Source organism: Lathyrus oleraceus, chromosome 4, assembly GCF_024323335.1.
Source record: "Lathyrus oleraceus cultivar Zhongwan6 chromosome 4, CAAS_Psat_ZW6_1.0, whole genome shotgun sequence".
In the NCBI taxonomy this organism is placed as follows: domain Eukaryota; kingdom Viridiplantae; phylum Streptophyta; class Magnoliopsida; order Fabales; family Fabaceae; genus Lathyrus; species Lathyrus oleraceus.
The window spans coordinates 269,247,873-269,319,961 of record NC_066582.1 but is presented as its reverse complement, the minus strand read 5'-3'; the positions used below and the strand labels follow the sequence as shown (position 1 = coordinate 269,319,961).

Sequence of the window (72,089 nt, the reverse complement as noted above, 5' to 3'; positions counted from 1 at the left end):
ACCTTTAGTCCTGTTATTAAGTTGCAACAATCAAAATGGTATTGTGTATTTCACTTTCAAAAAGCTGGAATCTAATCCAAATGGATGTTAATAATACCTTTTTGCATGGTACCATATATGAAGATGTCTACATGTGTCAACCATATGGTTTTGTTCATCCTATAATATTTGATCATGTATGCAAGCTCCACAAAGATTTATATGGTCTAAAACAAGCTCCTCGAGCATGGTACAATGAATTAAAATCCTTTGTGGCTGCTTCTGGATTTCTCAATAGCGAACCAAATTCATCTCTCTTCATCTACAATCACGGCGATATCACTGTCTATTTCCTAGTATATGTTGATGATCTACTTCTTACGGGAAATAATATCAACTTCTTAAACAAATTCAAGGCTGATCTTGCTACAAAGTTTTCTCTAAAAGATCTTGGAAGACCAAGTCATTTCCTTAGGCTATGTTTGGATATCATAAAATGAACTGAGCGGAATGGAGTAGAACGGAGTGGGACGGAGCGGAATGAATGTCCCATTCCATTGTTTAAAAAATTTAGAACGGAATAAGGCAAGTTGTTCATTCCTCCCAAATTGGAGGGATAGATATATGGTGGTAAGTGATGGAATGGAATGGAATCCATACCACTCTATTCTGTTCTGCTCCATCAAATTTTAAATGATCCAATTAATGGAATATCATTCCACTCTGTCTCATTCTGCTCCGTTCTATCTGATTCCATCAATCCAAACAAAGCCTTAGTGTCGAGCTCATTCCCACCGGCACCGGAATTTTCATATCTCAACATCATTATATTCGAGACATACTACAAAAAGGAAATATGATTGATGCTAAGCCGGTAGGAACCCCAATATCTACTACTTGCTCCCTTGGCACCCATGATGATACACCTCCATGTGAAGCTACTTCCTTTCGTATCATAATTGGATATTTGCATTATTTATCCATCACTAGACCAGATGTGGCATTTGCTACCAATAAGTTATCATAGTTCATACAAGCACCCTCGGCAACTCACATGCAAGCTCTCAAATGCATTCTCTGATATCTCAAGCGCACTATCTCGCATGGTCTCCATCTAGTAGCAACAAAGAATCTTGGACTCACTGCCTTTTGTGATGTGTGATGCAGATTAGGGCAGTGACACTGTTGATCAAAAGTCTATGGGTACCTATTGTGAATAGGAATTAGTTTATTCATAGATTAAGGGTTTGTTCCTAGAATAAGGGAAACAAATCAGTGTGAATAGGAATTAGTTTATTCATAGGGTTTGTTCCTAGAATAAGGGAAACAAGAAATTGATTTGTTCTCATTAAATGTAATTAATTAGTGTAATTACTTGTATAATCCTGTAATCTCTATATATACCATAAATAATAATGAGAGAGGCATCAAACCTATTTTCCTGACATGGTATCAGCCTCGCGATCAAACCTGTAATTTTCTGGTTCTGATCGAGTTTTGCTGTTCATCGTTTATTGGTCTCTGATCGATCAACGTGGAATTTGTTTCGCGGAGATTTCATCGTGATTCTAGGGTTAGGGCTTCGGTTTGTTTTGCGATTCTTTTCCCAAATCGTGATTCTCGGTCGTGTTTTGTTTTTTTCGGTTGCAATTTTGATTTTTTTGTTCTTGGATGTTCTTGGTTTGAGATTCTTGATCGTGATTATCTTTTGATTCTGCCGCTTCTTCAAAATCTCATTTGCTTTGTTTGTGGATTGTGGATTGTTCGATTCGTGGATTATCTTGGTTATCTTCTTGTTGCACTGTTTGTGGATTATGGACACTATATTGTTCGTGGAGTATTTGATTTGTTTACTGTTGCTGGATTATTATTATAATCATAATAATTATTCTAATAAGAATTATTATTATAATAATTTTTCAATTAGTGAGGTTGAATCTTGTTGCATACTAACTTAGATGGCTTCCGAAAAAGAAAGAGATAATTTTTGTGTTCGTTTTACCGGCAAAAATTATTGGGCATGGGAATTTCAATTTAAGATGTATGTTAGAGGAAAGGGATTATGGAGTCACTTAGATGATGTTTCTAAGGCACCGACGGAGAAAACTGCTTTAGATGTGTGGGAAACTAAAGATGCTCAAATCATCACTTGGATTCTCAACAGTATTGATCCTCAGATGATCAATAATTTGCGCTCTTTTTCAACTGCTCAAGAAATTTGGAATTATTTGAAGCACATTTATAACCAGGACAATTCGGCAAAACGGTTTCAGTTAGAGCTAGACATAGCCAACTATAAACAAGGTGACTTTTCTATTCAAGAATACTATTCTGGTTTTCTAAATCTCTGGATAGAACACTCCACTATTATACACGCTAAGATTCCTAAGACCTCCCTCGCGGATGTTCAAGAAGTTTATAACACCAGTGGGCGAGATCAATTTCTCATGAAACTTCGTTTAGAATTTGAGGTTGTCAGAGGTGCTTTGCTAAATAGGAATCATGTTCCTTCTTTGGATACTTGTGTTGGTGAACTTCTCAGGGAAGAACAACGTCTGATTACTCAAGGAGCTATGTCTCATGATGCTGTCAGTTCCGAACCCGTGGCAATTGCATATGCTGCTCAGAGCAGAGGAAAGGGTCGTGATATGCGACAAGTCCAATGTTTTTCATGCAAACAATTTGGACATATTGCTCGCAGCTGCAGTAAGAAGTTTTGCAACTATTGCAAACAACAGGGTCATATCATCTCTTACTGTCCCACGTGTCCTCCCCGACCAGCACAACCTCCAGCCCAAGCATTCCATGCCACTACCAACTCTATAGTTGGTCCTCTCAGTACTGGTGCATCTAATGGCGGTGTTATACAACCTGAACTGATTCAACAAATGGTACATTCTGCTCTTTCAGCCTTGGGAATTCAGGGTAAGTCTTCTAATGTTTCTTAACCGTGGTTTCTTGATTCGGGCGCATCCAATCACATGACGGGCTCCTCAGAATACTTGCACAATTTACATTCTTATAATGGCAATCAGCAAATTCAAATTGCTGATGGTAATAAACTCACTATCACTGATGATGGTGACATAAACTCTAACTTTCGTGGCGTGCTTGTATCACCCAGACTTGCTTCCAACTTATTGTCAGTTGGTCAATTGGTGGATAACAATTATAATGTTAATTTTTCTCGTGTTGGTTGTCTTGTGCAGGAGCAGGTGTCGGGGAAGGTGATCGCGAAGGGGCCTAAAATGGGAAGATTGTTTTCGCTCCAATTTAGCTCTAGTCATTTAGCTTTTGTTAGTAATAGTGTTTTGAACTCTTATGAGGATTGACATAGAAAATTGGGTCATCCAAATTATGTTGTTTTGTCTCATTTATTTAAAAATGGTTTGTTGGGAAATAAACATGTTTGTACTGCTTCTATTTCATGTTCTGTTTGCAAATTGGCTAAAAGTAAAACACTTCCTTCTCCATCAGGTGCTCATCGTGCCTCCACTTGTTTTGAGATGATTCATAATGATGTGTGGGGAATGTCTCCTGCAACATATCATGCTCACTATAAATATTTTGTCACATTTATTGATGACTACAGTCGTTTTACTTGGATATATTTTCTCCGATCTAAGTCTGAAGTGTTTTCTATGTTTCAGAAGTTTTTGACATATGTTGAAACTCAATTTCAAGCAAGTGTGAAAAAATTTCGATCTGACTCTGGAGGTGAGTATATGTCTCATGAGTTTCAGGAGTACCTTCAACAAAAAGGGATCTTATCTCAACGATCTTGTCCCAATACCCCCCAACAAAACAGGGTGGCAGAGCGAAAGAATCGTCATTTGCTTGATGTAACGCGCACTTTACTTCTTCAAGCTTCTGTGCCATCCCGATTTTGGGTAGAGGCTCTTTCCACAACCGTATTCTTGATCAATCGCCTTCCTTCTACGGTTATTGATTTTGATTCTCCTTTCTTTCGTCTTTTTAAAACTTAGCCTGATTATAGTTATTTACATACTTTTGGATGTGTGTGTTTTGTTCACTTACCTCAGTTTGAATGAAATAAGCTTGGAGCACAGTCTATTCAATGTGCATTTATGGGGTATAGCAACTCTCATAAGGGTTTTGTATGTTATGATGTGTCTAATCACCGCTTTCGAGTTTCTAGGAATGTTACATTTTTTTATAATCAATTTATGTTTCATTCTCTTTCTCTTGTCACAAATGAAATTGCTATTCTTCCTAATTTTTCTGTTATGCCTCGATCTATAGAACGTTACAAACCAGGAATCACATATGTCAGACAACGCAGAAAACAGGTTCCCACGACCCCTCCCAACACAGATCTGCCACCTGATCCTGAACCAGTCAAACAACGACGTTCTAGTCGAATATCTAAAGCACCAGATAGATATTCACCAGATAGGTATGATTCCTCACATACTTCTCTGACCGCCTCACTGTCTAGCATATTTATTCCTTCTTGTTATGCACAGGCTGTTAAAGACGTGCGCTGGATAAAAGCAATGAATGAGGAACTTCAGGCTCTTCAAGAGAATTTTACATGGGATATTGTCTCTTGTCCCCCTGATATCAAACCCATAGGTTGCAAATGGGTGTATTCTGTGAAACTGAATTCTGATGGGTCTCTCAATTTTTTCAAGGCTCGATTGGTTGCCTTAGGAAATAAGCAGGAATATGGAATTGATTATGATGAGACATTTGCACCGGTTGCCAAAATGACATATGTTCGTACAATACTCTCCATGGATGCTTCTAACGGGTGGTCTCTTCATCAAATGGATGTGAAAAATGCTTTTCTTCATGGTGTCCTGATGGAAGATATTTATATGACTCCTCCTCAAGGTTTATTCTTGTCATCTAAGGGTGTGTGCAAGCTCAAACGCTCCTTATATGGTTTTGTCGTACCCCAAATTTTGACCACCTTTTCATTTTTGTTTTTAACCGACACTAACACATCTAGAGCATACCAGTCACCTGGTCAAGTGGCATAAAAAGTAAAAGGGAGACCATTTTGATTTTTTAGTCCCTATTAGGAGTTGATTTTAGTTTAGGGGTATTATTTAGATTTTAAAAAAAAAAACATAATTTGAAGGACTATGCTAAAAAGGGGTTTATAACTATCTCATTAAATTATAATATTTAAAAACATATGTATTACATTAGGGTGGTAATTATTTAATAAAATTGTAGATTAATGGTCTATGAGGGTTTAAAAAAAATATAGGTTAAAAGTTTAATTATTTGTTATGAAAATATTTTAGTTATCTCGGTATTTAAATTAGTTGTTTAAGTATGTGGAAGTGTTATTTTATTTTGAATAAGTCTAATGGTCTAGTGGAGGATAGTATATGGATAAGGGGTTATTAGTGTAAGAGGTCATGAGTTCAATACCCAAATTTTTCACTTTTCATAGTTTTTTCTTTCCTTTCATGTTTTACTTTCACTAAACATTATTTTAAAATTCAAAATTTCACTTTTTTAACTTTTTATTTATTATTTTCGAATTTTTTATTAATTTATTCTTAATAAATATTATAATATTCATTTTTTATGTTTTTAATGAAAAAATCAAAATATTTTCTTACCATTATTATTATTAATAGTCTATTTTATTATTTAAAATAAATTATTTAAATTTTTTCAAATGCACAAAGCCATGAATCCATCCAGATTCATTGACTTGAATGGTAAGAATAAAGAGAAAATCAGATCAAATAAAATCTTTCTAAAAATAAATAATTTCATTCAATTTTTGACCTAATTCTCCATCTATAAATAGCATACAAATTCACACTTTCTAATCATCCACAGTCTTACAAAATCACTATTCCGAAGTTGTTACAATCTCCGCAACCCAAATCTCAACCAAAAGAGGAACGAGAAGAGAAGTCAAAGGAGGGGCAAGGATAGAGAAAGTGGAAATCTTCCCTCGATAACTTTCGGGCTGGTAATTTTTTATCTTGTTATCCTTTATATTAGATTATGCTGTATAATATAATTTTTTATCTTATTTCTTTGAGTCATATTATGTAATAATCAAAATACTGAAAATTGGTTTCTAACCGCCATCATAACTTATTTCAAAATGTAATGACAATCACACATCTTTCCTTAACTAAGTATTATAAGTTTTAATTTTAATTTTTTCTTTTGGAATTTCTTTCAACAAGAAATTTTAACATTTTTAATCCTAGTGACGACCGTAACACTACTTTGCAACTCAAATTATGATTAATTTCAATAATCGAAACATGGTTCGAATTAAAACCGTACCCTATAAACCAAGAGTTTTTTCAATAAATAGTCACTACACAGTATGCCTCCAATTAACTTACATTCAAAAATCGAAGCCTCGAATCTGAATTATTAATGCAGTGTCTCTAATTATATAATCAAGAATATATTTTTGAGACCTAACCAATTTGTCCAAACCAAAATTTACAACATCATCACAGCCCTCAACAATGGTTACACCATGAAAACATCAACTAGAACAATCATCATCCAAATAAGTTTACAAATCATTAACAAACTCAATAAAATCATAAGAAACAAAACATAGAACTAAAGAGTCAAAACCGAGTCGGGTTAAAATGAAACCAAGTCAATTCAATTCGGAAAGCATTCCACGAAGACAAATTCAAATTAAGCTCAAACTGAAATCGACGGAACAACACGAGAATAGTCAGAACCGAACCGGAGTTGAATTCGGAACTCACGTATGATGTTGTCCCACACGTACAGCTCCGATCAATGCACCGACCACCACGTCTCTCCGCGATACCCGCAACACTAACAACGGATTCATGCGTAAACCGCCGGAATCGAGTTCACAACCACACCCATCCACTAAACGATGCACCCTCATGCCGACCAGATCCGTCGACATATCTTCCGCCGGAAAACCACGAATTAGTCACTACCAACCACCATCGCCCCACTGGTGAATCGATCGCCATCGTCGGACTCCTCCGCAATCTCCGCCGTTTGTTTCAGATCTGTTACACTTTTATCAATCCACTCTTTCTTTCCACTTAAAAATTGTTGTTCTTCGTGAGTGATATTAGTATGATATATTGATTTTATTTGAGATTGTTTGAGGAGAAAGCTTGAATTTGGGAAAATTGGAGTTTTGAAGTTTTTTCATTCTGGGTGTAGTTACTGGAAGTGAGAAAAAGATAAAGAGAATTTTATTCTCTTTCTTTATGCATCACCGTGGCTAGAGAGAAGAGTATATATCCGTTTATCATTTGACTAAAATACTAATTCATTATGTTCTATGTTTTTATTTTTTATTTTTAATATATGCCACATGTCGCGATGTGGTTGGACGGTCAAGAAGTCAATGAGGAGCACTCTTTTAATGTCCAGTATTCTTTTTCTTTGTTGCTTCACGTTGGTTCTTTTCTTTTCTTTTACTTTAAAGACATTAGTTTGGGTTTAATTACCATAAAATACAAAAAAATAAAATTAATTGATGAATATCATTTAATTAAGTAGGATTTTTTAGGATAGTATTTAAGGTTAATTTTAGGACATTATTAGAGTTTTAATTGATTCAATTAAAATAATGAATAATTATTTAGTTATTTCATTTAGGGTTTAAGATTTAAAATTGAATACCAAAATTTATGATTTTTTATATTAGTTATAATATTCATATTTTATTTAATTAGGGATAAATACCATTCACATTAGGGTTAATTAAATCAAGAAACATGGGATAGAATTATGGATAATGTTTAGGGTTTTAAGGGATATAAAAATGGGATAAAATCGGGATATGGGATATATCTTATTAAATCTAGCTTAATTTATTTTTATTAATTAAATTATATTATACTTATAAATTTAATGGGATAAAAAAATGTGGGATAATTTTGGGATATAAATTTGGAATAAAGAATGTGGGATAATTTTGGGATAGAAATAGGGGATAAAAGAATGTGGGATAATTTTGGGATAGAAATTTGAAATACAAAATGTGGGATAATTTTGGGATAGAAATTTGAAATACCAAATGTGGGATAATTTTGGGATAGAAATTTGGGATAAAAAAATCAGGGATAATTATGGGATAAAATTAGGGATAAATCATGGGATAATTTTGGGATAATATGGGATAAAATTCTATGTCAAATTCTAAGGGTTTTAAAGAGATAGAAATTGGGGGTACGGAATATATTATCTAAGGGATACATTATTATTTATTTTCTTAAATAAACTAAATGTTATATTTTTGAATTTAATAATTTGGATAAAATTGATCTCAACACACTTCAAACTATAAGTCCTCTACCCTGAGGTATTGAGGCATTTTAAACATCAACCATTTCTCCGCCCCTGATGCGTGAGAGTTTTCAAGGGATAAAAACAACAAAACAAACAAATATTTTTTAGAAGAACTACGGTACTCTGATCCCTCGCCTAATGCGAAGGTACGTAGGCATAGAGTTGTAAACTCTAGCGAGTACAATTATGAAAAATATTTTTGGATCTCTCGTCCATTTAAAAGTAATGCCTTATGTAAATAAATAAATAGTTAATAATTAATAAAGATTAAAGCAAACACTTTAGAAACACACACTAGCCCTAAAATTATAGGAGGATCCCATTGAGTACAATGGAGGTAAGGGGTGCCTAACACCTTCCCCTTACTTAAATGACTCCCGAACCTAGTCTCTTACTCTTAACTATTAGGTTTTATCATTATTTCCCTGTTCCTTAGGAACAAATAAAGGATGGTGGCGACTCTGTCATTTTTCCAGCCGCGACAGGTTTAAAACAAGCGCCTAGAGCATGGTATGAAAAATTACGCTCAACTCTACTTGGGTTCTCCTTTACTCATATTCAATATGATTCTTCTCTATTTATTCATAGAACTTCTACTGGAATTGTCCTACTTCTTCTGTATGTTGATGATATGATTATTACTGGTTCTGATCATGCTTCGATTCAAAGCCTTAAACAACAGTTACAAGCATCGTTTCATATGAAAGATCTTGGTAATTTGCATTACTTTCTTGGTCTTGAGGTTCATTCTACATCGAAAGGCATATTCCTCCATCAACACAAGTATGCCATAGATTTAATTTCTATGGCTGGTCTACAATCGGCTAATCCAGTGGATACTCCTCTTGAGGTTAATGTTAAATATCATCGTGATGATGGTGATCTCTTGCCTGATCCCTTATTGTATCGTCAACTCGTGGGTAGCCTTAATTACCTGACTATTACTCGCCCTGACATATCTTTTGTTGTTCAACAAGTAAGTCAATTCATGCACTCTCCTCGTCATCTTCACTTGGCAGCAGTTCGTCGCATAATTCGCTACCTGAAGAGAAGCTCACATCGTGGTTTATTCTTTCCCACTGGAATTGCTCCTAAACTGAGTGCTTATAGTGATGCCGATTGGGCAGGATGTCCTGATACTCGGCGATCTGTCACTGGTTGGTGCATGTTTCTTGGCTCTTCATTGATATCATGGAAAAGTAAGAAACAAGCGAGAGTCTCTAAATCTTCTACTGAATCTGAGAATCGTGCCATGTCTGCTGCTTGTTCTGAAATAATTTGGCTTCGTGGTCTTTTGGATGAACTTGGATTTCCTCAAACAAATCCAACTTCACTTTATGCGGACAATACAAGTGCCATCCAAATCGTTGCGAATCCTGTTTTTCATGAACGCACCAAACATATCAAAGTTGATTGTCATTTGATCCGTGACGCATATGATGACAGACTAATATCACTTCCTCATGTCAGTACTCAGTTGCAAGTTACAGATATTCTTACCAAGGCCGTTACGCGTCCACGTCATCAGTTTCTTGTTAGCAAATTGATGCTCATTGACCAACAACATCAATTTGAGGGGGGATGTGAATAGGAATTAGTTTATTCATAGATTAAGGGTTTGTTCCTAGAATAAGGGAAACAAATCAGTATGAATAGGAATTAGTTTATTCATAGGGTTTGTTCCTAGAATAAGGGAAACAAATCAGAAATTGATTTGTTCTCATTAAATGTAATTAATTAGTGTAATTACTTGTATAACCCTGTAATCTCTATATATAGGAGAAATAATAATGAGAGAGGCATCAAACCTATTTTCCTGACACCTACATAGTTTATCTCGGACCCAATGTCATTTCTTGGTCCTGCAAGAAACAACCTACAGTTGCGAGATCGTCCATAGAGGCTGAATATCACACAATCGGAACTACTACATCTGAACTTTTGTGGTTACAACAACTTCTATTGGAACTCGGGATCAAAATTACTCATTCGTCAAACATATTTTCCGATAATATTGGTTCAATATATCTTTGTGCAAATCCAGTGTTTCACTCACGAATGAAGCACTTAGCTATCGACTATCACTTCGTTCGTGACATCATTGCAAAAGATGAACTCAAAGTGTCTCATGTACCTTTCAGTCACCAACTAGCAGATTTACTAACGAAACCACGCTCTCGGCCTCCTCATGAGTTTCTTCTCTCCAAGATTGGTGTCGTTGACAACTCCTCCATTTTGCAAGGGCATATTAACATAGTCGTGTAATTGTAGAAGTTCCTTAATCATTGCCTCAACTCCTTAATTATAGCAGCTGTAATAATTTTAAATTATTGTATAGTTATTATATATTTAAATTAGCCCTTATATGTGTTGATTTGTTGCCTTAGTTTTAGCTGATCTGTTATGCTATTGTTGGCAACAAATTAATTTCCATAACTTGTATCTCCTATTTATTCCATTTATCATTCACATATAACAAAAATTTACACACTCTATATATTCTAAATTAAAATAGAATAAAATACCCACAAAGAACTTTGCAAATATATATATATATATAAATATATATATATATATATATATATATATATATATATATATATATATATATATATATATATAATATTGGCGGAAATGTTCAAATGAATCACTCATTATAGACGGATGAAGTAGCATATTGTGGTTACTAATAATGATTATTGCAGTTTCAAAAGTCGTAATACCAGTTTATGCTTATATCTATTCATACAAGTGTTTTAGAGCCACATATTAGCACCGCCCACATTTCTTTATTTATTTATATATATATATATATATATATATATATATATATATATATATATATATATATATATATATATATATATATATATATATATATATATATATATATATATATATATATATATATATATATATATATATATATATATATGTTTGCAAAGTTTTGTGTGGGTATTTTATTCTATTTTAATTTAGCTTAAGACACATTTGTCTTTTTAAGTTTCAAATTTATTCATTACTTTCTTTATTTCACCCATGAGTTTTTATTCTTGATTCATGAATGAAAGCTTTCAAAAATGAAGAAAGTATAAAATGTCCTATGTACTCCTAGGGAGCCCTTTCTTGTGTACATATGTGTTTTTGTACAAAATGATGTTTGCAATAAATAGAGTGGAGGGATGAGAAAAGAATTCATTAATTATATTTTTGTGTTTGACAAGACCTTCAGACTTGTGCCTACGTACCAACATAAAAATGAGGGATCAAAACCTCGTAGTTCGTGGTATAAGTTTCAAAGTGAATGAGCTGCTTTTAACAAAATTTTGAATTTAACAAAGGCACAAGAGGCCTAAAAAGGTTTGAATGAGTGTTAGTTCTTTTTAGATTTTGAATTTTTAAGTCAAGTATAGTTAAGTTCATTTACAAGTTTGATTAAGAAAGTGAGTTTGAAAATGCAATGGCATAAGGCCAAAGTTTCTAATTTGCAAAATAGTCAAAGTTTAGAAATCACAAGCACAGAAGATTTTTGAAAGGAGGGAGAGATTTGAAATTAAAGAAATGGGGAGAAGATGAAGAGACTAATCCTAAGCAAAAACTTAAAAGTTATTGAAAATATCTGACCAATGGGATGCAATCCAATAGACAAGAATGTCATATAGAAACCCAAATTTCCCTTGGACTTTTGAGTCAAGCAATATCAATACACAAATAGCAAGATGAAGAGCAAGGCATCAAATAAAGATAGCCACATCCAAGCTTAGCAACTCCATGATCTTCTTCATAATTCCCCATGTATCAGATGACTTCAAAGATAGGCATTAGGCACAGGTTCAAAATAACAGCTTCAATATGATCATGTTGCAGATGAACTCAAATGGATCTTCAATATTGTATCAGATGAAAGTTCATTTCACAAGCACTTGGTTTTTTTTTAAGTTGGCATTGGCCAAGTCCTTTGCATAGGGAGTGTTGCCTAATTCTAAGTCCAATGTCTCAGATCAAATCCAACAGTCCACACAAAATGTTTTTTAGGGTTTTTGTTCTTATTATGTACATTAAGGTTAAAAGACTACAACACAAACAAGTATATACAAACACAATATATTCACAAGATATGGCTCAAATGAGCAAAGTGAAAATGGCATTAAAAGTAAACTAAGTGAATGATATGAATAATGGCAAATGAAATAAGACTTAAAATTAAAGTGCATAAAAGTAAATGGCTTGAAATTAAATGTTAGTTGTTAGTTGATTAGGAGTTAGTATTTCTTTTGCTTTTGTTTTATTTAAGTCATTCTTTGGAGAACACTCAACCCACTTATCACAAGCATAGATCCTTGAACCAAGACATCTTACAAAGGAAGGAAAAAAGGCCAAGTTTCCACACAATACCATGAAAGAGGGGAGACTTACAATCTCACTTACTAGAATGTTATGCCTTTTATGTCAACAATTTAGCACTATGTTAAGCAATCGTAGTTGGACTTATGTAGAAGTCACAACTATTTGAGGTTGGGCAATAGAAATTTTAGTGTTAATGCATGTTAGAGACATGGTATTATGAACCATGCTCCTAAAACATACCACACTTAAAAAGAATATGCAAAAGAGTTGACTTAATATCATCCATACTCATGTTGATTTTGCAATCAACTAGCCTTAGGATATAGAGATATCATATGTCCATGACATGAATAAATAGAGAAGGGGAATGAGATGAAGAGGGAGGGGAAATGGAATCAACACAAATTGGTCAAAGGAGGACTTTTATCAAATTAAAATCATTCATTCATTTTGGGAGATGAAATGTACATTTCATCAATCCCCTAAATCCAATGATTTTAACTCAACAAAGTCGAATCAACCTTTACCAAGGCCCAACAACACAAGTCAAACCCAACAAGCCAATATCAAATGCTCAACATAATTTATTTTGCAATTAAACAATTAAAATCAATTAAATAATGCATTAAATTAAATTATCGTTTGTCAAATTCCTAAAACCTCATCAAAACACCAAAGAAATGGCCATGAGATTTATCATAGGTCAAACAAGGTCAAAGGACCTTGGAGAAAAAAATTAATAATTTTTGGAAACTTAAAACTATTTTTAAATAATTAAAAATATTCACAAAATCAATTAAATCATGAAAAATATTAATAATGATCCAAAAAATGATTTTAATTCAGAAAATGAAAGAGGAATTTATTTAAACTTTTTTGGTGAAACTCTCATATTTTTTGGATCAATATTAAAATTAATATGAATTAATGAAAATAAACCAAATAAAATGAAAATCAAATAATCAGAAAAAACGTGGACCACTTGATCTCCCTCATTAATTGAGGTGGCAGATCAAGTGGTCACCAACAAACAATCTAACATGGTCTTGAGTCAGCGTGCCACACAAACGGACATCCAAACCAACGCGTGAGATTAGATTAAATCAAATGGATCATATGGTTCTGAGGACTGCCAACTCACCACCGGATTCAGAGCTCCGGTGATCTTCACCGGACTGGATCAGTCCCAACCATCACCAAAACTAAAAAGGAGGACATGATTTTAAAGTAAAAATGGCACTGAGCTCGAATCTGGCCTCAACTTATTCTAACTCCAAGTATATTAAGAGATACAAGGACTTGAAATTTGAGGTGCACGATCTGAGTTGCTTCGATTTGACCTTCAATGTAGGTCTGGGTTTGAGTGTTCTTGCTCTTGCTTGTGCTTGATCTTGCTTTGAATGCTTGAAGGAGTAGATTAGAATGATCACAAGGCTTTGGATCCTTGGAGTTTTGAATCTCAAAACAGTGAGATTCAAACTCAATTTCCAATGGAAATTCTCAAGGTTGTCCACTGAAATGGAAGGTTTTGAAGGATTGGATTCAAAGCTGGCGTGCATGGTCCTCAATTCTGATGCATAGGGCCTCTATTTATAGCCAATTCAATTGATATTTGCACACTTGAACATGGAATCCCAAAATAGCAATGAGTGGTGCATGGGTGCATGGGCGTATACAGGCCCATGAAATCATGTCATTTGGTCCATAATTGAATACAAACAAGTTTGAGATCATGTTGGACTATCATGCATTGGTGTGTGGGAGTTTGAAGTTCAATCTTGCCAAATGATGATGCAATGTTCAAGCCATGCACAACCCATTCAAATCTTGTCCAAAATGGATGAAATTGGACTTTTTGGAAAGGTTAGATCAAGAGGAACAACTTTCATGTTGGGAACTTCTTCATTTGAAGCTTGGACCATGATGAATTTTGAGGTGGAAGTTTGGAAAATCAAACATGTCAAAAATAATTCTAAGTGTCAAGCCATATGTTCACTTATTCCACCTTGGCTAACTTTTTATGTGAGCTTCAAATGAGAAACGTGTCTTCATAAAATTTGTAGCTCTCTTAAAGTCCATCAAAAGGGTCATAAATATAACCTCATTTGGATTTAATATGAAGGAGTTATGCATTTTTGAAGTTGAGGAAAATCACTTGTTCAATGGCATTGGTCCAAAATGACCTATAATGTATCCTTATATCACATGCTCATAAAAGTTTAATTTGCTCTTCCTCCAAACATAAAAGTTTAAGTAGACATCTTGAATTTGATTATGCAACTTAGAAATCTTTCATATCATAAAAAATGAGCAAGTTATGGCTTTGGGAAGTTGACCTCTAAATTAGGGTTTAAACAAAATGACCTATAATCTTTCACCATAAATAATGACTTTTCAAGCAAAACTAACTCTAGACCTCAACATGAAAGTTGTCAGGAATGTCATTTAGAGTAACTTTGATCTTGGAGTCATTTTCATATGACTAATATTGTAGGATATAGGGTCTAGGGAACCCCAGTTTCGATTAGTTGAATTCCTCTGGTCAACCACCATGAACCAACTTGCTAGCTTGAAATTCTCTTGACTTTTGGGACTCATGGAGGATAATATATGCATAATATGATTAAATTTGAATTCTCCCTTTAAATATTTGATCAATTGGTGAAGAAGCTTGTTGAAGAAGTTACACAAGATACCTAGATGAACTAGGGTTTCCAAGGCAAACCAATTCCAAACTCTTGATGAATTCTTGATCAAAAACATGTGGAGATCATGGGGATTCATATATGATGCTTAGAGACATAGTAAACTAATCTTTATTGATCTCCTTGCACTGAGGGTCTTAAACCCTAGATGTGAGCTTGATAGATCAAAGGTGAGCACATGTCCTTCCTACAAAAGAGTTAGTTTATACATAGACATATTTTTGGTATTTTGATTAGTAAATAAAGAAAAAAGAAGTATGATATAATCAAATGGTGCTTGGTGATTTCTCCCACTGTAAACCCAATGAAAGAGGGGTAAGGATGATGCCAAGGTGTGATCCCAATGCTAATGTATATGATGAGAATAGCATGAGGGATCTTAGGGTCAAAATTGGGGTCTTACAGCTTTCCCTATTTAATGACATTCTAGCTGAGGAGGTGAAGGTTAAAATCTTCGCATGGACTCAATAGAATGGACTTAAATAATAACATATAGAAACAAATTTTGGTCCCTAAGAGACCTCATGATGCATATGATATGAATGTTAAAATAAATCTCCGTGGGGAAATGTTGCCACAAAGTAAAAGAATCCGGAGAGACTGAAAGTCCACAGGAGTATAATGCATTCCATAAGGAAAACTCACTTGAGACAGAGACTCTGAGGGGATAAAAGGGTTGTGTGTAGGCCAGGATACGACTTAAAACAACTGGGGGGACTAGAGGGATTCCATGAAAATAAATCAATGGAAAGACTCAGCCGGGAAACAGAAGGACATCTGCAGGGGAAAACGGGTAGATCAGAGCAAAAGTCGAAATACTCGAGCCAGGCAGGAAAAAACGATTTCACTAAGGAAATGCGCACTCAAACTCAACTGGGGGAAGAAAAGATCTTCAACACAGGAGGAGTGGAGATCTATTATCCATTACTGGTTACTGGGTAAGGAGACTAACAAAAATCTGACAGGGAGGACATTTGTTACCGGTTAGGGTAAACATATCAAGGATGACTCGCTGAGGGAAACCAGGAGGTGTATTCATTACTGGTTACTGGGTAAGAATAAGTTGTTGGGAAAGCCAAAATAGGATTTACAACTACTAGTTACTGGGCAGAAGACCAAAGAGAGAGAATATTCGTCACCGATTAAAGTGAACATATCAAGGATATACTCAAAGGAAAGAAAATATGTCATCGATTAAGATGAACATATCAAGGATAGACTTGCCTGGGGATGTTAAGGAGAATACCCGTCATCGGTTAGGATGAACATATCAAGGATAGACTCGGAAGGGAAAATATAGGAATTACATCTATCAGTTACTGGATAGAATATCGGAAAGAGAATATCTGTCATCGGTTAGGATGAACATATCAAGGAGAAACTCTGCAAAGGGGAGAAAAGCAGGATTTACAACTACCGGTTACTGGGCAGAAGACCGCAAAGAGAAGGAAACCTGTCACGGTTAGGATGAACATATCAAGGATTAACTCTCTGGGGAATAAAATAGGGATTACAATTACCTTTTTACTGGGTAGAATACCAAAAAGGAGAGAATACTCGTCACTTTAAAGTGAACATATCAAGGATAAACTCAAAGTAGGGGAAGAAAATATTCGTCATCGGCTAAGATGAACATATCAAGGATATTCTTCTTGGGAAACGTGAAAATGAATCTGCCGGGGAGAAAAGGGGTTACTCTTGTCGGGCATTGGACAGAGGTAACAAACTGAAAACTAAGAAGAATATTACCAGTTACTGGATAATAGGCTCTTAGAGGACCAAAGACATCTATCTAGGGAAGATCTAGAAAGAAACGGTCAATCAAGACTCAACCCAATGAGGATGTAACTCAAGGGGAGTGGTTCCATCCAGATAATCGACTAGGGAGGAAACTGAAATAATAATCATCCACGAGGAAATAACTCAATGGAGAATATGAGAAAGGTTAAAGTCTTTCTGCTTAAGGGGCTGACACTCTACAATTGAAGGAGGACAGACACACCGAATCTGCATGGGGATAAAGTACCACCATGGCAGAGAGTCAAAATAATAATGAATCACAAAGTGTAATGGTGCAATAATGAAATTATATTAGTGTATATGTACATGTATATGTATATGTATATGTATATGTATATGTATATGTATATATATATGTATATGTATATGTATATGTATATGTATATGTATATGTATATGTATATGTATATGTATATGTATATGTAATGATCATGCTGACAAAACGATCGTAAAGGATACAATTATCGCTGATTTAAATCATCAATATAATTCTCGGCCAATCCACACAAGAGGAAAATAACTGTTGAAGAAGATATCGAACACCTCGAAGGCTTGACCCTGGTTGGGGAATAAAGGAGAGGATTCGCTGAGGAAACTGCTATCAATTTTGCGGGGAATTTTAGTCAACACCATATCACATGGGAGACAACCCTGCAGGGGACAAATACAAATAGCTACTCAGAAACTCTGACTGGAGACGAATCTGATGGCGACTTGTGGGGGAACAAAATTCTGCCCAAACCATGCAAACTGCTGCAATAAAATGCCTACAACCCGAGGGAGGACAACAAACACAACTGGGGATGACGACGAACTCGGCTGGGGAAACCAACAAACATCGGATACTAAAAAGATGTTGGGGATGAAACAGGGATCACGCCACTTGCTTGGGGAGAACCAATAATGCTCCACATTTAGGGCTTACTACTTTCAAACTGATGTTGATATTCCTCTTGAATCAAATCGATTGCTTAAAATAATTGCTTTTATATATTTAAGAAAACATGATTTTTGTCTTAAAATTTTTAATTTAAAAAATGATCATAATAAAATTTAAATCTATTTGGCTGAATTAAACAAGAATAGAAACAATTGGATAAAAGCTCAGCTTTATTTAATAGAATGGTAGTCTGTAAATGACAAGACTCCATAGATCTTTACAAAAGTTGAAAAATGGTAATTTACATGGAAAAGAGCTACATTGAATACAATGATCACTAATCCTTCTACCAACTCTTGATATCCACTGTGCTCTTGGCGACTGTTGGAGATAGTGAACCAAAATCTAAGAATGTGCTCAAGATAAGTCTTCAAAACTGGAGATCAGCAGGATGCAGTTACTTGCCATAATCCCTAATTTTTGCATAAATTGCCCCAAGGTGGGGTACTCAATTTATCGGGATAACTCTTTCTGTTTTATGTCTCTAATTTTTGCCAAGATCGCCCTTTCGGGTTCAATCCATCGAGACTCTCATTTTTTCCTAAGCTGCCCTTTCAGGTTTTCAACTTAGCGAGTTGTTCTTTTCTTTTTAGGAGAAGTATTTCTTGACTGCATCTGCGTTCACCATCCATAGTTGTAAGAATCAAAGTACCGCCTGAAAAGGCTCTCTTGACAACATATGGGCCTTCATAATTAGGAGTCCATTTTCCCTTAGCATCTGGTTTGAAAGATAGAGTCTTCTTGAGCATAAGGTCACCTTCACTGAACACACGAGGTCTAACCTTCTTATCAAAATCTTTCTTCATTCTCTTCTGGTATAACTGACCATGACACATGGCAGTCAACCTCTTATCTTCGATTAAATTCAGCTGATCAAATCTGATCTGACACCATTCAGCTTCAGTCAACTTGGCTTCCATCAAGACACGCAATGATGGGATCTCAACCTCTACCAGGAGCACAACTTCCATGCCATAAACAAGTGAGAAAGGAGTTGCCCCTGTTGAAGTGCAGATGGATGTACGATACCCGTGCAAAGCAAATGGGAGCATCTCATGCCAATTCTTGTACGTCACAACCATCTTCTGGATGATCTTCTTGATGTTCTTGTTTGCAGCTTCAACAGCCTCATTCATCTTAGGTCTATAGGGAGAAGAATTATGGTGTGAAATCTTGAAGTCTTTGCAAAGAGCTTCCACCATATTGTTATTCAAGTTCGAACCATTATCAGTAATGATCTTACTTGGCACACCATAACGGCATATGATCTGATTCTTGATAAACCTCACAACAACTTGCTTAGTTACATTCACATACGATGCCGCTTCAACCCACTTTGTGAAGTAGTCAATAGCCACCAAAATGAAACGATGTCGATTCGACGCTTTGGGCTCAATCATGTCAATCATATCAATTCTCCACATGGAGAAGGGCCATGGAGAGGAAATGACATTCAACAGTGTTGGAGGAACATGAATTTTATCTGCATATATTTGACACTTGTGGCATTTCTTCACAGACTTGCAACAGTCAGATTCCATTGTCAATTAATAGTAACCTGCTCGCAACATCTTTTTTGCCATTGCATGTCCATTGGAATGAGTACCAAAGGAACCTTCATAGACTTCAGTCATCAACATGTTTGCTTTGTGTCTATCCATGCATCTGAGCAAAACCATATCGAAGTTTCTCTTGTAAATCACATCGTCATTCAGGTAGAAGTTATCGGCTAATCTCCTCAAAGTCTTCTCATCTTTTAGAGATGCCCCAGGCGGGTAAATCTGACTTTGAGGAAACATTTAATATCAAAATACCAAGGCTTCTCATCCTCGATCTCTTCAACAGCAAACACATGAGTTGGCCTATCAAGACGCATCACAGTCAGATTTGGAGCTTCATTCCAATACTTTACCATAATCATTGAAGCCAAAGTTGCAAGAGCATCTGCCATTCGGTTTTCATCTCGAGGGATATGATGAAACTCAACCTTTGTAAAGAAAGTTGAAATCCTCCTCGCATAGTCTCTATATGGTATCAAACCGGGTTAATTCGTCTCCCATTCACCTTTGATTTGATTCACAACCAAAGCTGAATCTCCATAGACGTCTAAGTACTTGATTCTGAGATCAATGGTCTCTTCAAGCCCCATAATGCAAGCTTCATACTCAGCCATATTATTTGTAGACTTGAAAGTCAATCTAGATGTAAACGGAAAATGCGTGCCTTGAGGAGTGATAATCACGGCCCCAATGCCATTACCATACTAATTAGCAGCCCCATTAAATACCATGCCCCAACAGAAACCAGGTTTTGGCCCTTCTTCGAGCAATGGTTCATCACAATCTTTCATTTTCAAGTACAAAATCTCTTCATCAGGGAAATCATACTGCACTGACTGGTAATCTTCAATTGGTTGGTGGGCCAAATGGTCAACCAAGACACTACCCTTGATCACTTTCTGAGATCGGTATTCAATATCATACTCTGATAACAACATCTGTCAACGGGCAATCCTCCCGGTTAAAACAGGCTTCTCAAAAATATACTTGATTGGATCCATTTTGGATATCAACCAAGTGGTATGATTCAACATATATTGACGCAGACGCTTGGTAGCACAAGCCAAAGCGCAACAAGTCTTCTCAAGCATAGAATACCGAGTCTCATAGTTTGTGAATTTCTTACTAAGGTAGTAAATTGCATATTCTTTCTTTCCAGCTTCATCTTGCTCACCTAGAACACAACCCATACTCTCTTCAAGCACATTCAAATACATGATCAACGATCTTCCTTCAATAGGCGGAGACAGAATCGGAGGTTCAAGCAAATACTCTTTGATACTATCAAAAGCTTTCTGGCAGTCTTCAGTCCAATCACAAGACTGATCTTTCCGAAGAAGCTTGAATATAGGCGCACATGTGGCAGTCATGTGTGAAATGAATCTTGAAATATAATTCAAGCGGCCGAAAACCTCTGACTTGCTTCTCAGTCTTGGGTGCAGGCATCTCTTGTATTGCTTTGACCTTGGCAGGATCAACTTTAATTCCCTTCTCGCTGATAATAAAGCCCAACAACTTACCAGAACGAACATCAAAAGTACACTTATTGGGATTCAAGCAAGGTTTATACTTCCTCAAACGCTGGAATAGCTTCAACAAATGCTCAACATGTCCCTCATCATCAATGGATTTATCGATCATATCATCAACATAAACTTTAATCTCTTTATGCATCATATCATGAAAAAAAGTAGTCATTGCTCTTTGGTAAGTTGCACCAGCATTCTTTAGACTGAAAGGCATCACTCTATAACAGAATGTTCCCCAGGGTGTAATGAACATGGTCTTCTCCATATCTTCGGGTGCCATCTTGATCTGATTATATCCGGGAAATCCGTCCATAAACAAAAAGACTTTGAATTTAGCTGTATTGTCTACCAACATATCAATGTGTGGCATAGGGAAATCATCTTTTGGACTAGCTTTGTTCAAATCCCTATAATCAACGCACATACGGACTTTTCCATCCTTCTTCAGAACATGCACAATGTTGGCCACCCATTACGGATATTCGGCAGTAACAAGGAAACCGATGTCAATCTTCTTCTGCACTTATTCTTTGATCTTCACTGCTATATCAGGATGAGTCCTCCTTAACTTCTGCTTGACTAGAGGGCATTCTGGCTTCAACGGCAATCAATGCTCCACAATCTCAGAATCCAAACCAGGCATGTCTTGATAGGACCAAGCAAACACATCTGAATATTCTCGGAGAAGATCAATCAACCCCTTCTTAACTTCTGGACACAGTCGAGACCCAACCTTGACTTCCTTCACATCATCCTCGGAACCCAAGTTGACTAGCTCAATCTGCTCTTCGAATGGCTGAATGGCTTTTTCCTTGTGCTCAAGTAGACGAGACAGTTCATAAGATACTTCTTCATCACTTCCTTCCTCGACCTCAAACATAGGGAATTCAAAATATGGAGAAGGAATGGGATCATTGTATTCAATGGGTTTAGAAACCAACCTGCATAATGATTTGATATTTTGATTTTAAAGAAGTGAATTGTGACCAAATATTATGCAGATGGACAAATTATATTAAGCTTTTTTGTGATTACCATTTTTCAGAATAGCAAAAAGTAAAAATAAAAACATCATAGATGTGGATGAATAGAATTTATTGATGATCAAATTTGAAAATTCCCAAACAATGTTCACTTCTCCCTTAGGCATTGGAAAAGGATTTTCAAAAACAAATAAAAGCAATTACTTAGATCGATGCACAATAATAGGAATATCAACAGTAGTCCAATTGTTGCAAGCTTTTCCATGTGTTACAAAATTGGTGTAGTCTTCATCTTCATCCCCCTCGATCACAGCAGTTAAGTGTTGTTCATTACCACGAATGAACCCTCCGTTACGGAAACTGGGTTGCACATCTTCAGCTCTAATCACATATGAACCTTTTTGGAAACCCAACCCAACTCTGCTCTTGTTGTCGGCGACTTCTACCATCTGTCCCCACTAATCAGAGTTACCATCTTTAACAATCTTCTGCGTATCTTTGAATGAGGGCACAGGTGCCCCAACTCTCTTTTCCTCTGTAATAGATAAGGCTTGGAACGGAGTTCCAATCTCATCCCCAACTTCTACATAAGAGAAAGATGACAGGTAGCTTACCAACAAAGCCTTTTCCCCACCAACATTAACCAGCTTTCCATTTTTGACGAACTTTAATTTCTGATGCAACGTTGAAGTAACGGCTCCTGCCTCATGTATCCATCGTCTTCCTAACAAGAAGCTATAGGCTAGGTGGATACCCATTACCTGGAAAGTAATTTGGAAATCACTCGGACCTATCTTCACCGGAAAGCCCACTTCACCAATCACAGTCTTGCGAGAACCATCAAAAGCTTTGACGATCACGCCATTGTATCTCATCGGAGCTCCTTGATACGACAATCTCGACAAGGTTGATTTGGGAGTACACTCAAAGAAGAAACGGTGTCGACCAATACATTTGACAAAGCATCCTCCTTGCAATTCATTGAAATGTGCAACGCTAGATTGTGATTTCTTCCCTCCTCGGGAAGTTCCTCATCACAGAAGCTCAAATTGTTGCAGGAAGTGATGTTAGCCACAATATGATCAAACTGATCCACCGTAACATCATATTCCACATAAGCTTGTTTTAATACCTTCTGCAATGCTTCTTTGTACGCTTCAGAGTTCATGAGCAGAGACAACACTGAAATCTTGGAAGGAGTCTGGAGCAACTGCTCCACCACATTAAACTCACTTTTCTTGATTAACCGAAGTACCTCATTATCATAATTAGGCTTTAAATTGCTGGATTCACCAAACTGAGACTTTGGAGCACTAACTAGATCTACTGCAAGCACTTCCACACTCTTACTTACAGATACATCACCCATATTCTTAGGGAACACCAGCCTAAAGACACGACCATTACGGGTCACCTTAGTAACATCAGCTATGCTCACAAAAGAATTGGTCGTAGGTAAAGGAACCTCTTGACCACTATCTAACATAGTCGTATTGTACTGATACGGGACAGCCTTATCATATCCATACGGGACAGGGCCCTCTAACTGTATAACCAACGACGATATCGATCTGTTGCTGACAATGTTACTACTGCTGCTGTCAAATTGAATTACCACTCTCTCTGGTGTCTTGAATACTAGAACGATAACATTCACATCGTCATCCACGTGACGGGGTCGGAGAATTTGAATCATACCTTCATCCATTAACCTCTGGATGTCTCTCTTCACAACCATACAACCTCGAGGATTGACACTAAATATTGCACAACCATCATGGACATGCTCACAATCGCTTACCAAACAGATATCCTTGTGCATCGTTACCAATGACCTTATAATAAAGTGGACATCAAATACCTTGAACTCTCTAGGACAACCATCCACCATATTGACAGAAGGGTTCCCATGAGCATGAAGTAGATTAGCTTTGACATTAGGCGCACGGTCCTCAAAGGACACCATCCCACTTTTTACCTCCTTTTGGACCTCATACTTCAGGGGGTAACAATTCTCAATATCGTGACTGGGAGCTCCTTGGTGAAAGGCACAACGAAGTTCCGGTTTGTACCACCACAAAAGTGGTTCAGGAATCTGAGGCAGATTTCTTAGTTGCAAAAGGTTCTTGAGAACCAAAGATGGATATAGTTCAGCATAAGTCATAGGAATCGGGTCGAAAGAGACCTTCTTCCTCTCAAAATTTTATGGTTGTTGATGATTGTTGATATTGTTGTTGTTGTTATTGAAGGAGACTTGCGGTCCAAAACGCAGCGGAAATTAAAATTTCTCCTTTAGAGATCCTTACGAATGGTTATGATCAGTGATAGGATATTTACCTCTTGTGACGATTGAAACCTTTGGTGCAGATCTCTTGTGACGATCAAAAGCTTTGATGCAGATATACGGAGCGATCACGAACGTTGAACGATGACAACGTCTCTACTCAGTCCACACGAACGGATTCCTTCAGTCTCAGTGCTAGCTGGTACGAATGAAGGCTTTGAGTGAGTGAGAGAGAGAGAGAGAGAGAGAGAGAGAATGAAAATGATGCAACCGCAATGAATTCTTCTGCACAAGGGTTCTATTTATAGAACCACTTGTGTGGGCTTCAAGCTAAAAAGCCCACTTAAGTGTATTTTGGCCCATATCTTATAATATGCCCAAAATCACTTAAGCCCATGGTACCTTACCATATATCGTATTTTACTTAAGTACACCGTACCTTACGATGTTCCATAACTCACTTAAGGGCACCGTACCTTATGGTGTTCCTTAATTACTCTATCTCTCATCAATCCGTCCTTTGTGTGTGACCCTGTAGGTTTTCGCGGCGTTGGCAATATATTAAATCATGTATTTAACAAAATAAACAGTGAGCGGTATCTAGCAACACATCACTGCTACCCAAGACACGAAAAAGTCATGTGATCTGACAATTCCTTCTGTGATAATACTTATGTGTATAACTACCCTTTTGCCCTTATGTCTATATTGAACACAAGGCATAGACCGTGTCATCCTTGTCCAGTTCAATATTGGGCCCATAGACATTTATCCTGTTGTGCAGGATGGGCAAATTGCATCTAGGTCACTCATGTCCCTCAGCATGCTTTGTGGAGTACCCATCAACTGTCTTTATGGTTATCCAGTTACGGACAATGTTGGATCAACAATAAAGCACTCGACTCTACATCTAGGGTCCATAGTGGTTTCAGGTCGAAGAGTGGTATACACCATTATCACCATGAGAATAACTTATGACACTTTTCATAACATTCTATATAGTATTCTCATAGGGGGTCAATCCGATATAAATATTACTCTTAATATTCATACCTATGTTTAAGACTTGATAACTCCTTATCCATGATCCATGAGATGTGATCATCAGTTTATATACATGATAGTCTTAATGCTTTAGTGTTATCCCACTTCATAATAAAGCTCGACTACGGATACTTTAAGAATAGTGTCCTTATGTTTAATGTGATCTCATGATCAAGTCACACTTGATACATTAAACGAACTAGCTATTCTAGGGACTTTATTAAACAAATGTAATAAAGAAAAAGCCTTTAAATAATTTGATACAAGTACCAAAAATATTGGCCTCTAGGGCTTATACCAACAATCTCCCATTAGCACTAGAGCCAATCAGGCATACCCCTAATGCCCATAGATCTAGTATGGCCATCATGCTTCTGTTGCGTAAGAGGCTTTGTCAGTGGGTCAACAATATTATCAAGTGTAGGTACTCTGCATATTTTCACATCTCCTCTATCTATTATCTCTCGAATGAGGTGATAACGCCTAAGTATGTGTTTGGATCGTTGGTGAGATCTGGGCTCCTTGGCTTGTGCGATAGCACCATTATTATCACAGTAGAGACCAATGGGATCCACAATGCCAGGAACAATGCCAAGTTCACTAATGAACTTTTGATCCAAACAGCTTCCTTTGTTGCACTTGAGGCAGCAATATACTCGGCCTCGGTTATAGAATTAACAATTGTATCTTGCTTTGAACTTTTCCAGCTCACAGCGCCACCATTTAAGCAAAACACATAACCAGATTGCGATCATGCATATTAAAGCGTTCAGCACTTTGTCTATGCATGTACTCTGACTTAGGTCAAGCAGTTTTGTGATCTATCTCTATAGATTCTGATTCTTAATATATAGGCTGCTTCACCTAGGTCCTTCATAGAAAAGCATTTCCCCAACCAAGACTTTACTTGTTGCAGGGTAGGGACATCGTTTCCATTGAGTAATATGTCATCTATATATAATACCAGGAAAACGATCATGCTCCCACTAACCTTCTTGTAGACACAAGGCTCATCTTCGTTCTTGATGAATCCATATTGTTTTACTATTTCATCAAAACGAAGATTCCAGCTTCTGGAAGCTTACTTTAATCCATAGATTGATCTTAGTAACTTACATATCTTTAGGCTTCTTCTGGTATGTCAAATCCTTCAGGTTGTGTCATGTACACATCCTCAAGAAGATTCCCATTAAGGAAATCAGTTTTGACATCCATCTGCCATATTTCATAATTATGATATGCAGCGATAGCAAGTAAAATCCGAACAGATTTAAGCATTGCAACTGGTGAAGAGGTTTCATCATAGTTAATCCCATGAATTTGTTTATATCCTTTTGCAACCAGTCTTGCCTTATAGGTATGTACCTTACCCTCCATTTCAGTCTTCTTTTTGAAGACCCACTTGCATCCTATAGGGTTAACTCCTACAGGAGGCTCTACCTAGGTCCAAACTTGGTTTGTGTACATGGAATCCATTTCAGATTTCATGGCTTCTAGCCACTTCTCAGACTCGGGACCAGTTATGGCCTCTTGGTAGGTCACATGCCCATCTTGATCCATAAGTAATACATCACCTTGATCAGTTATGAGATATCCATATCTCTCAGGTAGTTGACGTATCCTGCTTGACCTATGTTGGTCTTGTTCTACTTGAGCAGGTTGCTCTTCCACAACTACTTGTGTTTCCTGCTCTAATTCCTCCATAGGTGTATCAATGCTTTGTGATTCTTGAATTTCTTTAAGCTCTACTTTCCTCCCACTGATTCTTTTGGAAATAAAATCCTTTTCTAGAAAAACTCTAGTTCGAGCGACAAACACTTTGCCCTCAGAAGGATTGTAGAAGTAGTACCCTCTTGTTTCTTTAGGATACCCCACAAATAAGCATTTGTCAGATTTGGGCTCAAGCTTAGTTGAAATTTGTCGTTTCACGTAAACTTCGCAACCCCAAATCTTCATGTAAGACATATGTGGTTTCTTACCACTCCATATCTCATATGGTGTCTTCTCAACCTTTTTGGATGGAACACGGTTAAGTGTGTAAGTTGTTGTCAATAGTGCATGTCCCCAAAAGGAGTTTGGAAGATCGGCGTGACTCATCATGGATCGGACCATGTCTAACAGGGTTAGATTTCTTCTCTCAGATACACCATTCTATTGGGGTGTTCCAGGAGGAGTAAGTTGGGATAGGATCCCACACTCTTTCAGATGGTCATCAAAATCTAGGCTTAAATACTCACCACCTCGATCTGATCGAAGAGTTTTAATATTCTTACCTAGTTGGTTTTGTACTTCATTCTTTAATTCCTTGAACCTTTCAAAGCACTCTGATTTGTGTTTCATTAAATACACATAACCGTATCTACTGAAATCATCGGTTAATGAAGTACTGAAAACCTCCTCTGGATGGAATGTTCAGTGGTCCACATACATCAGTATGTATGAGGGCCAAAAGATCATTAGCTCTTTCACCTTTTCCTGTGAATGGAGATTTTGTCATCTTCCAAGTACTTTGGGAAGTTTCTCTTCCAGTGTTCGGTCTTACCGCAATGGAAGTAGGTGTCTGCCTTTGCTATGTCTCCACTAGGCTTCAAAGCAGTAACAGTGGATCTGGGTTTGGCAACTTCCTTGCCTTTCCCTTTATCACCCTGCTTGGTGGGCCTTTTGTTCTGTCTCTTTCCATTTCCGATCATCAGAATGGACTTCCCTTTTGTCTTCAGATTCTGCTCAGCAGTTCTTAACATGGCTAGTAGCTCAGGAAGAGATTTGTCCAAATCATTCATATTGAAATTTAGGACAAATTGACTGAATCTATCTGGCAACGATTGCAAGATCAAATCAGTCGCAAGTTCCTTTTCGAGGGGAAAACCGAACCTTTCAAGGTCTTCCACATACCCAATCATCTTGAGCACATGGGGACTTACAGGGGCTCCCTCGGCTAACTTTCCTTGAAAAAGGGATTTTGAAACTCCAAACCTCGCATGCCTTGCTTGCTCTTGATAGAGCATCTTCAGGTGTTCAATCATATCGAACGCTGCCATGTTCTCATGTTGCTTTTGCAATTCTGAGTTCATGGTAGCCAGCACGAGACAAGCAGTTTCATTGGCATCATCGACATGCTTCTTATAAGCATCTCTTTCTGCCTTAGGTGCAGAACTGGGAGGTTCCTCTTCAGGAACAGGTTTCTCCAAGACATACAACTTTCTATTATGTTTGAGGACAATCCTCAGGTTTCGGTGCTAATCCAGAAAATTTGTCCCATACAATTTTTTTTTCTTGTCAAGGATTGATCGCAAGATGTTTGTTAGAGGTGTTTGTTGAGATTAATGAAAATATAAGTATCATTGACATATTTAATTAGGCCTTTAATTAAATATGCTCCCACTATTTTAATAAAAACAAATGACCCTCATCATTTGATTCGGAAAATCCCGTTGGAAGATTTTCTAGTGGGTCGAGATCCATATTTCACTTCGTTCTAAGTCCGCGTAGGCGGATTACACAAAATTGGGTTATTTAGGTAGGAACTCCTTCCAATTGTATCTCATACAACTCTCAAAAATTTCAGTTGGGTGAATAACTCCTTATTCCAATCCATCATATGGATCATTCCCAACTTTTGCTTCTAAGCATATATAATATTATTATAATTAAGTTTGAACCATTGTCTTAGCAGTTGGATATCACAATTATCCCATCGCACCTTACTAATATAGAACATGCACCTCGCGTAGGCGAAACCTACATTATCTGATACTAGTCTTGATGAGTGCTAAAACTTGGAAACAAACATATACAATATTATTATAATTTGTTTAGTTAAGTTTGACCCATTATTTTAGCAGTTGGATATTACAATCATCCTATCGCACCTTACTAATATAGAACATGCACCTCACGTAGGCGAAACCTACATTATCCGATACTAGTCTTGATGAGTGCTAAAACTTGGAAAGCATAAACTTAATATTTTAGTTTGAGGGAATTGCAATTGTTCTGATCTCATTGGCTTATTTATCATATAAATCGTCTCTCACATGCATCAACATATATAATGAAACAGTTATGGCCCTTAGCGCAATTGTTCTCCCAAGCCAATGAGAGAACCTAAGCTAACCTAATAACGATCTAAGCTTCTCCAAGCAAGATCTTCAAGGTTGTCCTCCTTTGATATTGAATTCTTCTCTATCTTCATAACATTGTCCTTCTTTGACATTGAATTCTTTCTTTCTTCATAACATTACATTACAGAAGAAACTCGTTTTACATACGAGGGATTGAGATGAGAAAAGAAGTTACATTAAGAGATTACAAGGAGAGGCACGACACGCAGGTCGTATTTTAAAAAACCCAAAACAAAATAAAGGAAGACTAAGGCCATAACTGATCACCACAAGACAATAATAACAAACACATTATTATTATTAATTTTAATTCTTTTAATTAATTAAAACCAAATTAAATTTCAGCGACCGATCACACTACGCAGAGTTAGCCGGGGGTTCCGAAATTTTTAATGAACAATTCATTTGAAATTGGCGTCGTTTTGCATCAACACAACTCTTGCGCGGTCACAAAACTGAAAACCCCGAGAATTCTGACTCTGTGAATGTGACGACCGTCACAAGCATGTTACGATCGTCACAGGCCCATGACGAACGTCACGCGGCCAAAAACAAAAACGCCTAGAATTCTGGATCTCTGAATGTGACGACCGTCATAAAGCATGTGACGACCGTCACGTCCAGCTTATTACGATCGTCATAGGTCCATGACGATCGTCACGCGGCCAAAAACCAGCGCTTTTAAAGAGTCAGCAAACGTGTTCCAACAAGCCCTTAATTCACAACTCCTTGACGGCACAACCCTTGCGCCGTCACCAACCCTAATGCGCCAATTTCAGACCGTCAAACACACCTCGATTGTTGATTCAGTATGATTGATCAACAGGTCATTGCTTCACCATACTAATGTCGGATTCCGAAGCAAATGACCATTGATCGCTCAAAGGAAAACAACCATTTAGTGTTTGAATGAACGAAATAGAAATAGTATATCATATATACCGTACTTTGCATTAGGATTACTTATATCATATATAAGTTGATCGGTCTCAATTGCGTAACCTATGGACGATCGATGTATCGCTGCTTCACCATACTAATGTCGATTCCGAAGTATAGTCAACATCAATCATCCAACTCGTACACTCATGATGCCAACTTTAATTACTCATTTAATTAATTGATTCATTCTGTCTTTTAATCATATTAATACAGAAAATAAACGGCTATCTGAGTCATGGTTTCGTAAGTGGCTCTGATACCACTGAAGGAGAATTGCGGTCCAAAACGCAGCGGAAATTAAAATTTCTCCTTTAGAGATCCTTACGAATGGTCATGATCAGTGATAGAATATTTACCTCTTGTGACGATTGAAACCTTTGGTGCAGATCTCTTGTGATGATCAAAAGTTTTGATGCAGATCTACGGAGCGATCACGAACGTTGAACGGTGACAACGTCTCTATTCAGTCCACACGAACGGATTCCTTCGGTCTTAGTGCTAGCTGGTACGAATGAAGGCTTTGAGTGTGTGTGTGTGTGTGTGTGTGTGTGTGTGTGTGTGAGAGAGAGAGAGAGAGAGAGAGAGAGAGAGAGAAAAAACAAAAATAATGCAACCGTAATGAATGCTTCTGCACAAGGGTTCTATTTATAGAACCACTTGTGTGGGCTTCAAGCTAAAAAGCCCACTTAAGTGTATTTTGGCCTATATCTTATAATATTCCCAAAATCACTTAAGCCAGTGGTACCTTACCATATTTCGTATTCTACTTAAGTACACCGTACCTTACGATGTTCCATAACTCACTTAAGGGCACCGTACCTTACGGTGTTCCTTAATTACTCTATCTCTCATCAATCCGTCCTTTGTGTGTGACCCTGTAGGTTTTCGCGGCGTTGGCAATTATATTAAATCACGTATTTAATATAATAAACAGTGAGCGGTATCTAGCAACACATCACTGCTACCCAAGACATGAAAATGTCATGTGATCTGACAATTCCTTTTGTGATAATACTTATGTGTATAATTACCCTTTTGCCCTTATGTCTATATTGAACACAAGGCATAGACCGTGTCATCCTTGTCCAGTTCAATATTGGGCCCATAGACATTTATCCTGTTGTGCAAGATGGGCAAATTCCATCTAGGTCACTCATGTCCCTCAGCATGCTTTGTGGAGTACCCATCAACTATCTTTATGGTTATCCAGTTACGGACAATGTTGGATCAGTAATAAAGCACTTGACTCTACATCTAGGGTCCATAGTGGTTTCAGGTCGAAGAGTGGTATACACCATTATCACCATGAGAATAACTTATGACACTTTTCATAACATTCTATATAGTATTCTCATAGCGGGTCAATCCGGTATAAATATTACTCTTAATATTCATACCTATGTTTAAGACTTAATAACTCCTTATCCATGATCCATGAGATGTGATCATCAGTCTATATACATAATAGTCTTAATGCTTTAGTGTTATCCCACTTCACAATAAAGCTCGACTACGGATACTTTAAGAATAGTGTCCTTATGTTTAATATGATCTCATGATCAAGTCACACTTGATACATTAAACGGACTAGCTATTCTAGGGACTTTATTAAACAAATGTAATAAAGAAAAAACCTTTAAATAATTCGATACAAGTACCAAAAGTATTGGCCTCTAGGGCTTACACTAACAGTTATAGGTGTTTGTTCGTTGCGGTGGCGGTTGTTGACATTGTTGTTGAATTAGTGTTGATTGATTGTTCGAAAATACCAGAATTACAGATGATACTTAATGATGATGTTGACGGGGTTGTGGACTTCTTCTAACATGAGGCCTCCTCTGCCTCCCAACAGATACTGCATTAGTCTAGTTCTCTTTCTTCTTGGCAAACCCACCTCCATACTTCTTGCTGGATGAAACTTCCTCTCTAGATAACCATACCTCTCAGACACATTCTTCTAGTCTCATCCCCATGTTTACCATCTCGGTAAAATCACTAGGGGCACTGCCAATCATACGCTCATAGTAAAATGAGCTTAGGATTTTGAGAAAAATCTTGGTCATCTCCTTTTCTTCCAAAGGAGGGGTATTCTGAGCGGCAAGCTCTCTCCATCACTGAGCATATTCTTTAAACGTCTCCTTATCCTTCTGAGACAATGACCTCAATTGGTCTCTATTCGGTGCCATGTCCACATTATACTTGTACTGCTTCCCGAATGCTTCACCCAAATCATTGAACGTGCGGACACTTGCACCACCCAAACCCATGTACCACCTCAGAGCGGCACCAGTCAGACTGTCTTGGAAATAACGAATCAATAACTAATCATTATCAGTTTGCGTTGACATCTTTCTAGCATACATGACGAGATGAGTGAGCGGACATGTATTCCCCTTATACTTTTCAAAGTCAGGGACTTTGAAATTCATCGGGATTTTCACATTAGGAACCAAGCAAAGTTCCGCAGCACTATTACTGAACAGATCCTTTCCCCTCAAGGTCTTCAACTCCTTTCGCAACTCAAGGAATTGGTTTTTCATTTCATCCATCTTTTCATAAACATTTGGACCCTCAGACGGTTCAGAATGATAGATGGTGTCTTCAACATAGGGCAAAGTGTGAACAACCGGTGGTGGCATAGACATGACCAGGCTAGATGTGGGCATGGAAGCAAAGGTAGGCGCAAAACCCTCGGGCACAAAGTTGGGTGGCATTCCTCACGGGAATCCGACAGGCATGGCAGGTGCAAAGTGAGCGGCAACAGCCGGAATGGTAGAGGTAGCAACCTCTGAAATGATAGTCCTCTGAGGAGGAGAAGTTGCAGGTGTTGGAGAAGATTGGCTCTGAGTAGCTAACACTAACTCCATCATGGAAGTCAGACGGGCAATCTCGTCCTTCAAGTATATGTTCTCTTGCTCTAGATGTTCCATGATTCTTGAGTGGTTGGCGCGGTATTGTATCGATGAGTCAGCTTGGTTGAAGCACAGAAGAAATACCAATAAGACGTCTTGCGAAAGAGAAACCTGTTATGCAAATGATGCATGAAATGCAATGCTTGATTGTTTTTATTTTCAAAGAACTTACTATTTTATTTGCAAATATATATATATATATATATATATATATATATATATATAATAGCAATTGCACAATTTGATTGACCATAAAAATCTCTTTTATTTATATAATTGGAAGGATTACACTAAGTATAATTTCAGAAACCAAAATACAAAATACAAGAGGAAAGGAGACTAGTCATCCTAAGGATCCCTAACAACAACATCAGAAGATCTGGCTGCAGGCGCGTACTTCCATTGGATGCGTCGAATCTCGGACTCAAAAGAAGTCTTCATCTGAGTCTTCTCAAGGACAAGTTGATCAACAATCTTCTTCCAAGCAATGGAAGGCTGAGGCATACTAGAGGAAGATGAAACCTCTGGTTCTCTCTGTCTCTTCATTACTCGGTCTTTAAGAAGCTCAATAAGTGCATCTTTGTCCTTAGACTCAAGCTGCAACTCCTCATGCTTTCTGCTCAAAGTATGGAATTGCTCTTCCCATATATCCTTCTTTTGCTTCATCTTGGCGAGCGCCTCTTCCAACTCCTCTACATCTTGGTTAGGGAGAGTTGATGGCTCAACCACAACCATAGACATAGGCCTCTCATAAGCATAAGGCATCTTCAATTCCAAGGCTCTCTTCTTCACCCAAAGAGTGTAAGCTTCCAAAGCTACACAATTGCACGGACCAAGCTCGGATCTTCCTTACCTATGCATATTATGCCAAGCGTGTATCATCCTTTACTTCAAACGTTGGGGATCTTTACCCTCTTGATAGAAAAGACCTTCTAACAAAGTGTCATTGGGTTTGTCTCTCAACGTTGGGGATCTTTACCCTCTTGATAGAAAAGACCTTCTAACAAAGTGTCATTGGGTTTGTCTCTCAACGTTGGGGATTTTTACCCTCTTTGATTCCTCCTTATGTACCAATGAGAGGCACATTAGAGAATTCACCACAATAATCAATAATCTCCAAGCTACTCAATGAAGAGTCATACCAAACTATATCATCATTAGTGAGAGACATGAGTCTCTGAGACCACCTTAGACATTGTTTGTTCTCCACAAAAGCAGGCGTCTGAGGCAAGTGCAAAATAAACCACTTGTACAGAAGAGGAACACAACATACGATAGTTCCACCACTTTTGGAATTTCGTAGATGTAAAGAGAAGTACATATCACCTAGCAAAGTAGATGCAAGAATATTCTAATGGCGTTAACATCAACAAAACCGTCAATATTAGGGAACAAGGTTAAACCATAGATGAGAAATACAAAGATAGCTTCAAAAGCATCCATATTACCGGCTTGAGAAAAGGTAGTAGCTTCCTTGATGAGGAATTCAGAAGTTAATCCAAATAATAATCATTTTTTCACCCAATGAGCCTCTATCTCAGACTTCTTCAAGTGAAGAGCTTCAACTATAATATGAGGTCTGGGAATCTCTTTCAATCCATTAAAAGGCACTTTGTTAGAAACGGGTATTCCCAAGAGATGGGCATACTCCTCTAACGTAGGCACAAGTTGATAATCATGAAAAGTGAAGAACGGTAGAGAGGATCGTAAAACTGAACCAACACACTCACGAGTCCTTCAACCACATCAGCAGACAAGATAGATAGAATCTTCCCATGACGTTTCTTGAAGTCGGAGGGATCTAATACAAAAGATGATAGCTTCCTTAACTCTTTCAAATTTGGACATCTGAAACTGTACTTCTTAGTGTTCCTTCGTCCACAATCCATGGTCTGAAAATATTTGCAAATAGGACCTCAGTTCCTTGAAATTTTTGGTGTGATGAATGTTATGATGCATATGAATGCAATAATCACAAATAAGGGATCACACATAAGGCAAAGAAACAAAGGTCAAGGGATGAACCAAGTCATTTTCAAGATCAACCATCCATTTTGGTGGATTATGGTTTTCACCTTATCAACAGCCAAGTTCCATTTGATACTGACAAGACTTGATTGGATCAACCAATAATCAAGGGTTTGTTGTGAGTCACGAGCATGGAGTCTGGGTAAGAACCATCCCAAAGGAGTGAACTAAGGATAGAAACATGTAGATCGTGTTCTAAAAAGTTCCCAAAGTCTTAATTCCATCTATCAGATATTATAGGTTAGGATGACTGACTCATCAACCCATAATATTCTCAAGAGAAACTCGTCTGAGTGTAGTATCGTGTAACAACTGTTATCAAGTTTACACTTGAACAGTCTTTGCACTACGTCCTAAATAGGCCAAGATGGGTTAAATGTTCTACGGTCCTCAGCTTCTCGGACCCCAAATCAGAGATAGTAATGCCTAACCACAAATGACTTGTGTAACATTCCTAACTCCAAAAGGGTCTCCACTGAGTAGATGGGTCTTAAGCCAACTTGTTAAGGACTACTCCACACAAGTCGAACATGATTATACCATCCTCCTATCTTAATTGCACTCAAGTTCGGGTTAGAACTTACCTTACCACTCAGAGATCACCAAGCACAACAAGCAAATTATATCACACAAACAAATATACATACATCAAATATACAATTATATACACACGAAAAAGTAGGCTAAACCCACTGGAGACTACTCCCCGGCAGAGTCGCCACTTAATTTCTGTAGCGGTAAATTCATGATCATCAAGCTATGGATAATTTAGACGTCAATTAAACCAGAGTTGCCACCGCGTTTTTATTGTTTCCAAGGGAAAAGGGAAAAGTACGAACAAAACCCAAAAATAAGAAGTTTTCAAATAAAAACTAATAAAATGCCAGAGATTACAGGTAAGGGGGTTGGTTACACAGAGGGAAGGTGTTAGCATCCAAAGTGTCCTATGTACTCCTAGGGAGCCCTTTCTTGTGTACATATGTGTTTTTGTACAAAATGATGTTTGCAATAAATAGAGTGGAGGGATGAGAAAAGAATTCATTAATTATATTTTTGTGTTTGACAAGACCTTCAGACTTGTGCCTACGTACCAACATAAAAATGAGGGATCAAAACCTCGTAGTTTGTGGTATAAGTTTCAAAGTGAATGAGCTGCTTTTAACAAAATTTTGAATTTAACAAAGGCACAAGAGGCCTAAAAAGGTTTGAATGAGTGTTAGTTCTTTTTAGATTTTGAATTTTTAAGTCAAGTATAGTTAAGTTCATTTACAAGTTTGATTAAGAAAGTGAGTTTGAAAATGCAATGGCATAAGGCCAAAGTTTCTAATTTGCAAAATAGTCAAAGTTTAGAAATCACAAGCACAGAAGATTTTTGAAAGGAGGGAGAGATTTGAAATTAAAGAAATGGGGAGAAGATGAAGAGACTAATCCTAAGCAAAAACTTAAAAGTTAAGAGTTGAAAATATCTGACCAATGGGATGCAATCCAATAGACAAGAATGTCATATAGAAACCCAAATTTCCCTTGGACTTTAGAGTCAAGCAATATCAATACACAAATAGCAAGATGAAGAGCAAGGCATCAAATAAAGATAGCCACATCCAAGCTTAGCAACTCCATGATCTTCTTCATAATTCCCCATGTATCAGATGACTTCAAAGATAGGCATTAGGCACAGGTTCAAAATAACAGCTTCAATATGATCATGTTGCAGATGAACTCAAATGGATCTTCAATATTGTATCAGATGAAAGTTCATTTCACAAGCACTTGGTTTTTTTTAAGTTGGCATTGGCCAAGTCCTTTGCATAGGGAGTGTTGCCTAATTCTAAGTCCAATGTCTCAGATCAAATCCAACAGTCCACACAAAATGTTTTTTAGGGTTTTTGTTCTTATTATGTACATTAAGGTTAAAAGACTACAACACAAACAAGTATATACAAACACAATATATTCACAAGATATGGCTCAAATGAGCAAAGTGAAAATGGCATTAAAAGTAAACTAAGTGAATGATATGAATAATGGCAAATGAAATAAGACTTAAAATTAAAGTGCATAAAAGTAAATGGCTTGAAATTAAATGTTAGTTGTTAGTTGATTAGGAGTTAGTATTTCTTTTGCTTTTGTTTTATTTAAGTCATTCTTTGGAGAACACTCAACCCACTTATCACAAGCATAGATCCTTGAACCAAGACATCTTACAAAGGAAGTAAAAAAGGCCAAGTTTCCACACAATACCATGAAAGAGGGGAGACTTACAATCTCACTTACTAGAATGTTATGCCTTTTATGTCAACAATTTAGCACTATGTTAAGAAATCGTAGTTGGACTTATGTAGAAGTCACAACTATTTGAGGTTGGGCAATAGAAATTTTAGTGTTAATGCATGTTAGAGACATGGTATTATGAACCATGCTCCTAAAACATACCACACTTAAAAAGAATATGCAAAATAGTTGACTTAATATCATCCATACTCATGTTGATTTTGCAATCTACTAGCCTTAGGATATAGAGATATCATATATCCATGACATGAATGAATAGAGAAGGGGAATGAGATGAAGAGGGAGGGAAAATGGAATCAACACAAATTGGTCAAAGGATGACTTTTATCAAATTAAAATCATTCATTCATTTTGGGAGATGAAATGTACATTTCATCAATCCCCTAAATTCAATGATTTTAACTCAACAAAGTAAAATCAACATTGACCAAGGCCCAACAACACAAGCCAAACCCAACAAGCCAATATCAAATGCTCAACATAATTTATTTTGCAATTAAACAATTAAAATCAATTAAATAATGCATTAAATTAAATTGTGGTTTGGTCAAATTCCTAAAACCTCATCAAAACACCAAAGAAATGGCCATGAGATTTATCATAGGTCAAACAAGGTCAAAGAACCTTGGAGAAAAAAATTAATAATTTTTGGAAACTTAAAACTATTTTTAAACAATTAAAAATATTCACAAAATCAATTAAATCATAAAAAATATTAATAGTGATCCAAAAAATTATTTTAATTCAGAAAATGAAATAGGAATTTATTTTAAAAAAATTGGTGAAACTCTCATATTTTTTGGATGAATATTAAAATTAATATGAATTAATGAAAATAAACCAAATAAAATGAAAATCAAATAATAAAAAAAACGTGGACCACTTGATCTCCCTCATTAATTGAGGTGGCAGATCAAGTGGTCACCAGCACGCAATCTACATGGTCTTGAGTCAGCGCGCCACACAAACGGTCATCCAAACCAAAGCGTGAGATTAGATTAAATCAAATGGATCCTATGGTTCTGAGGACTGCCAACTTACCACCTCAATTTAGCTCGAATCTGGCCTCAGTTTATCCTAACTCCAAGTATATTAAGAGATACAAGGAGTTGATATTTGAGGTGCAAGATCTAAGTTGCTTCGATTTTACCTCAAAGCAACTCAATCTTGTTGCCTACATTAGTAGGACTTCAGACAACCAAAGATCCAAGAGAATTATGGAGAATTGAGGGAGAATTGAATAGGTTAAAATTTCTGGAAAATACCTTCAATGTAGGTCTGGATTCGATTGTTCTTGCTCTTGCTTGTGCTTGATCTTGCTCTGAATGCTTGAAGGAGTAGATTAGAATGATCACAAGGCTTTGGATCCTTAGAGTTTTGAATCTCAAAACAGTGAGACTCAAACTCAATTTCCAATGGAAATTCTCAAGGTTGTTCTCTGAAATGGAAGGGTTTGAAGGTGTGAATTCAAAACTGGCGTGCATGGTCCTCAATTCTGATGCATAGGACCTCTATTGATAGCCAATTCAATTGATATTTGCACACTTGAACATGGAATCCAAAATAGCAATGAGTGATGCATGGGTTCATGGGCGTATACAGGCCCATGAAATCATGTCATTTGGTCCATAATTGAATACAAACAAGTCTGAGATCATGTTGGACTGTCATGCATTGGTGTGTGGGAGTTTAAAGTTCAATCTTGCCAAATGATGATGCAATGTTCAAGCCATGTGCAGCCCATTCAAATCTTGTCCAAAATGGATGAAATTTGACTTTTTGGAAAGTTTAGATCAAGAGAAACAACTTTCATGTTGGGAACTTTTTCATTTTAAGCTTGGATCATGATGAATTTTAAGGTGGAAGTTTGGAAAATCAAACATGTCAAAACAATTTCTAAGTGTCAAGCCATATGTTCACTTATTCCACCTTGGCTAACTTTTTATGTGAGCTTCAAATGAGAAAAGTGTCTTCATAAAGGTTGTAGCTCTCTCAAAGTCCTTCAAAATGGTCACAAATCTGACCTCATTTGTATTTAATACGAAGGAGTTATGCATTTTTGAAGTTGAGGAAAATCACTTGTTCAATGGCATTGGTCCAAAATGACCTATAATGTATCCTCATATCACATGCTCATAAAAGTTGAATTTGCTCTTCCTCTAAACATCAAAGTTGAATTATACATCTTTCATTTGATTGTTCAACTTGGAAATATTTCATCTCATAAAAAATGAGCAAGTTATGGCTTTGGGACGTTGACCTCCAAATTAAGGTTTAGACAAAATGACCTATAATCTTTCACCATAAAAAATGACTTTACAATCCAAACTAGCTCTAGACCTCAACATGAAAGTTTTTTGGAATGTTATTTAGAGTAACTTTTATCTTGGAGTCATTTTCATATGACAAAAATTGTAGGAGATAGGGTGTGGGGAACCCCAGTTTTGATCAGTTGAATTCCTCTGGTCAACCACCATGAACCAACTTGCCAGCTTGCAATTCTCTTGACTTTTGGGACTCATAGAGGATCATATATGCATAATATGATGAAATTTTAAGTATCCCTTTAAATATTTGATCAATTGATGAAGAAGCTTGTTGAAGAAGTTATACAAGATACCTAGATGAACTAGGGTTTCCAAGGCAAACCAATTCCAAACTCTTAATGAATTCTTGATCAAAAACATGTGAAGATCATGGGGATTCATATATGATGCTTAGAGACATAGTAAACTAATCTTGATTGATCTCCTTGCACTGAGGGTCTTAAACCCTAGATGTGAGCTTGATAGATCAAAGGTGAGCACATGTCCTACCTACAAAAGAGTTAGTTTATACATAGACATATTTTTGGTATTTTGATTAGTAAATAAATAAAAAAGAAGTATGATACAATCAAATGGTGCTTGGTGATCTCTCCCACTGTAAACCCAATGAAAGAGGGGTAAGGATGATGCCAAGGTGTGATCCCAATGCTAATGTATATGATGAGAATAGCATGAGGGATCTTAGGGTCAAAATTGGGGTCTTACAGCTCCCAAATATGTCTAAGTCTAAGAGTTTTTAGTTAATTGAGCCATGCTCTCATTCAACATTCCTCACATAGTGCAAGTATATCTCAGACTATTCATTAATGTTAGATGGCTCTCTTATCCTACCATTTTTGTCTAAATCTCTAATAATTTCCATTAAAAAGAGAAAAGAGGAAGGAAAATGAGAAGGTTTATACCTACAGAGTAGAATAGAGGATGAAATTTATTGAGAACAAGGGAGCAAATGTGCTTTGCGCCTTGAGAAACTCGAGAGAAATCTTACTGGAACTCTGGAGAAGAAGATATGTGAAAAATTAAAATAGTAAGAGTTGATCCCTTTTATAAGGAATTCAAAAGCTAGCCCCAAGGGGTAACCAATAAACCCTCACTAGGTTCTTCAATGGTTGCAAAAGATTCCTTATGTATCGGACACGTGTGAGGAATTAGGATCGATTTTGGCTTCCCAAGACTAATTCATCATTGATCACATTTAATAATTCGCGTGCAACCACCTCGATTGATGTTTCAGTATTCACCTCAATTGACACCTGAATACTTACCCTTAGGACAAGCTTGGGGGAAGCGCCCCCAGAACATGTTTGAGGGACTCTCCGCTAAAACATGCTTGAAGGACTCGTCCAGATGTGAAGAGGCGACCAAACTAAATCACTATGTCTTTTACAAGTTCTCGCAATTGAGAGATTATGCACTGATATATTTGTAAATGATCCATAAGAGGCCAAACGAGATCCACCAAAGACATGCAAATACTACTTGTCGCCCGAAGTATGTTTCATAGTCGCCCATTTATCATAACGGACATTCATTGTCTAGTACACGCGTTTGTTGGCTACATCACTCACCCACTTATGAAAACATGAGAATGATGTGTGCTTACCTAGTAACGGTGTGAAAGTGGCAGTCAAAGAAGGGAGTCACATTCTCTTGGATTATAGAGGAATAACTGCTTCACTTCCCACGTTTCAGAGATAGGGAAATATTGTAACCGCTCTCTTGAGTCATAAGATCCAAGTTCAAGAGGTTCTTATAAATATCACAATCATAAGGTTGAGAGAGGACATTCAATTCACCAATAAATCACATAGACATATAAAGTCTCACCATCCATATGTGAGTTTACTCTACACCAACAACAACCTTAAAACCCTCAAACAACCTTACATCAATAGGGATTGTCACTCGTTGTACTTTTAGCAAGTATAATCTTCCTTTTATCCTTTATATTTTTGAACCAAGACTTTGTCTTCTTCATCTTTTAACACACTTCAATTGATCTCTCTCTCTCCCTCTCTCTCTCTCTCTCTCTCTCTCTCTCCTCCCTCCCTCCCTCCCTCCCTCCCTCCCTCCCTCCCTCCCTCCCTCCCTCTCTCTCTCTCTCTCTCTCTCTCTCTCTCTCTCTCTCTCTCTCTCTCTCTCTCTCTCTCTCTCTCTCTCTCTCTCTCTCTCTCTCTCTCTCTCTCTCTCTCTCTCTCTCTCTCTCTCTCTCTCTCTCTCTCTCTCTCTCTCTCTCTCTCTCTCTCTCTCCCCCTCTCTCTCTCTCTCTCTCTCTCTCTCTCTCTCTCTCTCTCTCCCCCTCATTCTTAACTTGCTTATACCTTACTCAAGTTTTGACATTTTTACACTTAGATCATTCTTTAAAACAGTTTTTTTTAACTCCAATTTTACTCTGAACACTTTCATTTCATCATCACGATTATTTACGCCTAGGTCAAAAACCTCTTAATTCTCCCTTAATTACTTTTCTAATCTATTTGTCCAAACACTCCCTCTAAAATCTTTATTTATGCCTAAGTCTAAATCCTCTTAATTTTCCCTTAACTATATTTCTAATCTATTTGTCCAAAATCTCCTCTAAAATCTCACGCTGAAAAATCTCTTGTTTTAGACCTTTCAAATGACCACTTGATCCGTGACACTCCTTTAAGTAAAATAGAAAAGAATCTTTTTACTATAAGTTGAGATACATTAGTCATTTTGAAGTCAGTTCTTTTTATAAATATTTCAGTTATTTGGAACAGTGATTAATATAAATATAATATGACCCCTTAAAGAGACATAAGGAAAGTGTTTTAAGAAATATTATAGATCTCAATTAACAAAGTTACCAAAAGATTACTGCAACGAAACAAATAACGTAACTAAGCAACTACTATTGCATTGAGATTGCGAATATAAAATCCAAGGAAGGAAACAATGTATTATAGTACAAACTTTGGATGGCGACAAAAACGCTATCAGAATGTAACTGCCAGAAATTGCCAGGAAACTCTTGCAAATATCACATGTTCAATTAAAATCAACATTTTAAACATGATTAATACTCCATAATTCAGTAATCTTCTATTGATCTTTTATTTTTACAATTTTAATTTTTAAGAACTGTCAATAGTTAGTAAGGATGGATTTTAGAGTGAATAAACAGAATCTTAGTTCAGATAGCAATCTTCCACTTTTTCACAGATGAACAAGTTTACTCAGCATGTAAATATAATTATGAACGAGTGACCAACACATTATCAAATACATCCCCTTTTTTTCATACACAACCTTAAAACACCACTATAAAAGAAAACAGATCATCATAAATCAATGTCTTGCTGAAGAGGAGTCAGCACTGCCAAATTCGGTGTTGCATTTACAAGTAAAGGAAAACCAAAGAATTAATATATTACCAGAACTTCAGCACAAGTAGACACATCCTTAAAATCCCAAACATCAAAACATAACACCCCACAACAAAATTCCAATATAGTGAAGGGAATTCCTACATCATGCACTGAAATCAGCTGCGTCAAACTCCAGTCAACTCTGTAAAACACCACTTAAGTGACATCATCAGTAAGGAAGATTCTATCTGCTGCTCTTCGTATATATGCATTAGTACCATGATGGAATTAATAGAATCTTTCACTAAGCAGCGAGAACTATGATCACTATGAGAAGCACAATCCCAAATATCACCAAAAGCAGGCATGCCTTAAAATCAAACATAAACACAAAATTAGCAATGCAAATTACAAAATGGTTTGAATGGATAAAAAAAGTGTAACCAATAATCAAGACGGTGAACAAAAACAATCAAAACCACTACCCCCAAGTGTAACCAATAACCATGACATATGCGAATAACCACGAAATATATTAACAGATAACAATGCTTCATAAAACTATAGGCCAACTATATTTATCTAAGTTGGAGTCTTTGCCATTCCAATTTCCCAGAACTATGAACCATGCACACCAATCATATAACGAGTTCAACTTCTCATGTTTACAAGACTTCAATAAAGTAAGCCCTACAAAACCGTGTTAAGTCAATCCTCATTGTATTCGTCTCTTACGTCAATCATCTTAGAATATAACCTACTCGGGAGGTGCCATGAGGTCCCAAATACATAAACTCATGTCATGGAAGCAGGTTGAGATTTGCAGAAAGTGATCAATTGCAATAAGAAACATATATATTACCAAAGATGAGTTTGATCTTTGTGTTTTTGAAGCTTTTGCAAGTTGAGTTTTTGCTTGTGCTGTTGCAGCATGCGAATTCTCAATGTTGGAACCAATATCATCTGCAAAATATAATCAGTGACATCAGATAACATGAACACAAAATAAATGAATAAAGCAATTAAAAGATACAAAAATGAAAGAAGAAATAAGTTACCAATCATGGTTCCTTGTTCATGGACAAGCACAGCGAGATCTTTGAAAATTTCATTAACTTCACCGATTTGTTGTTGTATTTCTTGAATGCCTTGCTCCCTTTCCTCAATGATTGCCTCATTGAAGGCAATTTCATTATCTAAGAATAAAACCTCCTGCCTGTAGTATGAATAATCAAAGGGTGAGGTGCTAAAATAATGTAATCTGTTGAATTGAAAGTATACTTCCTGATAACAAAAATGAAAGCTTAGTCTTGTCATTGATTGTGCACCATAAAAATATCTATGAACAGAGAAATGACAGCTTTTGGTATCAACTCTTTTCAGCATTATAATGCTTTGCAAATGAATATTTGAGGTATTGCAAAAGGTTAAATAAGAAAAACCTTTTTTGATAGGTAACTACATTAGTTTTCAATCATATCTTACAAAAGGATAGGATTAATTAACTCATGTTGCAACTCCTTTGAACTGCCAAAAAGGAAAATGGAAGAAAGAATGGTTTTGGCATTATTGGGGAAAAAACTCAAATTACTTAAGAGGTAGGTATCAACACTTTTTAAGCCTAAATATAACTTCAGACAAGTAATACAAGTATTTGACCTTACATTTCAGCGTTTTGTCACAACCGTATATTAATATGACATTCATTTTATAATATAGCCAACTTCGATTTTTTTTCCGGGAGGGAGGGGGGGTGGGGGGGAGATGTGACTCTTTAATTTCTTATCAGAAAGACTGCAATAATTTTGAGAAAAAGAATATGTTAATCAGTGTTTATCGTGAATAATATGAGAAATAACCTCCTGGATTCGACAAGAAGGGCACGCTGTTCTGGTGTCTTATCAGAGCCAACATCCATTTCACTGGCTGTATAGCTGCAAGCAAGAAAGTAAAGCCCGTGTTAAAACCATTGTGTGCATAAGTCATCGAAATTAATAACAACAAAGCACCAATTGCGACTAAAGAAGCACAATTGATCACACCATAAAACCATGTGCAGATGAATTGAACTAGTATTTTAAAAGATTCTCGTCATTGTTCAAAAGCAGTTCACAATCGATATTAGCCACATAGGAATAAATAGAGGGGGCGCAATCTTGCCCCTTCTCTTTTAGGAACTCCACTAATATAATTGATAAATCACCTAGAAGGAAGCATTGCTTGTGGAACGAAAGGAGTGTAAGCTGTTTCCCTCTCCGCTGAAAGACGTTGTGCCTTCTGAAACTCTTTCAACACTGCTTGAAAATCTTTCGCAAGTTTAGCATCTGCTATTTTCTTGCTTGCCTTCAAACACAAGAAATAAGGTAATAGACATTAAGGTCACAAGACTCACAACACCCTAAAATACAATATAAAATATACAACACACAACAAAGTGTAAACTATAATAATGTCCCGTTGATCACACCTTTTTGCATTTTTAAATTCATTTTAAAAAATTAACTTCTTTTTTTTTGCAGTATTCATTAAAGAATGATGCATATTAAGAAATGTGGTAGAGCCTAACTCAATCCTACAAAATCAGTTTAAACCGGTTGGTAGAGTGAGGACTGCCCCCACTCATAAACACATGTTCAGGCCATATATTGTCCGATGTAGGACTCTTAACACACCCCCTCACGCCCAGGACTGGACATCTGGAACATGGAAATAAATGACCTACCGGATCTTAAACGAGGCTCTTGATACCATATTAAGAAATGTGATTGAGCCTAACTCAACCCTACAAAACCGGTTTAAACCGGTTGATAGAGTGAGGATTGCCCCCACTTATAAACACATGTTCAACTCATATATTGTCTGATGTGGGACTCTTAACAATGCAAAACGATTGTGAGATTAGCTATTTTGTAGCGTGGAGAGCAAGAACTCCAGTGAAATACATCAATAAACATTTGCGCACATGTGTGTTGGCATGCATTTCAGAAGTTGATCTATAGAAATTCTGAAACCATATAAATTGCTCTGCATATGGAGATGATGTATGGCACAAAATAAAGGTCCAAACTTACATTAACTTCAGCATGGTGATCAATTTCACTAGCCTGTTTAAGCTTAGCTGATGTATCCTTCACCAACTGCCCAATATGTTGTCTTGTCTTGTGACTGCAAGTAGAAAAAGCTTACGTAGTAAGAGCCTACAGGTAAAACTAACATGAGGATTTTGACGTGAGCAATGTTTAAAAGTATGCCGCCGAGTTAAAATGGGGTTGGAATTTAGAGCAGTTTGCAAGCCAAGAAAAAAATTATCAGTTTCCCAACACCCTTGCATAAACAAGTACTGTTAACTCATACATTGCATAAACAACAGTGATTCACTAAACAACTTGAAAATTTTCAATTTAGATAAAACAAAATGGTCAGAGTATAATTAACTCAAAGAAAACCCTCCCTCACAGACTATTCAAATTAACATCACTGGTAAATTCAATTAGGCCTGTTCAAATAATTACGGTAAACCAAACTAACCACACCAAACTAAAATAACAAAACCATTTCGCAATCTCATTAACTTGAACCCAATCTTCAAAACAGAAGTCCGTAATTCAACTGCTCACCAATCCAATTAGGCAAACCTACATCCAAACTCAAATCCCAAATCACCGCTCCATGCCAATTCCAATTCGAATCCATCATGTAATTCCCATCGTTTAAACCTAATTTCCTCTTTATTCATCATCAATTACACAGTTCTCTCTCTTTAAGAATTCCATAACCTATACAGTAAAATTCCATAATAATCAAGCGATGCAGATGCAGATTTACAAACCGCATCAACATCAGCTATAAACAATCCTAAATTATCAAAACTAGACCCAATTTCAGCTCAATCCACGTCAAAAAAAATTAATTAAAAAAATAGAATTCAATTCAACAATTGTACATAGAAACTTAGATGACGAAGAACTAACAGTTTTTCACGGAGTTCAGGGGTATCTTTGGGGGTTCCAAGGGTATTAACAAGTCTCTGAAAGGTGGATACGGCTGTATTGATCTGAAAAATACCGGCAGCCACCGCTTGCGTTGGGTCTTGCTTCCCGTTGATCGGTCCGCGTCTGAACGGGCGGCCGGATTCAATGTCCTGGAAGCTCATAATTCTCTCTGATTGTTTTTTTCAATTTAATCTGTTTTTGTTTGATGATGATCCTAACTTTCTCGAGAAAATTAGGGAGAATAATTTTCCTGAGAAAGGGAAAAAGAGAGAGAATGAAAAAAAAAACGAATATCAGGATCTGTGAGTTTGTTGAATTAGGGTTAGGAGAGAGAAGAGAAGGAAGATTTGGAATGCGAGATTCGGTGAGGTGGTTTGTTTCGTGGATCGCTTTACGAGTTTTTTTGTGGTGGTTAATTTCTTATGCTATGTTGAGGTGGACGTGTTTGGGACACGTGGTGGACTTGTATTGGAGGGGGAATGGGTTTCTGTTTTTATGCGTGGCGTCATTTGTGAATTAACAATTGGTAATCATTGCTGTGTTTGCTTTTATTTTTCACAAGTGTGGTAGGAGGGAAGACGTTGGACGGGGTGTCCAACACATTAGGAAAAGAATTTAAAATTTAATTACTTTTATACTTATGATTTTTTAAAATGGACTCGCTCAATTTTTTATTATTATTATATTCTTTTTTATTATTCAAACAGTTCAATTATATTTTATAATATAAATACGTTCTATTAGAAATTTTAAAATGTCTTCACTAATAATATAAAATATCTTGTAAAAATATTAATTTTTATATTATTTTTTATTCAAAAATTGATATTGAGTGATGTCCTACGGAGAAACACTTTTGTGGATTGAAATATTTTTTAAAATGTTGTACTTGTTAAAAATATAGATATTTGAGGATCTTTAACAATTCAAAGATGTTAGAGGCTTTAAGATTCTTGTGATGTTGAGAGCTAGCATGTTTAGGTAAGAAGTTTTAAATGTATTTTTCGTGTCTAGGATTTCCTCACTCTTAACTTTAAGGTTGATGTATTTATAGGGTTTCCGTGTGCTAAATACAAGAGGAAATCAAACTCAATTCCTCCATTTTCCCCTTAATTTGCTTTGTGAGGAGCGGCTTCTTCCTCACTAATAAGGAGGACGGTTTTGCCATCTCCATTTGGCTACCTCTTTTAACCAGAACATGTGACATATGCTTCCTTACTGATTTGAGATAGGAATGTGGGTAGGTCCCCTTCTGTGGGCAGCCCCCCTTCTTTGGGTGTTAGCTATTCTTTGGGTGTTAGTCATACTTTGTGTGCTAGCTCTTTAGAGTTAGCCTTTGGATGCACGTCCTTGGGAGTTAGCCTTTGGGTGCTAGTCCTTCTTTGGGTGTAAGTCATTGGCAACTAGCCACCGGGTGTTAGTTCTTATTTGGGTGCAAGCCATTGGCAGTTATCCATTGGGTGTTAGTCCTTATTTGGGTGTTAGCCCTTGAGCACTAGCTCTTCTTTGAGGGGTTAACCCTTTATTGGGTGTTATCCCTTTTTAGGTGTTATCCTTTTTCTAGGTGATAGTCATTCTTTGGGTGTTAGCCCTTGTTTTGGTGTTAGCCCTTCTCTAAGTGCTAGTCATTCTTTGGGTGTTACCCTTTAGGCATTAGCCCTTCTCTAGATGTTAGCCTTTCTTTAGGTATTAGCCATTAGGCGCTAGGCCTTGGAGGTTAGCCCTTCTTTAGGTGATAGCCATTTTTTGGGTGTCAGCCATTATTTAGGTGATACCCATTTTTTTTTGGTATTATCAATGGCATACTTTCTTTTTGGTTTAATATTCAATTGGTCTTACATTCGCATCATTATAATTGAAATTTTTTAATGATTTCAAATGGCATACTTGCATTAGTTCATTTGGTTTCCAACTTTTGTCTCTTTTTACATGTTAGTTTTTGTCTAAGTTTCAAACCATAATTTTGAACCCAAGTGAGGCATGAGTTTCATTTCCATTTGTCATTTGTGTTTCAAATGTTGCATTGTTTCCTTTACAAATTACAATGTTACATTTTGTTACAATGATCCCAATTTATGCACACTTCATGTAAACTAAAACATGAACTTAGAGGATTCTTGAACCTAAACACCTTGCTACACAAAACTAAAAAAAAGAGGCCTGATTTGTTTAGTGTGCTACATCTTCAAGCTTCATGAGCCAAACTTGCTCCATTTTGACTCACTTTACTTCATCTTCAAGTCTCATAGGCCAGGCATCACCAAAAGCCCGTCTTATGGTCTTGTTGGACCTAACAAAGTAAGAAAAAAATTCAGTCCAAATAATGTTCCAAATAGTATAGAAAATCAACCAATTTCCAATTAAATGAAGGTAAGATAAGTATTATGCAGTAAAAACAAACAAGTGCAGCAAGACAAAATAATACAACTAATTCAAATTTTCACCAAATTGGAAACTTCTTTCTGTAGCAAGTTAAAGAAAATCCCTTCCCTTTTCCCTCAAACATACAACCTAAAACCCTAATCTCCTAAAGGTATAAAAGAGAACACTATGGCAAAACAAGAGAGGGGAGATCATCAAATTCAAAAAATCTCAACAGAACAATAACCCTAGCCACCACCACCAGCTATCAAACATTCAAACATATTGCACACTAAGAAACTAAGCCACCATATTCACAAAGAGACATATATCAGAAATCTCCATGAAAATGAACACCACAAAAGAAAAAGGCAACGACCACAAAAAAACACATACACAAACCAAAACACAAAAGACTTTAGCATCACAACAACAAAACAATATATTCACGAGGAGAAGATCGTGCTAACAGAAGTTGAAGTAGAAAAGTAGTAACTTACCTGAACATTCACGTAAACCTTATTGGGTAGATTTCTCTTCCTCGACTGAACTCTATTTTACTCTTTTAGCCATGCTTTTTTTTGTGCGTATTCCTTGCATTCGAAATAATGAATCATGAATAAAAATTACAACATATAATGAAAAATGAGGGTAGGGTAACTGCCTCGGGTGAGGGTCACGACTTACTCTTTTTTTTCTTGATCCTGTTGTATACGACTTTTCACCGAGTTTTTTGTTCATCTCCATTATCGTTTTTGTTTGATGATGCGTGACCGTGCAAAGATTCAATAGTTTGTTCACTATAAGTGTTAGAAACCTTGTTTCACTCATGTAAGAAGGGTGATGGTTCGGAGAAGGTCAGATTTTTGAAAGAGGAATGAAATTGGTGTTTTGGGAAAAGAAGAGACTTTAGTTTAGAATCGTGTTTTTTGTTTCACCTTAGATCTGTCATGGAAGTTTGTTTAAGGAATTTCAGTTGCGTTAAAGGAAGAACATGAACGGATGATGAGAGAACAAACTAGGGTTCGCGTTTTGATTTTGGTTTATGTTAGTAGTGGTGCCGGGTCGGTTGAGATACGAACTGGACCTCCTTACCCGGATTCATGCCTAATAGTACAAAGAAAATTTTACCCTATACCCCTACAATTGTACCCATACCCCTACATTTAAAATTTTTTGACCAAAATACCCTCATATAAATAGGGTATATTTTCCGTTTCAAAATTTTTTTACCATTTTCGTTGAAGACTTCCGGAGAAGAAAATTTTTTGGCGTTTTTGCATTGTATACCGGAACACTTAAGAGTAAGTCTTCCGGTTTGAAAATTGTATACCGGAACACTTCTCTTAAGTGTTCCGGTTTGTTGTTTTTTTTGGACACTGAACCGGAAGTCTTCTAGAAAGTCTTCCGGTTTGTATACTTATATACCGGAACACTTTCTTCAAGTCTTCCGGTTTGGATGATGTGTACCGGAACTCTTCTTTGAAGTGTTCCGGTACGTAATTTTTTTTTTTTTTTTTTTTTTTAATTATTTTTTTTTTACATTATTTTTGCAGTGGTTCGAAGAAGAGGTGCAGATGGCCGGATTCCAGTCCGCACGTTAGACCGGGGTGCATCTTCATCTGCAGCTGCAGCTGAGCCGACTGGATATCCAGGAGGGTCGTACGATACATCGCTTTTGGTGAAGTACGAGCATCATGTTGCTCGACATATATGGTTCGGTGAGGTAAGTAAACGGACTATATTTGAAAATGAATAATAGTTGAATATTTTATAATTTGTTTTCTAATATGTGTTTTAATTGTTTTTAGGAAAGAGGACCAAAGAAAGAGTTGAAGGTTGCCGGACATGGACTGAAGTTGAATTCTAGGGTTCCATTGGCTCTTCCACCACAGATGGAGAGTTGGGTATCTAGATCCGGTTTAGCTTCACTGCAGAGAACGAGTCTGAACAAGATAGACACAAATCTTGTCTCTGCATTTGTGGAAAGATGGCATCTAGAGACATCTTCATTTCACATGCCGTTTGGTGAAATGAGCATTACTTTAGATGATGTCGCATGTCTACTTCACTTGCCCATTAGGGGTATCTTTTGGAGTCCTCAGGATGTGACTGAAGAGCTAGCTGTTGAACTTGCTGTGGACTACCTAGGAGTGTCACAGAGTCAGGCACAGTCACATGTTCGGAGCTGCAGGGGGTCGTATTACAAGTTGGAGTGGTTATATGATATATTCGTACATCATAGGGCTGCTTCCAGCTGGGCATATGCGACTAGAGCATATCTATTGATGTTGGTGGGTTCCACCATATTTGCTGATAAGACCTTTACACTTGTAGAGGCACGATACCTCCTCCTGTTTAGGGACTTGGATGGATGTTCAGGATATAGTTGGGGAGCAGCTGCACTAGTTACCCTCTACCGATATCTTGGAGATGCGTCCATGTACAGTTGCAAACAGCTAGGTGGATATCCTACTCTCCTACAGGTATATAATTTAATTTTGTTAATTAAGTGTTGGATTCATTTTATAAAATATTGTAACTTAATTTGTTTTATTTATTATGTTTTTATTTTGTAACAGTGTTGGATTCACGAGTATTTTCCAACTGTTGGAAAAAGAGGGGAGAATTGGAATCCTGCTGGAAACTGTGGTCTTCCCCGAGCGATGAGATGGTCATATAGACAGGGAGTCCTGAAGGTCGATGATTTACGACCTATTTTGGACGAGCTGACACCTACCGACGTCATCTGGCGACCATTTGAGGATCATAGAGCATGGCGTGTATTTGATGAGATATGTCTTTACATGGGCTGTTTGAAGTGGGGTGAAACAGTTGTTCCATACTTGCCTGATAGATGTTTACGTCAGTTCGGGTATAGACAGTATGTTCCATCCCCACCTCTGGATTGTATGATGGCGACGGATATTGATGTTGATTGGATCAGTTACCATCAGAGTGTTGTCGATGTGATCGGTTCATCTTCCGTGGCCACCACTCCATCTGAGGTAGTAGACGGTTATCTGGAGTGGTATTATCGTGTTTCCCATCCACGGTTGGTCCCTCCCCATCGTGACGCTCCTAGAGAGGTACCCGTTCCTGTATATGACGCCGGGCCATCTGATCCTGATTGGGCTCGTGTATCTACATTGATTCGTCGCTATCTGAGACAGGTTAATGCTGAAGAGGAAGATCCACAGTTTTCTGATTTATTTGAAGCTTTGCATATTTCTCGTTCACATTGATTATATGTATTAAGCTTTGAATATAATAGACATAATAATATAGATTTCATGTTTTGATTACATATTTATGTTTTGATTACATAATCATGCTAATACAGGTGTAAGTAATTGCCAATGTTGCATACGTCCTGCAAATCCTAGCATCCAAGTAGTTGCTATATGAGAACGAAATTTCTTCCAATCTAATGTGACCGGTGGCAATGGAAACCCCTCTTTCATGTTAACCTGATAAAGTAAAATAATTAAAAGATTAAGTCATATAACATAAAATATTAACTGGAATAATTAAAATATTTAGACATAAAAATACATACCTGAACCCAATGATTCTGGTTAACAAAACCAATGCAATAAATAGAGACATTTGGTGAATGTGAACTTGTCATCGGAAAGAAAGTGATGCACGGATTGCCTAAACAAACAAGTACAACATTATAACGATTGGCTATCAAGTAACCCATATCTGGTAGACTCATCCATTTTTCAGGTGGCTGTGAACCAAACGATTCTATCATCAAAGATTCTCTCACAGCTGACAACCGATTAGAAAATAACTTGTCATACAAAGTTGACCTATCCTTGTCTATTAATTCCAACCCCAACTCTCTGCGAACCATTGACCAACCATCCTCACCATATCCATGCAATCATGCAATGACTCTAAATCCACAATTACCATCTGATTCAACATTAACTACATCTTCAATGTATGACCTAATATGATTAGGAAATTGAACAATGAATTGTGGTTGCTTCTTTGATAATTTGATCTTCTTCGAAGTCTGTGATGGTTGAGATTGCCTTTGTGAAGATTGAGATGCCTTATCAACATACTCATGATACGAAGGGTCCCTATAAACATCATGGCTTCCCAACATTTGACCATGTCACCTATACTGTTTCCTAACATCTGCTTTAACTTCCAATGAGCAGATTCAACCCTAAAAATATCAGATATAAAAAATACCATTAGATATTGAAAATATTAAGTATTAAAAATATCAGATATTGAAAATAACACATCAAAAAACATAAAAAAAAATCAAATATAAAATTATAAGACGTACCGATTAGTCGTTGTGTTACCCAAATGTAGGACTCGATTAATCCATGCTCCAACAAATCTATGCCTATGTGGAGTCAACCATGTGTCTTTCACATAATTAATAAATCCACTATAATCAACACATGCTTGCTCAAGTTGATGCAACCGCTGACCATACTCAACCTCATCACTAGCCCAGACAACTTCCATCCATAATGTGTCTATCGTCTTTTGCAGGTCATTCACCACATGTTGTTTGCATTTGGCACCAACGTTTTTGTTAATGTGAAATCTACATAGCAAATTAATCGAGTTGGGAAACACAACTTCAATTGCTTTCATCAAAGCAAGATCTCTATCTGTCAAAATCACTTGTGGACACATGTCTTTCTTCACAAACAACTCTTTTAATTTCTCCAATACCCAGCAAAAATTCTCTGTTTGCTCAGACTCCATATATGCAAATCCAACAGCAAAAGTCAACTCAGTCGATGTCATGCCAACAATTTCAAACAAAGGTTGTCTATATTTGTTTGTCTTGTAGGTGCTATCCATAACTAACACAATCGGAAATATATTCAACAACTTCACTGAATCAGGATGTGCCCAAAATATCTCTCTCACCACTTCCGAGTCATCCTTTTTTCTACTCCAATACACATATCCTGCATCCTCAATAAGCTTAAACAGATGTTGTATCTCACTCCTTGGACCTCTTATCTCTTTTTCTATCACACTCTTATGCTTGTATACTTGCGTAATACGAGTGACATTCTCAGGAAACTTGTCTTGCAAGGAAAGCAAAATGTTTCTAGGTGCTACATGTCTCTTTGCCAAATCAGCGACATGTTGCTTCTCATCTGTGGTCAACCTACCAATAAACGAATGACCTTCTAATCTATCAGGTAAACCATGATTATGTAACCCACATTTTACATCAATCTTCCAACCAGATCCATCTTTCGCCGGAGTCGACCTGATTTTAAATGGACATCCACATTTCTTGGACGCACTTTGGGTACCACTATCACTAATCTTGTGTTTCCCACCTTTATCACAGCCAAATATTATTTTGTTACTTCTCCCTCTCTTCCCCGTTTTAGTATCTGAACGACTGATAATAACAGTTACTTTATTGTCGATTCCAACCTCTTTAATCCATCTGATAACCTCTTCTCGTGTACCAAATCTTTCCGTCGTCATAAACGCATCAGTAGTATCTACACATATTTTGGGAAGATTTTCCATTTCTGTAAAAAAAAAAAAATATATATTAAAAAAAAAAAAAAAAAAAAAAAAAAAAAAAACACGTACCGGAAGACTTAAAGAAAGACTTCCGGTACACAAAAAAAGCAAACCGGAACTCTTCTCCAAAGAGTTCCGGTATGCAAATTTTTTTTGAAATTTTTTTATGTGAACCGGAACTCTTTCCTTAAGTGTTCCGGTTTGTTTTTTTTTGTGTTCCGGAAGTCTTCCCATAAGTCTTCCGGTTTGCAAAAATACATACCGGAAGTCTTTTTGCAAGTGTTCCGGTGCGAGGGGTGTGAAAGTGTAATTTTTGGAATTTTCAACTGAATGGTAAAAATGAAATGGTAAATTGGTTAAAACCAATTAAGGGTAAAATGGGAATTTTTAAATTTTTGTAGGGGTATGGGATTAATCGTAGGGGTACAAGGTAAAATTTTCTAGTACAAATGGCCCCTTTCTCTTTTCAATTTTTGAGTGGGCCCCCCTCCCCATACGCTTTTAGGCCCATTTTTTCTTTTTTTCTATTTTTGTTTTGCTTGACCTTTTTTTTGGCTAAAAATAAAGAAAAATGGTTTATTTAAAAAAAAAGGATTTGATTTGAAGTTTTAAAAATTAAAAGATAACAAAATATTTTCTTGATTTATTAATTTACTATTTATAATTGGATAATAGTTAGTTGATTTTTAATTTGTTTTATTACGCATTCTTAGATTTAATTGACTTGTTCACCCATTTATTATTTCTTCGTAGTTAAATAAATAATTATATGATGATATTGATATATTGAAAATAAATAAAAATAAGAAATATTGGTCCAATACCATTGTTTTTTAGTATCCGATTAAATCATTTCGTGTTCATATTAAAAATGTCTTATCATTTAAATCTAATATTAAAACTCTTTTCAAAACAAACACGAAAGAAGAGGACTATCGGAATCTAGCATTCTAGCATAAACCTCAAATGATTGATCCTGAGGCACGCATCTTGGGATACCTATTCGTTATGTTCTTTCATTCTTAAAACACTTAAATGAACTTGGACAAATAAGGGACATTGAAATCAAGCATTTTGGTGTAACTCTTTAAACAATTGATTCTTATCAAGCGTTCGTTGTTCATCAAATATATTTTTTAATAATTCAAATGAAAGATGACCATTGAAATATAGCATTACGGTGCAATCTCGAATAATTGATCCCGGGGTTTAGGTATCATTCTCATCAAACATTTGTCTTTCACCTATAAAATGCATCCAACCAATCAAACTTTTTTTCTCGTCATCGTGCGATTGATCAAAAACCTTTTCAAAAATGAAAGATATCTTATCTTAAGATGATGCAAAACAATGCTTCATCCATAATCCTTGAGTTGCGATAAGTGATGTTTTCCCTTGAATGTTAATACCTATAAATCCATTAAATGTGATGCAAACGCTCACTCCTCACCTGTTTTGGATAAAACAATATTTTTTATCGATTAATACAAAATAGCCTTCGCTAAAATCGATCAACAAACAAATTTTTTTTCTACCCAGAACTACGTAAGCCTTTAATTCTCTATTGCACCCAGGGATACGAAGGAGCAGGATTTATAAATCTTGTTAGGCCCATTAATACAAAAAAAAAATTAATCCTTTGCCCCCTAATAATAAAAAGCTTTTTAGGTCCTTTCTCATTAATAAAAATTCAAAAACATTTCTCTTCTCTCTTTTTCTATCCCAACTAAGTAGAAGATTGCAAACTAACATAAGCTAACATTCAAATCAAAACTAACTAAACGGTTCTCGTTAAGTACAATGGACGTGGGGGGTGCTAATATCTTCCCCTTGTGTAACCGACTCCTGAACCTTGATAGTGGTTGCGATGACCATATCATATCCCTTTTTAGGGGTTTTATCGATATTTTCTCTTTTCCTCTTTGAGAATAAATAAAGTTTGGTGGCAAATCTGTTAAGTCTAACCCACGAGCACGCGATTGAGCTTTATGAGGTCGTGTTCTTATTTTTCGAGGTACCACAGATGGCGACTCTACTAGGGACTAAACATCCCTAAGTGAGTCAACCTTAGTTTAGTTAAGTTTTTGTATGTGTATTAACTTTGTTTGTTTCCTCTTTCTTTGCCATATGTTTTCTTTATCTTTGCTTTATTGCAACTCTCTCTCTCTCTCTCTCTCTCTCTCTCTATATATATATATATATATATATATATATATATATATATATATATATATATATATATATATATATATATATATATATATATATATATATATATATATATTCATGTGTGGGCTTGGGAATTTTGATATCATGAATAAAGCTCTACGCCCGAGCTTTGGAAAAAGAAGAGAGAACACATAAGTTTAGAATTGGAAGTTGTGTAGTATTAGTCCCCAAGGGCCACTCCTTGCGTGCCTAGCATGAAGACTCCCATAGAGTAGACTTGTTTGTAGATCTCGGTATAAGACAACTAGCATGTCATATGACATTGATTCATAAAGGGTATGTGACTCTATGAGCCCCTCTTAGAACCAGTTTCTGCTTTGGTGGTTGCATAATGTTGGACTCCAAGGGATACTCCTTGTTGCACCAAACATGAAAATCCCGCTCAGAAGAGAACTTTCATCACTCTTGTCATAAAGCGGCTAGCCTGTTGCATGGCGTTAATACGATTATGGTTCATGACTCTGGGAACCTTATCCCAAAACATAGAAAGTATCATGTGAGTGGGTTTATGGGTAACCAAATTAGAACTATTTGTCAAGAAGCCTACCAAATAAGCTTATTTTGAGTTACCTTATGATATCCCAATACCAAATACCATGCGTTCATGATCATCTGCATAACATCACGACATTCATACAAATTTTGTTTTCAGACAATCTTTATACACACAGTTGTTAGCACAAAAAGTTTATAATGGGTTCACATAGAAGGAAAACATTACCATTCAAAGCTAAAATGCCAGACATTGCCAACATATAAGACTTTTAAGTGAGCTTCCCTCATGCTTCAGAGTTGCTTTGCAAGGAAAGTTTTGCCAGATTTTGGACCTTCTCTCGGTAAATGTTCAAATAACAACCTCGCCACTTTGGCCCATTTCTATGATCCTCCACTTAGAAGTTTCTTAGTCCAAGACTTTTAGTTGACTCTGACTTTGGAGGAATTTGATAGAGTTTTGGGATTTTCTATGAAAGAAAGGACACTGTATAATAGGATTGGTCAGATACCTAAGGTAGAGAAGCCTGCCCTTGCACTTCATATCCCCATCTCTAATGCATTGGCTAATTGAAAAAAAAAGGGAGAATTTATTTGGTTTTTGGAGGGATTTTCTAGAACAAGAAGCATAAAGGTTATTTTTGGTATGTCATCGGGATGCGTTGGCAAATATATTAGCTCTTCTCATATATGGTCTAGTATTGTTTCCAACCTATGAAGGCTTCATAAACTCAAATGCCATTAGCATCTTTTGGGCCGTTTGGAAAGAAAAATAAAGTCTAGTCCTTTCTCTCCTAGCAGACACTTTTCATACCTTGCATGCTCTACATGAGAATAAGAACCGAATTTTAATATGTTATCTTCCATTTCTCTATAATTGGCTTATCTCATGTGTGTTCAAGCCTAATTAATATATCCGTGAAATGTCCAATGGGGATTGGGGTAAAACTCGGATGTCTTTGTCTAGTAAGGATATCCCTTCGTACCGCTAGAAGCTCAATGTTGAAAAAATCATTGTCAGTTGCGGTAGTTTCCCAAATGCACCACTAATAGGACCTAAAGGTTGCATCAGCTACAACCCCATGTTAGCTCTACGATAGTTTGGATGCCCTATGCATGGGAAACCTGATGATAAATAGTTAGAAGTGATGTTTTTGAATGATATGGGAACTAATGATCCAGTTTTACTCCATAAGGTCATCCAATCTTCAAAGAAAGTTCACACTGAAGGGACAGAGTTAGCAAAAAAGAATGGTGCAACGAGGGTACCTTATCAGTAATGGGTCTCAGAGAGGGTCAAAGTTGTGAATCTCCCTTTTTCTATAGAGATTCATCCAAAGTCTACTTCACCAGAACTAGTCCTCGTTTCTCTTGAATAAGTGGAATAACTTAGAGCCATGATGGCTAGACTTGGAAAGGAAAAGGAACATCTGCAATCTGAACTCTACAAGGAAACTATAGAAAATATGGTTCTCAAAAGGAAGAGAAACCAGAGGAAGGAACTTTTGCAGGAGAGTCGTAAGAAGAACAAAGTTGAGCAAGATCTTATGAAAGAGTTTTGGAATGCCTAGATCAGGCTGATAGTGGATTTGGTTCACTCCATGACCAGTTAACTAAAGCCAAAAGAGATGGACGACAATAGTGGAAACATTGGTGGGATCTAGCCAATAATAAAAATAAAGGGGTAAGGGAGGAGCTTAAGTCCCAAATCCAAGAACTAAAGGAGCAACTCCCAAGCTCCGAAGGTGAAGTTGAACGTGAAAGACGTCTCAAGGAACAAGCCTGAAGAACCTTTCAAATTTATCCCAGGGCCTAGGAAGAGAAGTATGATGAGCTGAATACCAACAAGGGGCTAGGAGCTTATTGGAATGAACAATATGAATCCCTAAAGAGCCAAAGCATGGGTTGGCTAAATGAGATGAGGCATTTGAATTAGATATTGGACGAGTATTCAGATGCGATGGAGAACTCAAAGCTATGTAGTTCTTTGTAGCAAATGACTATTGGTTTGTATGTTTAAATGAATGAATGTTTAGGTCGCGATCTAATGGTTAAATGTTGCTTGTGCTTGTAATAGTGCTTGTTTGTATTCACGTTAGAACAGACTAAATAATGTTCTTTTGTAAAGATTTTCGATCGCAAGGGGGTGAGAAAAAAGTATGTTTGATTGGTTAAGTGTTTTGTTGGACGGTGTTTGCTTAAATGGTTGAGTAAGAGAACTCGTATCCAAATAATAGAGGAGAGGAATCAAAGGCTCGAGACCATCTCTCTTCTCATCTTTAATTGTAAAGGAATTTGGGTAGTTATTAATATATTTTGGATAAATGGTGAATACTCGAATGGTCGAGTAAGGCAACTCGTATCCAAGTATTTGAGGAAGGGAATAAAAGGCTCTATACCACTTCCCTTTTTGTCCAAATTATTACGAAAAGAGTTCGCTTAAGTTGGTTTGCAAAAGATGGTTTGAGATGAAACAGATTGGAAGTTTTTAATGGACGACGATTACTCGAATGGTCGAGTAAGGAAACTCGTATCCAAACAATCGAGGAGAGGAATAGAAGAATCTAGAACATCTCCCTTTTCATCCTTTGTGAAAGGGTTTAGATGATGTTAACGTGTTTTGGATGAACAATGAATACTTGAATGATCGAGTAAGGTAACTTGTATCCTCGTATTCGGGGAAGGGAATATAAGGTTCTGGACCACTTCCTTTTTTGTCTAAGTTATTGTGAAAATAGATTTGATTAGATTTGATTATGAAAGTGTTTTTAGGTTAATCATATTAGAAAATTTTAGGATGACAATTGTTCGAATAGTTAAGTAAGGGATCTTGTACCCAAACAATTGAGGAGAGGAATCGAAGACTCGAGACCATCCCCATTTTCATCTTTAATGAAATAATGTTTAAGTTTCAATTAAGTGTTTTAATTTGATTTGGATAAAATTAATCGACGTTGATCAAGGTTTTAATTTGTGCTTGAAATAGAATAGGATTTAGAAATGATTTGAGAAAAGGATAGTTTGGTGTTGGACCAAGATTTTAGCATCTTGAAAATTTTATTAACACAACTAATGTCATTATTTATTTTAATTAGACAACTAATCATCCATTTAAATAAGTATGAACAATTATAAATGTAATTTGTAATCAGCAAAAGTAGGAAATGAGTACATGAAGGTACGAGGATTATTAATCATGATATTTAAATAAAAAGTAAGATTAATTAATTAAATAATGTTTTAATTAATTATTTAAGTTCATTAAGTTTAATCATCTTAATTAATTAATAAAATGAAAAGTCTTATTATTTAATTGAATCGGTTAAAGGTTAATTACCTTAAACAAATAATTATAACAAGATTTAGTTAGATAACTAATTATGTGATTAGGAAAAAAAACAAGAGGAATAACTAAAAATAGAGGGGCTAAGAGAAAAGCCCATGAAGCTCACTTTAAGTCCAGAGGCGCCGGCCCAAGTGGGGTTTGAGGGAGTCAACTCAATTGACTCAACCTCACCTCTTTAATTAAGGCATGAGATCAATCAAGTACATCAAAGGTTGCACTCATGTGGGATATACTAGCTTTGACCGGACATGGTCGGACCAAGGGGACACATGGTAGAGGTCCCCTCTCCTCGAGTGCCACACGCTTCCAATAGGATGGTGACCGGTGATGGAAGTCATTGATGAGGGAATCTCATAAAGAAACTCAACCCCAGCAAAAAAAAATCAGACAAGGCAAAGTTGTAAGAACAACACGGCGACGCTTATGAGCATCATGACGGCGCCGTTGTGCCATTTCCAGAAATCAACACTAACCTTCCACTACCCTAAACCGACCCTGACAAACATGAATTCGACCTCCAAAATAAAAAATAACCACTCAAAAACAACAAATCATAACATTCATTTCAAAAACTCTAAAAATTCAAATCAAAATTAAATCAAGAGCAGTGACGATATGATGCAATAGGTAAGGGGCTTTGGCTCAGGAACACAAGGCGAACACGTTGGTATGAAAATCTCAAGCAAAGAGCAAGAAAAATTACTTGACCGGAGCTAGTTCGGCGATGCGTCTTCTCCGACGAGTATTTAGATAAGATCCCTCTCTAATTTTTTGTGCTTTTCAATGCTCTCCTTCTTCTTCCATTTCTTGCTGATGTGTGCTTTGGATTAGCTTAATGCTTTTAGGATATGATCTAGGTTCAAGCTCTTCAAACTCTGAATTTCAGTGTGAGATTCATAGTTGAAATAAGATGTTAATTGAGATTTGGTAATGGGATTGAGTGATTTATAGTGAGCTAAGCTTTGCAGAAATATGTTGCCCTGAATACTCACGTAGATTAGTTCATGCAAAAACTAATCTATAAGCAAGTTGGGCCTAGCTTAAAAGTTCTGTAGAGCTTTAGCAATGGAAATTGTTATGTTCATGTGTGTCCAAATCAATAAGGAATGAGGTGATTTTATAATGGACTGAAATAGGGATTTGGGAGTGAGGTACGTGTGGAATCTGTTATAAATTTTGCTTACTCGTATGAGGATTTTAGGAAATTTTGCTCATTTGTTTCTTTCGTTTTCCAATTGATCCTCATGTGATGACTGGATGTATTTGAAATAGTTGTTATAGGGAAGCCTCGTCATTGATGATGTATGCTACTAATATTGCAGTATTGTGGCTGTTATTTTGCAGGCGGAAGTCGGAAGTACAAGGTGTGACATTAAGCATATGAAAATGGAGGGGGAATGCAGCTTAGGGCAACCTGAACTTGCTTAGGAACTTAAGCTTTGATTGAAATAAAGAAAAAAGTTGTTGTAGTCCCTTAGGAGTAGGCGTTCAAGCAATTTGCAACCATTATTTTTCTCTTTGTAAAAAGCTTGTAATACCTTATATGTGATTTGCAATAAAAATAGTAGAAAACTTGCGTGCTTACTTAGTAATTGGTGTACTTTAATGATTCAACTAATCAAACTTTATTCCAATGTTTTTCACCAAAATAAAATGGCCCTTAATGCCTTATGAGAAACAACTCTTGTTAAAAAATATGGGACAAATCACCAACATAAGTCCTAAAGTCAAGTTAAGATAAAAAGCTTGGCAGATAAACTATTTCTCTTAGGTTCCTCACGATAATCATGTTTGAAATATGTTATGAACAAAAGGAGAATAAACCTTAAGGACACCCACTAACCTTACTTAACAAGACCTTAATTATGCTAATGAACAAATCTCAAAGACTTTATAAAATGCAATGAATGATGGATAATGTCTATGGATATGAAGGATTAAATCAAAAGTGAACTCAACCTTGACTTTATTTTAAAAATGCATATGAGAACCAATATGATGCATGTATAATATGTATAAAGATGACAACTAAGGTCCAAATAAAATGGTCTTCATGCCATGATCTAGATGATTTTAACAAGGGCACATGAATACTAAACAAATGGAGCCTATACCAATAGATTTGATGATATGAATAAAGGGAGGGGAAAAAATACTAAACAAATGGAGTCTAAACCACTAGACCTGATGATATGAATAAAGGGAGGGGGAAATTGGGGTATTACATCCGCCCATATCTAATTGCCATAAACCCATGAGGATGAACTGCCATAATGCTCATAGTTTCAAGATAGAAGTCAATTAGATACAAAAGACCCCAAATTTGTCTAAAGAGAAAGAAAGTGTAATGAGTCTTAAGAGTACCAAAATATTAGGATAAGATATCAGATCAATACCGACCCTCGAGTGGACACTGAATAACTCGTAAAGATCGTCATTGATAAAAGGACAATGATGAGATCAAAACTGCAAAGAGCATTGGCACCAAAGGGATGACAATAAGATTAACAACAACACTTTCTATCTCCAAAAGGGTGATAGTAAGATCAATAACTTGCAAGGATTTCCATGACAAAAGAACGATGGTAATCACTCAATGACAAAGATCTCAGGCACTATCGCACTGCAAAAAATACTCATGCGCATCACACGCTTAAAGATGCAACATAGTCGCCACTGAATTTTATTTATTCCAAAGGAAAGAGAACTATCGATAAAACCTAAAGGCAAGAGAAACATGCAAGGGATTCGGCTATGCGAGGTGAAGGTATTAGCATCTCTCACATCCGTTGTACTCAACGAGAACCATTTTTATTGTTCTTTATGCGAATGGGTGTTATTATCTAAAGGTTACTTGTGAATGATTTTAATAAATGGAAAAAATAAGTTTATTAGTTAATGTTCTCACCAAGGATTCAAATCTTCGTGCCTACGTATTCTCATAATTCAATGAGAAAATCAGAGTTCCGTATTTTGTGGATAAAAAAATAAGTATTTGTTGGTTGATTTTAGGGAATAGTTATAATCACATCCTAGAAGTGTTTTGACGTTAGCTGGTTCAATCCTAGTTCAGATGCTTTAAGCTTTTAGTCTAACTGCTAAGGAATGGATTATAACAGTTCTTTTATGAAAAGAAAGTTGTTTGAATTGAAAAAAGTTTGTGAATTGATTGGAAAAGGTTTGTGAAATGGTGAGAGTCTTGTTTGGGCAAAAAGTGTGTTGTTTGAACCCATAGAGTGGTATATCTGAACCAAAGAGTGTGGCGTTTAACCAATAAATGGTAATTAACCAATGCAGAATTATAGGATTTTATCTAGATCCGGGGATCAAGACCAACAAGAAATGGGTTTTCCTAAGCATTGGGTATGACAAGGCAAACATGTAAGAGGTGGCTTGCCTAACCATGACACTAACTATGCAAGCATGCAAGAGATGAGGGTTTGCCTAAGCAATGGGTCTAACAAGGCAAACATGCATGAAGGGGTTTTCCTAAGCATGAGACTAACAAGGCAAACATGCATGAAAAGGGTTTGCCTAAGCACTGGGTGTGATAAGACAAACATAAAAGAAAAGGGGGTCTACATAAGCATGGGACTAACAAGACAGACATGCATGAGGATTTTCCTAAGCATGAAACTAACAAGGGAAACATGCATTAAGGGTTTTAACCATGAGAATGTGATTAACCCAAATAGATGGGTATGGTTCATAAATGGTGTTTAACCTAGAGAAGATGATTAACCCATGAAGGAGGTGATTAACCTCAAGAATGATGGGTGTCCAAAGAGTATAATGTATGGTCAAAAGAGAAAAGTGTTGTTGATGTTGATTGTTGAGGTGTTAATATGGGGATGAAAGTTGAGAGTTGTTTGATTTTAATTGCACTAAAGTATATGAATGGAGGCGAATACTTTGAATAACTAGGGCCTATGTCCTGTATTCAAAGACACTCAGAATAAGGGTTAGAATGATCCCTCTCATTCTTCTCCATTGTTTAAGGCCCGCGGCGTATAATTCACGTCATAATTAAAGAGTGTTTTGAAATAAGAGTCTTAAAAGGAGTTTATGTTTGAAATGAATATAGCAAGGTGTGCTTGAATGGATGAAGCTCAACATGATCGAGTCTTGATGTTCTTCTATCTCAAGGGTCTTAAATGTGAATGGAATTTGACTTAGTGGATCAAGTATAGTGCAAGTGTAAAGGTCTAATCCAATCAAGTGATCAAGGGACTTATGATCACTTGAATGAACATGAATCCTAAGGGGGGTATGCAATTTGTCTTTTAAAGTAATACAACAAATCCTAAATCACAAAATATAATTAATTGATCAAAAATGAATTTGAGCAACTAATCAATCAAGGTGAATATGATAAGAGTCTTACATTAAGCACATGGAAACATGAAGAAAAAACAATGACATTAACAATTAAATTTAATCATGTTAACCCTAATTTTTAACTAATTTTCATTTAAGAAATAAACCTAAAACTTAAATCTAATTAGAAGCATAATCGAAACTTATGTGTTGAGATGATTATTTAAAAAGTGTATTTTAAGATATATTTTTAATGTGTAATACAAGAAAAGATAAAAGAAGAACAAGCAATAAGTAAATAAATAAAACAAACACTCTACAAGGGGTGTATTGCTGAATCAAGGAGTTTAACTGGAAATTGGGCGTTGGGTCCAGGGCTTAGAAGCCCAATGTTGTTACTCTCAGCATGGGGGAGGTGTGTCAGTAATTCTAGGGTGTAGTTAAGTAAAGCCTTATGGGCTTAGCATTTGTGGCCCAAGAGGCGTAAGGGGAAAAAGAGTTTGAGAATATCAGACTCCTCATTTCAATTTCAACACAGCGAAGATCTCTCTTCCTCACTTGAAATCTCCCCTCACTGAAAATTGCTCTGTCGCGCTGAAGACGGCGGAGCAACCCAGAAATGCCACCAAACACCACCAATAGAATCCTCGCATCCTCCTCTTTACATTTCTCACCTTTAAATCAACTAAAAATACCAATTCTAGAAATCCTCCAAGAACCCTAAAATACCTAAACTAAAATTAAATCACATATAAGGGGAATCAAATCAAGAAACCTTGGGGCTTTTATTCCCTTCAACTTCCTCTACATCCCGGTAACTAATTTGAAGCAGAAAAATTAACAAGTGAAAGATCCTACCTACAAGATCGTGATTTTCCCTAGGAGCTATTGAAGAATTCTGAAGATGAGGTTGCAAAGGAAGAGAGAAAACCATAAATACTAACAGGTATGCACTTCAATCCTTTGCTACTTATTGCTATTCTTCCTTGTTATTCTTCTATGACTTAGTTTGTAGGATCTTGGTGTGTTGTTGCTGATGTTGAGTGTTATAATAGAGAGATTAAGCTCTTGTTATAACAAAACTTCAAGGTGAATTTTTGCTTAACAATGGAGTTTCGAGCTTTGAGTGTGTTAGTTGTGAGAGAGGGTGGAGAAAATTTTCAAACTGCTGAATGAATTCAGAGTGAATGAATGCATCCACTTCATGATTGCATAGAGTGTGCTTAAATAGCTGGAATGAAGCCAACTAAATTGGGCAGCTAGGGAAATTCATTTAGAATTTTAAGTCAGTTGTTAAAATGGATGGAAGTTAGTTGATTTAATGTGAAAATTAGTTAAGTGAGTTAACACTATTAGTTTTGATGTTAGAAGTTTGAATTGACAGTTAGAAATTATGTTAGGTTAGTTGAACTGCTATGGAATTTGGAATTGTTTTAATTGTGTTAATTAACTATTAGGGTTAGTGAATTGTTTAATTGGAGTTAGTTAGCGATATAATTTAAAAAAATAGTTAGGTTAGTTAGTGAATAAGTTTTGGCAGTTGTTGAAAAGTATATCTTCGGCAAATATTTTTATATCGTATCCACAGAGATTGGTTGTTATTACCGCCGTTCTATAATCCAAATTATTCTAAGTTTAGAAAGTAACAAGGTTGTTTTGTTTGGAAAATTATCTTATGAGTAAATGTCACTAAAAACAGTAAAATGGTTTTAATCAAATGTAAAAGTTTTGGCAAGATTGAAGTTCACTATTTCAAATGCTTATGATTCCTTATGATAACTATATAGATTTAAGATTATTGATGATGCTCAAGTATCCTCTCAATGTCATTTATGTCTAAATGATATTGTGATAATCACTATATTGATCCTTAGACGATCTCTCCACCTAACTATCAATATAACAATCTTTAATGGTTGATACCAATGAAGAGTAATGAACAAATCTATCTCTACAACTTATTCACTACTTGAAAATCTATTTTATGTCAAGACTCAAATAATCTCTTTCAACAACTACTCAAATCTGATTTTCAACTTAGGACAAAAATAACATTCAATACATCAATAATATTTTATCATATATATGAATCAAATGGAATACATAAACAAATGAGAATATCTACTACCTCCAATCTTGACAAAATGAAGTTTAGCTCCTTATCATCATTTTACAAAGCAAAATGCTATGGAGGAAAAACTCTGTTTTTCTCCTTCCCAAAATATATCTCAAATGTGTGAATAATAATAATGAATAATAGATACTAGAGTAATGTTAGAATACATATCAATTTCCATTCTGAATTTTTAAAAAGGGTTGACATTTCCTCATTTGATCATTTCCCATCTAAGGCAGAAAAGCTCCCCCAAGGCAGACACCAAAATGGCAAAACCAGCTGGCCTTGAAAGCAACACTTTTGACCAGAATCAGCTTGCTGGATTCGCAGCCTTCGCGGCGCGAAGGTGGTTCGCGGCGCGAACTGAGACTATCTCAGCTTCCTTGCTTTGCAAGCTTAAACCAAGAATCTCTCAAGTGGTATTCTTCCAAAATTGGGCCTCCACATTGCATTCAACACCTCTTCCAAATTATGATGTTGCATTCCAAAAGCTCTCTCATCCAAAAATTCTACAAAACTAACAATTATGTGAAATGACTATTCAAAACAAAATAAATTAAACCTAATTGCATTTATACAAAATAGTAAGAATAAAAGTGTGTAATTACATCAAAACTTGGTAAAAGGGACCAATAAAATGATATAAAAAGTAGTACTAATTGGTCCCTAACAGCAGTTGATAGGTTGAAATTGGTTAGTTGGAATAGTGGGTTTGTTAGACTCACTTGAAATGTTATAAATTGAACTAACTTGGTTGAAGTTAGTTGAGTTGCTATGGAACTTGGAGATAATTAGTTTAGCTAATGTGACAATTAGTAGTTCACTTAGTTAATGTTAGGAAAATTAGTTAGAAACTTGAACTGCTTGTTAATGGAATTAGTCAGTTATGTGTTAGTTAATATTAGTTAGTAGAAAAGAAAATTAGTTAAATTCATACTGATTGTTAGAAAAAGTTAGGGTAGTTAACAGTTTGCTAGTTGTTGGAAATAGGTGTTAGAAATTGGAATAGTGTTAGCAATTAGTTTGAGCTGTTAGAAATGGAACTGTTATGTGAATTTAAGGAATCAGTTACTGCTATGTTGATTAGTAGCAATGTGAAAAATGAAAGTGAATTTTGAAACCAGCTAGTGCTATATTATTGATAGTTAGTGATTGACTATTTACATGTTGATGATTGATGGCAGCTCGTCATTGTATATATATAATCGAAGAATCGGAGCAAAACAAGTGAAAGTTTAGCTAAAATAAAGAAGAATGATTAAAGAATGAGGAAAAAATAGCTAAGTGTGAAAACTATGTGTAATACCCCAAAATTTACCCTTCATTTTTTGGAAGCATAGGATTATGTTTCACATTTCATTAGCATCATATTTGGTCATGCTCATTGCATACTACATTAGTGACATGGAAATCAGGGTTTGATTGACCACTCCTTAACAGAAGGAGCCCACACAAAGAAAGATTGAGAATTGGACTTCATTTTCCAAATATACAAGTCTCAAGGGTCTCAAGGTGGTCCAGGTATCTTATTATAGTCCTCAGTTCATCAGTGGAAGATCCAGAGCTATCAGAGTGTGCATCTGGATTTAATCAGGAAATTAGGGTTTCATGGCTACCTGCAACAGGCAATTTTTGGTTGGAAGTAAAGAGGCTCATCCATGTCATGATTGGAGAGGCATCTTGGCCTAGGAAGGTTCACAATTATCTCAGAAAGATCCATTGGCAATCAGTGCAATCAGTTCTTGACCATTTTGCCCTAAAACTAGGGTTTGGTATAAAATCAGTTTATTTCTGATTCCTTGGGTGAAACTCTTTTCCATGGCCCTCCATATGTCCACAAGGGTCTACATACAAAAAATCAGCTCTTTATTTGAGCCAGAGGTGCTTCAATTGATCAATGGAATCGGGAATCAGACAGTTTGGGAAAAGTCAACTGTGGGGCCAGAAAAGTCAACTCCTGACATTTTGAAAGTGGAATCTCAAAATTCATGCCTAAGGGAGCCTACATGTGAAATTTGATCAAGGTTGGATCATGGATTCATCATTTAATCAGGAGTTAGAAAAGTTACTTAATTTGGAAATGGTCGACTTTCCATTTAGGGCAAGTTTTCATGATTGTTGCACCCACTTTAAGCCCATTTTCCATCAAGATGCAAGCTCCATTTGAAAATTTATCCAACATGAAAGTTGTTCCTCTTGTTCCAATATTTCTATAGATATAACGTTTGCTCCATTTGGATTAAAATTGAGAAAGTTATGCTTGGTCAAAGTGGGACATTATTTTAGAACACTTAGAAAATTTTCTAAGTCCAAAATCTTCAAAGTTTATCAAGACTTCTTGGCCAGATTTCTTGCATTTCAAGACATCTTTTGAAAATACTTTCTTCATGACAATTGTACCTTGCTATGCCCTCTTTTACTTCCTTTTGGAATCATCCCATTTGGATAATTGGTTTGGGAGATGCAGTCATCTAAAGTTGGCATCATGAACTGAATTTCTAGGCAGCATTTAGGGCAAACTGGCCCAACCATTTTGCACATGATGAAACCTGAAATTTAAGGCCATTTACCACCTCTTTCCACTCATCATTTCAACTTGTGTTCAACATGAAAGATGTTAAGCTCCATGAATTCTTCCTACTGTTTGCATTGCCTTGCCATTTGATCGTGTACTCATCAAGATACAAAGTCTCAAAGTCACCCTGTTGGGTTGTTTCCTTGCCAGACCAAGACAGCCAAGTCATGCTGCAAAATCAACCAGCCCATTTTCTTTACCTCATTTGGCCATGTACCTTTGTTTCTACTCACTTAAACTTTTCCAAAATGAGCCATTTCCTAATACCACCTCACATTGCCACTTTTGCTCCAAATGCACATAACCATATCAGATTGGATTTAAGCCCATTAAGGACACCTTGAGCCAACATATATAAGCTTCTAAACCCTAATCTGAAGTAGTGGTGGCTGCTATTGATTAGAGCTAAGCAAGAACAAGCAAGGAAGGCAAGTTCAAGATCTGTTTTTTTTTATTCCTCTTCCATTGCACAAGCATTAAAGCAGCATCTTCCTTCTTCCTCCATTCCTCCAATACCAAGAGGCAGTGGACTGTTTTCCACTAGGTACCTTTACTACTCTCTTCCATGGCCATATTCATATTTGTTCATTACTTGTTTTTTTCATGTTCACCATGCTTATCATGTTACCATGCTCAACACCATGCCATTCCATGCTTGCTTTATGTTGTCAACATTATGCCATGCTTGTTTATGAAGCCCTTAACATGAGGCATTGTCATTAACTTTGAGTTTGTGATGTTGTTTTCTATCCATGTCCGTGTGCGTGTGGCTGTCTTGTTGTCCATATTTCTCTATGTTCAAGCCATTATTTTTACCAAAATAAGATACCATGATGTTCCTCTCATTGCATACTTGAGTTTTGCTTTTTACTTAGTGCCATTTGGTGAACTGTAGCATGAGCATTATTGTGTGGAAAATGGAAGAAATCTGTCTGCATTCACGTGTTTCTATTGCATGGCATTAGGGTTTTTAACCCATTGGAGAGGACGACCACGTGTCGTCTCATAAGCCCTTGGATCACTCATTTTTACTCTAATCCTGGCCGCTGGTTGTTTTTTGGCATTTAGTGACTTAAATGAACCCTTGACCAGTTGATAACAAGTGACATGTTTTATTTTATAAAATGTTATTTCATATGCTGTCACGCGCTGGCTTAATGCATGTGGACCGGGCCTTGGCTATTGCGCTATCCACACCCCTGCGTTTCAGGCCCATCACCATTCATTCACATTTATTTTCTTTTTCATTTTTTATTCTTATTTTATTTTACTGTTTTGTTTTTTAATTCTTAAAAATATTTTATTTATTCATAAAAATACCAAAAAATATTTTCCACATTTCTTAATGATTTACTTAATTTTATTTTATTTTTATTTTTGTATTTATTTAAGTTTAGTATTTTATTTTAATTATTTATTTCAAATGGATCATTTTAACACACATTTATTTCTTGATTTTATTTTCATGACTTATAATTATTTTTAGTTCTTGATTTTTGGGATGAGGGTTGACCAATGTCTCATGGTCAACCTGAACTTTTCTTGGAATTTTATTTCCCATTTTTTATTTATTTTGAATTTATTTTTGACCTAGTTTATGTGGTTGACTTTTCATTTGACTTCTGTTTTTTTTTCAATTAATTTATACACCAATTTTCATTATTTTTCAAATCTTTTTGGGGGATGATGATGTCC

The 72,089-nt window shown here is 36.3% G+C and overlaps 3 protein-coding genes and 1 long non-coding RNA gene across 5 annotated transcripts; 1 reads left to right on the top strand and 3 right to left on the bottom strand.

Annotated features, from left to right (window-relative positions):
* Nucleotides 1–43,338: 43,338 nt before the first annotated feature.
* LOC127075035 (syntaxin-22) lies at nucleotides 43,339–47,870 on the bottom strand. Its single transcript, XM_051016482.1, has 7 exons — nucleotides 47,403–47,870; nucleotides 46,503–46,596; nucleotides 45,635–45,774; nucleotides 45,291–45,365; nucleotides 44,490–44,647; nucleotides 44,294–44,394; nucleotides 43,339–43,801 (listed from the first exon to the last, which is right to left on the bottom strand). The coding sequence occupies exons 1-7, from the start codon at nucleotides 47,582–47,584 to the stop codon at nucleotides 43,736–43,738; spliced, it is 816 nt and encodes a 271-aa protein (XP_050872439.1). The 5' UTR covers nucleotides 47,585–47,870; the 3' UTR covers nucleotides 43,339–43,735.
* A 1,557-nt stretch (nucleotides 47,871–49,427) lies between these two features.
* Nucleotides 49,428–50,851, bottom strand: LOC127075034 (uncharacterized). The gene is made up of 3 exons (XR_007786165.1): nucleotides 50,472–50,851; nucleotides 50,285–50,377; nucleotides 49,428–49,713 (listed from the first exon to the last, which is right to left on the bottom strand). It is a non-coding gene; the product is annotated as an uncharacterized LOC127075034 (long non-coding RNA).
* Nucleotides 50,852–50,937: 86 nt separating this feature from the next.
* Nucleotides 50,938–53,091, top strand: LOC127075032 (protein MAIN-LIKE 1). The gene is made up of 4 exons (XM_051016478.1): nucleotides 50,938–51,088; nucleotides 51,341–51,510; nucleotides 51,596–52,270; nucleotides 52,367–53,091. Coding segments are annotated over exons 1-4 (1,509 nt in total). The 5' UTR covers nucleotides 50,938–51,087; the 3' UTR covers nucleotides 53,030–53,091.
* LOC127075033 (protein FAR1-RELATED SEQUENCE 5) lies at nucleotides 53,013–62,955 on the bottom strand. 2 transcript variants are annotated; one of them, XM_051016479.1, is made up of 4 exons: nucleotides 62,090–62,955; nucleotides 54,097–55,324; nucleotides 53,344–53,970; nucleotides 53,013–53,254 (listed from the first exon to the last, which is right to left on the bottom strand). In XM_051016479.1, the coding sequence occupies exons 2-3, from the start codon at nucleotides 55,320–55,322 to the stop codon at nucleotides 53,724–53,726; spliced, it is 1,473 nt and encodes a 490-aa protein (XP_050872436.1). In that variant the 5' UTR covers nucleotides 55,323–55,324; nucleotides 62,090–62,955; the 3' UTR covers nucleotides 53,013–53,254; nucleotides 53,344–53,723. The 2 variants fall into 2 exon arrangements, with proteins under 2 accessions (XP_050872436.1, XP_050872437.1); XM_051016480.1 differs by lacking the exon at nucleotides 62,090–62,955 and adding an exon at nucleotides 55,582–55,706.
* Nucleotides 62,956–72,089: the final 9,134 nt, after the last annotated feature.

What these genes read in the sequence shown, in the direction of transcription:
- LOC127075035 (XM_051016482.1), bottom strand. Translation starts at nt 47,584, where the DNA reads ATGAGCTTCCAGGACATTGAATCCGGCCGCCCGTTCAGACGCGGACCG. An exon ending in CAAGCAATGCTTCCTTCTAG is followed by an intron (nt 45,366 to 45,634) that starts GTGATTTATCAA and finishes TCTTGCTTGCAG; the next exon opens with CTATACAGCCAGTGAAATGG. An exon ending in AAAGATCAAACTCATCTTTG is followed by an intron (nt 43,802 to 44,293) that starts GTAATATATATG and finishes TTTGATTTTAAG; the next exon opens with GCATGCCTGCTTTTGGTGAT.
- LOC127075032 (XM_051016478.1), top strand. An exon ending in GACATATATGGTTCGGTGAG is followed by an intron (nt 51,511 to 51,595) that starts GTAAGTAAACGG and finishes AATTGTTTTTAG; the next exon opens with GAAAGAGGACCAAAGAAAGA. An exon ending in GATATCCTACTCTCCTACAG is followed by an intron (nt 52,271 to 52,366) that starts GTATATAATTTA and finishes ATTTTGTAACAG; the next exon opens with TGTTGGATTCACGAGTATTT.
- LOC127075033 (XM_051016479.1), bottom strand. Translation starts at nt 55,322, where the DNA reads ATGGAAAATCTTCCCAAAATATGTGTAGATACTACTGATGCGTTTATG. An exon ending in GGTAACACAACGACTAATCG is followed by an intron (nt 53,971 to 54,096) that starts GTACGTCTTATA and finishes TGATATTTTTAG; the next exon opens with GGTTGAATCTGCTCATTGGA.